Below are 72,089 nucleotides of genomic sequence, written 5' to 3' on the forward strand. Positions count from 1 at the left end.
ATCACCTTTGTGTTTTTTTTCCATCTAAAAATACATTAAATGATAAAATGACAACCACGTGATTAAAACTTAACATGGTTTTTTTAGGTTCTCACAGGAAAAGTAGAGGCAGAAGTAAAGGCAGCAGATAATAGTACCTTTCATTATTTGTTATCTATTTATTTTTACATTCCATTTTTACTCATGTTAATATTTTTACATATTTGTTTGAGTGCTTGTTTCATTATGTATAAATATGTTATCATAAAAGAATGTGATATTTTTGTATGTTCCATGATTGCTGGATTTGTGTAAGACACATCTCACTTGAAAACGTTAATTTGTTAACTGTGTTTGAATCAAGACACTGAGGGTATTTTTGTTTAGTACACAATGGAAATATGGTTGAAATGTGTGCATTTTTCTCATATTTTGCTGTTAAATATTATACTTTGAACATTTCATTCAATAATTGTGCTATCAATGAAACATTCAGATATTTTTGTGCAGATCTGATATTGTTCAGCATGGAATAATATTTACAGGGAAGTTGATTGTTCGTGTTCTGAATAAGGTGGTACATAACACTACAGGAAGCCACTTCTGTAAAATTCATCTAAACGTTTTAATCACCTTCAATATTTAAGGAAAATTAAACTTCTCAATGCTAAAGATTAATGTCAAACCGCTAAATATTCAATGAAATATAATCTTTAAAGTGTGAGGTTCAATGTTTTTCAAAATTTCTATATTTTTGTGAAAGGGTCAAGGTAAATATGTTGTCAAAATATTATGAAAATTAAAAGAGTCAAATTATTTTTTCAACCTGTTTGTACCACCTAAATAATAACATTTTAAGACTACAAGAACAACATATTTGAATGAGTTTGATTTCCTTATTTTTGAGAGAGACGCTAACGAATCATTTGTTGTAAGATATTATTTGATTTGGCCTGAACAACCAACATTTTATGTATTAAGAAAGTAAAAGATGTATTTATCCTTTTAATGCAGTCGCTTCAGTTATTATTTTGCTACACATCTGATCTCTCTCCTTATGTTTAATTCTCATATAATAATTGATAAACGTATGACAAAAATTTGCTTACCTGAATTATGATTGCTTGTCTTATTTCTGTTTTGTGTCAGTATTTTATGTAAATATTGCTATTTATTATAAGATGTAAATCCGACTGATAAATGATATTTTCACACACCTGAATGCTTTAAAGAAATTAAAATAAATTGTACTTAATACTGTTTTATTATTATTATTTATAAAGAGTTAAGTAATGTATTGCAAAAGCTCAATATTAGGATATTTCAAATCTGTTCAGTCAAATGTTACCTTTTGTCGACTAAAAATGTTTTAACCATGCATTTCAATCCTAAACTTTGTTCTTTCGTTCGTAAAGAATAGAGACATATGAAATAATTTTCAACCCCCCCCCCCCCCCCCTCACTAATAAAAACTAATACCATATAGTCAGATATAAAAAGATATGAAAGGGTATCATATATGAAACGAAAAAAAACCGACTGGCTTAATACAAAAATCCAATAATGAAAAAGTTTGCGTGGAAGACAGAAAAGAGGGACGAAATTAAAGATACCAGAAGGACATTCAGACTCATAGATTGAAAATAAACTGAAAAACCATGGCTAAAAAACAAAAAGACAAATAATGGTACACAAGACACAACAAAGAAAACATAAGACTAAGTAACACGAACTCCGTCAAAAACTGGGGCGGATCTTATGTGCTCCGGAAGGGTAAGCATATCTTGTCCGGATAAAAGAACGGGACTGTAGAAATTAGAAAATAATGGCAGTAACTTCAACACAGGTTCCTTAATTGGTTAGAACTTTCATATATATATATACAAAGAGGAATGCGAGTTAAACATTTTTAAATGTGGTCAATCCTTTTTCTAAACAATATTTTGAATTCAAAGGTAAATATTGTGAACTAACTTATTTATAGAACAAACGATTCCGAGCGGGTTAAATCATACATGGGCTTCACAACAAGTATTTGTCTCATTAAACAATTACCACAACTTTATACGGCAGTTACGTTTATATGCAAACAACATGTAAAAATACAATACTTTATTATAATACACAATAAATATACAACACAGTTTATTTACACAGGAATACGCAAATAAATAATAACAAATGAACAACCAACGTTAATGTGTTTGAATCGCCGATCGAGCTATATTTAACAGGGGAAACTACGATCTATAAATAGGACAAAGTATATATTTAGATCCTGATGCGGAGATCAGGAAAATATACTATAGTGTGTAAAATGTATGCTTTTTACCTTTTATAAAATATGTAACAAGTTAAATACCAATCTTCATATTCTTCAATCTGTACAACAGCTTCAATCTTCAAAACCATATAAACAATTGCTGGGCGGAAGTTGACGTCAACAATGGGAAAGTGAAAGTACGGGAATAAATATAACGTTACGTAGTGTAAATTGTACTTTCACAACAGTAAACAAGAATGTGTCCATATTACACGGATGCCCCACTTGCACTATCATTTTCTATGATTAGTGGACCGTGAAATTGGGGTAAAAAACTAATTTGACATTTAAATTTGAAAGATCATATCATAGGGAACATGTGTAGTAAGTTTCAAGGTGATTGGACTTCAACTTCATCAAGAACTACCTTGACAAAAAACTTTAACCTGAAACTCGCACAATCATTTTCTATTTTCAGTGGACCGTAAAATCTGGGTCATAAATCTAATTTGGCATTTCAATTATAAAGATCATATCATAGGGACCATGTGTACTAAGTTTCAAGTTGATTTAGACGGACGGACGAACAAACGAACAGACCAGAAAACATAATGCCCCTCTACTATTGTATGTGGGCCTTCAAAATAGGACAGGAATTACAAAAATGGGAAACCATTTAGGAGTAACACGTCCAAGTTATTCTTAAGAATTAACGAAGAAATTATATATAAATAAATGAAATGCGAGATTATGGATTTGTGTTTCAACTCTAAACCTTGGACAGTGATGAAACAACGCGACATAAAAAAAACCTAGGAAAATCAGTTTCTAGTAATTTGATCTATAATTTGATGCTCCACACAATTTACCGATCTAGGAGTGTATTCTAAATTCATCTAAAAGCCCAATTTCAACATACATGTATACTAGTCATCAAAAGAAACAATACAAGGCTTTTTTCGAATTTAAAATGAAGTTTTCCGATTATACGACCAATATTGAAGGTGGTTATACTTAATGACCACGGAAATATAAGTCCGTTTACAAAAAAAAAATGTTTGCTTTCATAACGTCATTTGGCTAAATTTGATTTTTTTCATAAAACGACAATTTTGAAAACAGTAGTTTTAATTAATGATGCCAACCTCTCATTTAAAGATAAAGAAAATGTTTGCCATCAATTCGTTTTTTTAACATCATACAGTGTCTTCGTTTATTTGTAAAGCAAAGTTCGGCCCCACATGAAATCGTTAAAATGTATACATTATCAATTGATTTACCATAGACAGTACGTATAAATTGGATTTCATTAAACGGTATCAATTTTAAAACTTATCCAAACGATTCCAAAATTACAGTGTTGTTGTTTCCCTATCTAAAGCATTGATTTGAGACGTCAAGATTTTTTTTTGTTCATTGCATTTCTGAGATTTCAAAAAACACTTTTTTTTACAAAAAAAACCCCCCACAATTCTTCAACCCATTATTTACAACATGAACATAACTTGTTTAGCAACAATTTTAAACATTGAAAATTGATTAAGTACTTTGAAAATTGTGTGTCGATTTTTTATCCAATCTTCCGCAAATATAATTAGCACCCTATGATCGTTTATACGGAATTTAGTTACTTTCTGAAAGGTTTCTATTTTCAGTATCATATGTGCACACATCACAAATAAGAGATTTTTAGAATAGCGTACGAGTAAATCATTTTGTTTTATATGTAATCTTTTTTTGATTAATTTGATTCCAAAGTCGTGTACTGTTTCTTTGGTTGACTAGTATATAAATAAGTATTTTTTCAGAAAAATTCATAAGATCATCCATGACGGTATAAAAAACCCCTTTTAAACAGACCACTAAAAGTATAATAATGTGCTGTACAAATATTAATATCGACAGAATGTAGGACCAGGAGTGTTCAGAAACGAATAGCAATATATACTGATTATCGTCTGAAATACCCTGGGCTTGGTCCTTGTGGATTCATTTAGATGTCTCCTCTTGTTAACCGCTTTCAAAATAGGTTTATGGGTTTTTAAATCGAAAATGTCTATTTCGTCAACCTCGAATATGACATTTGATGTCTAACAGAAAGTCGGTTATTAGACTAAGGGATAACTACAACATCAGAAGGCAAAAACTCATCTTCAAACATTAACTGCAAAGAATATAAAAACGTGCACTTGCTGTTATTGATTTATTTGATATTGTTATTTCAATTTTTCAAGCCTTTTGGCAATAAAATTTGAAAGAACATATATATACGAATTGTAATAGGGGCTTGTCTCAATAGTTTTTGACTAGCATATTTTTAATGACTATCACTTCAGTCATTTTGCATAAACAGTTTAACAACACTTAGAAGAAGAGGAGTTTTTATTCTCACAAACAATATTATAGAGAATTTATAAAGATAAGAAATTCAAGAATATGTAATACATGTGTGTATAAAATACAAAATACGTTTTATTCTCATTAAGACATATTATGTTTGCTAAAACATATAACAAAAATAATCAATAAAAATTATCACGACTTAGACAGCCCTCTCAAAAATGTAATGAGGTATAATTTATACATGTAAGGCCATTTTAAATCTGAATTCGATGAATATAAGTGAGAGGTTAAGCCAGCTATAAAACCAGATTCATCTGGACATTTTCTACGTAAGAAAATGTCTTTACCAAGTGAGGAATATGACAGTTGTTATCCATTCGTTTGATGTGTTTTGGCTTTTGATTTTGCCATTTGATTACGGACTTTCACTTTCGAACTTTCATCGGGGTTCATTTTTTTGTGATTTTACTTTTTTTTCACAATTTTTTGAATAGATAAACCAAGAGCTGCGTCAAAATACTAACATACTTTACTATATGTGTTCTTCATAAACGTTGAATTCTTCGAGCAGTATGCAAATAAACTCATCATAGATACCAGGACTAAATTTTGTATATACGACAGACGCGCGTTTCGTCTACAAAAGACTCATCAGTGACGCTCGAATCCAAAAAAGTTAAAATGGCCAAATAAAGCACGAAGTTGAAGAGCATTGAGATCCAAAATTCCTAAAAGTTTTGCCAAATCCAGCTAAAGTAATCTAAGCCTGAGGCTAGTAATTATTCTTTGAATAAAAGAGGAATTTTTCGTTTAATCGAATAAATTAACGAGATCTTAAGACGGAGCAAAATCTATTTTTCATCTAGAAGGTGAACTCGGATATATGCATAAATGGGCATTCAAAGAAAATATAAAATGTATCTGAATTCAAACAAATGGAAGTTTTCAAAGACCTTGACTGGCTAAACAGCCCTCGCACGGTCGGATAATCTAAGTTGGTCGGTTGCATCAATAGCTTTGGAAATTTATCCTTAGACTACTAAAGATAGATGTCCTAGAGTTAAATGCTTATGTCGAATTCAAGTTAAAATGGTATATTCCTTACGTTCTTTAACATACTTTTTTTATTGGGACTTTAATTTATGTAATATTTTTCGTAGGAAATACTTAGATTTGGAGATGGAACCCTGATGTTCAATTATGTTATCGATTTTCTTCTTTTATCCTATAGAAGTGGAACAATATTTTTTGGGGTACTTTTTCTAGAGTGTATACATACATACTATTAGTTGTTACATGACGTGGTATTATTGATCATACTCATAAATAAAAAAAGAAGAAAAAGACATATACACAAATAATAGTATACAAGACACAACATACTAAAACTAAGATTAAGCAACACGAACTCCGCCAAAAACTCGGGATATACTGATAATTACAGACAACGCTTCCAAAACAAACCACACCTTTCTCTGATGTCATAGTTAGGCAGGCCAGTAACAATTCTTACATCTCCGCGCTAATGTTTTCCTTGAAATTCAGTATTTGACATCTTAAATAAATAAACTCAATATAGAAATATTAATGATATATTCCAATTAAGAGCGCTATTATACAAAACAGTAGTACCACTAGCACATTTAATATATTTTTTGTAAAATTGTTTTCAGTGAGAAATTCTCTTCTCTGTGTTATACCGAATTCTGACGATTTACTGGAAGACATGTTCCCAAACAGGAAATTCGTTATTCGTCGAAGAACTGGGAGTCTGATCTCTTCGCTTACTTCTAAATTAAAAGAAATATTATGAATGATAATAATTATTCTAATAATGATAATTGTAAGTTATAGGTTAATCCTCGTCATACTCGTGCTCAAAAGGCACTAAGTATAGGTGTCACATGTGGAACTTGATCTGCTTACCCTTCCGGAACACCCGAGACCCTCTGTTTTTGGTGGGGTTTGTGGTGCTTTGTCTTTAATTTTCTATGTTGTATCTGATGTACTATTATTTATCTGCTTGTCTTTTTCATTTTGAGCCATGAGTTTGAATGTCTGGCATATTTCATCCCTCTTTTATGAAAGAAACAGTTAAATTGCTGCATCTGTCGCTTTTTGTAACATCTAGATGTAAACAATACCTTTAGGACCTATTTATTATCCTGATTTTTTTTTTGATTGAGGATTAGATAAATAACATAAATGATATGCTTAATTATAATTATGTAAGTAAACACATCATAGATACCAGGATTTGTTTTTTTTTGGAATACGCCAGATGCGCATTTCGTCTACACAAGACTCATAAGTGTTTAAAAAAGTTTAAATAAAGTACACAGTACGAAGTTGAAGAGCATTGAGGACCGAAATTCCAATAGTTTTGCCAAAAACAGCTAAGGTTATATATTCCTGAGGTAGAAAATCCTATTAAACCACAAAAATTAACTGCCCGTGTTTTCTATCTTTTTCAGTAACTGCAATTTTTAATTTTGTTCTAGAAAAAAAGGTGACGACTATAAAATATAAATGTTTCCCTTTTGGCAATAATATAATAGTTTGAGGAGTAAAGACATAATATTGTACAAACCTTTTTGTCTTGAAGCATACTTTGCAGATGTTGATTTGTTCTCGCCATCTGACATGTCTGAATTAACTATATCCATTGGAGTAGAAAATTCAGTCGTGACTGTTTGATCTGATCGCTTAATATCGTACTGGTTTGGTCTTATTCTTGTCCACCAAGTGCAGCCTTGTAGCTGTATGGATAGATAGATTTACTTATTTATTTCTGATAACAAAGCACTTGATATAACTTATGAACACAGTTTATAAGAGTAATATGCCGGGTTTCACATGTAGAGCATGATCTGCTAACCCTGCCAAAACATATGAGATCACTACAGGTTTTTGATTGGATTTAGTGTTGTTCAGTCGTTAGTCTTCTATTTTGTGTGTTTTGTACTGCTGTTCGTCTTATGCGTATGAATATCCTGTTGGTATCGTTCGCCTCTTGTTAACTCTAAATGAGGATTTGAAAATATATTAAAAGTATAATAAAAAACAACAATTGTAGTTTCTTCCGTATATGTTATGCTGTTCGTAAATTTGAAAACAAAGTTAAAATTTACATTTCGATATATTCAGCAATCACGTAGTCAATCAAATGTAAAATAAGCATCATTTTAATAAGACGTTCTTTGAAAAGACACACGTGGATAATTATGAATGTATGTTTGAGCTGTTTTGAACATACTCTCACGTCATATGCTTTTCATATGAATGCGCTACGAGACTTCATAGAACGATAATGTTAGAAAATAATCATTTTACGTGAAAATGAACGATTGTATAAACGAATATTATCATAACAACCCACATTTACTAAACAAAAAAATGAACATAGGAAATAATCATTTGTATATATTTTGCCAAAATTGAAAGATTGTGTTCTTCTGGTTATTTTTCCATACCTCTGTGTCAGTACGTCTGTTACTTTTTGTAACGAAACTAATGGTGATGATTAATATGATAGTGATACTATTGATAAGAACACCAAAGTACAAAAAATGCACTTTGGACAGCAGAGCTGGTCTTGTATCCTGTTCTCCACAAGCAGGCTCAGGATATACAAACATTAATATAAGACGAGCAAGTCCCATACAATTTGCAAGAATCAAACCATAGAAGCAACCCTATAATGTAACATGTAGGATTTATATATTTGATCCCTTCTAGACTTTTTCTTTGTTGTGTTATATTTGTTATTTCTCATTATGTGTATATTTGTTATTTCTCATTGTGTGTATATTTGTTATTTCTCATTATGTTTATATATGTTTTTTTCTCATTTTTAGCTTTGGCATTGTTTGTTTGTCTCTGATTTGTCAGATACAAAATTATTTGGTAACTTTCAGCTCCCTTTTTATTTTACTTGTGTCGGTGATCTTTCGCAACCTTATGAATAATAGTCGAGATAAAAGGTTGTAAAAATTTTACAACAGTTCATTAAAAAATATATTATTGATTATCAGATGGAGTAATATTTGACATGAGTTAAATAAGGATGTTGGAATGTGTGGATGTTGGGTTCCATTTTTATTTTCAATTAATTCCTGATTTGATTGTGTTACATGTATATTATGTTTTTTTGTTATCTTTTACATGATATAACTGAAAGAAAAGATAAATTCGAAACCAACAATTGTTTTTTCAAGCCAGGTGGCTCCTTGATGTCATATTTTAGAGGCTGTATTTTTACACTCTTAAATTGGTCACTTGTTTCACCAAAATATCATACACTCAGTCAGTAAATTCAAATGCACATACAAAATAGTTCAAATTGAAGAGCATTTTCTGTGTTGAAATGATATATAATTTATATGTTCATAATTATAGGTTCAACAAACGTTAAACATTTCGAATTCTAAGGTTCCATTCACTGTTTTTGACAAAACCTTGCGAAATGTTTGGTCACCCATGCTCTTCAATTTTGACTTTTTTGGTTTCTGTAACTTTGTTTATTTCGGCGTCACTGATGAATCTTTTGTAGAAGCGTCTGACCTACACAGTTATCTATGAAGAGTTTAATGTAAAATATGTAGGGAAGGTCACTCTGATGTCTTGATTTACAATGTTCATAACAATGTGTGATCAAACAAAATTTACACACCTCAAACATGGTTTGTCAATTGGGTACAACTATATAATGTGAATGACATATATGTTATAAGGAAACAAATGTATGTCTATTCCTAGAATGAACACTGTAATATTAAAATACCTGTTCGGTTGCGCCTTTCCAAAATATAGACAAAAGAAACATCATGCCGATTGGATATGCCAAAATACTATCTACTGCATTTATGTAAGCAAAAATCATTCCGCCTTCAGCAGCTTTTACAAGAGGTAAAAACAAGATACTTATGCCACACATGAGTGTTACAAACAGCCTGATAAATATACAATATTTTTTTAGGATAAAAAAAATGGAATGTGCATGGTCTACAAATTAAAAAAAACACACAAATCTTGGTCTTCTTTTATTATGTTGATTTAAAAACCTATTCAACTTGAGATAGAAGTTAAAGGTATAATGTAGCTTAAAATGTAACAAGTTGTTTATATTTCTCCGTGATCATATTATTGATATACTAGTAGCAAAAACATTCTTATCTTTACCTTAAAAAAAAAAAAAACCTCCTGTATCCATTCGCTCTCTTTAAAGAAATAATAACAAGTTTTCGAAAAAAAAATTCCGCAGTGTTGTTATTACGTTGATGTATTGTATAAATCTGTTTGAATAGCCCCTTTTCAAATCATTTTTATTTTAAATCCTACAAAGAGAAATAACACATTAAGTCGTTCAAGGAGTACCGCTGCCTTATAAATAAGACATATTGCAGAACTATGTTTATTTTTATCGTTGATACTTGACGCTGTCAACTATTTTGCAGTTAAGTAAATCAGTTATGCACTTACGATGTACGAACAACTATCATTATATTGCAATACTAATGATGTTCTAAACAAGGTATAAATTACTGTCGTACAAGTGAGAGGTTTAGCTTGCTTTAAAAGCAGATTGATTCCTTATGTTTAACGAACAATGCATACCTTCCTACAATAAGTAACTCTTTTTCTCCTGCTGCATGTCGTATTTTCTGCCATACATCAATAGTAAAGATAGTGCTTGCACTGTTAAATATTGAAGTAAGGGAACTCATAATAGCTGAAAGCATCACAGCAATCATAAAACCACGTAGTCCTGAAACATTCATATAACCACATTTTAATCTATTGTCATATTAACATATACAAATGTTCTTGCATGATACAAAATGGTAAACGGTAAGATGCAAATTAAGTGTATGTCAGCTTATAGGCTTATACACAACGTCATAATTTGTTTAAGCTGTTCTGATAATTCCCATGTTATTAACAGATATTATTTAATACCCCCACCCCTCAAACAAAAGCCCCAATAATAGGAATTTGTTTAAAACACAATTTCTAAAAATTCAATGCTAATTTATGATATATGTTTAGTTAAATAATTCATTTTCAAAAATAGTTGCTTGAAAATGCTATCATTACCAATAAGTGTCAGCTCATTTTTATAGTAGAACATTTATCAAATTGAAGATCACAAATGAAGATTGTGAAAGAGGGGCGAAATATTACAGAGGGACATTTAGCGAAGCAACATGAAACCCACTAAAAACTGGGGTTGATCTCATGTTTTCCGAAAGGTTAAGTAGATCCTGCAGCGACTAACCCCACTTACTTCATGACTGCCTGATATTGAACAATCGTTAAAACTGGTCATTTTTTTTTATATTTAAACCATTATTAAAAGCAATTAGTTTAAAGCCCAATTCTGCCGGGACACGGTTGCGTATATATAGATCCGATACAGCCAAGCTGACATCCTACAGGTGCAAGGGTTTCTAATGCCAGTAGGAACGAGACCAAAAGTAATCATATATCTAGTCATCAGTCACCTTTAAAGTCCAGTTTCATGCTTGTACTATTTTTATAATATTGATACGTTTTAGATTAAGAGTTACCTAACTTGATAACTGAGTAATAATTATATTTCTTGATGACTACATGAGATAAATGTGTTATGGTAACCACTAAGTCTTCTTAAAAGCCCCTCCATAAATAAACCATTCTGTTACTTAATGATACCGATATATCTTTTGTTCTTACCAAACCACTTGTTTTTCACTAAGAGCACATGCTAGCTTAATATGCTACATGATTTAGAAAAAAATGCATTTTTTTTAAATGGCAGCATACAATCAATTAAGATTTTGAGGTCTAGTCATGATGTAATCAAAAAGCAAAATAATTATCATGTATAATAAGAAACTAACCATTTGGTAAAATTTCCATAACAAGCTTAGCATAAGCGATATTTGAGCACCCAACTTCATTATCACACACATTTTTACACACTACCGTGTCTGCACAACCAACCTCATCTGATTAAAAAATATAAATAATAAATCAATCACAAAAAAATCTGAAATATCTCATTAATTAAAACAAATAGGGGTATATGTAAAAAAAAGAAAAGAAAACCAATAACAAAAATAACAAAAGCACACCAAGAAGACATCCATTGTTTTAATATCTGTAGAATCAAACTTTACCTGAAAGTGCCGTACATTATGTTTACTGAACGGACAAATGTTCTCATAAAGAACAGCATCATTTCATATTCCTTTATCGGTTAATTAGTTTAACAATAAATTTAACACGAAAGACACACATGTGCTAGTTATGCAAACTGTGGATTCAATATTATTCGTTCGATACCAATTTTCGTGGGTTTAGTGTGTAGAGGTGAACCACGAATTCAAATGTTCAATGAATAATATATTTTCAATAGGCTTTTTATACATATAGTGGCAAAACCACGAAATCAAATATCCAAGAAAATGCAAGTTACCAGCAATAAACGATAATTGATACCCGTCAAAAATAACTGAATCCACAGTACAATGTACCTGTAAATAGGATTCTTCTAATCATTCCAGGAAAAACCATGGTAAAGAGTGGAAGCACCTTCAAGAAACAAGTCATCAGCACACCACCTTTGGCATGAGATATATTTTTAGCAGCTATCGTTCTTTGAACCATCACCTAGAATTTAAGTTCGTTTTATTCACATATACTGCTGAGGAAGACAATTCTAGTTTATGATATTTATAAGACCATTTCTAGATTACAATTAAATCCATCAAAATTAATATATTAGAACTTAAATTTCAGAATTGGTCTACAAAGCAAGCTCTAAAGACTTGGCGAAAGGTTTGTAAATATATAGACCAGCAACAAGAACAGTCGCCTAAATATTTATTTCTTGCAGTGAGAAAATATTCGTTTTATGGTTTCAAAATGTCTGTTCGTAGACACCAGACAGAGGATTTCACAGAAATAGTTTGTATCTCAAACTATCTTAAAAAATAAAGAAAAATTTTGAAACAAAGAAGTAATTTTAAAAATCATTTAACATTGCATTACTATGAAGTTGTCTTATTTGCTCACATCTTTTTTGTTTATGAAATACGGACACATTTTCTTGTCACAAGACTGGAGAAAAACAACTTCTTCTATTTCGAACAGTAATGATTTAGTTCGATGAAGTGTTTTGTAGACTCTTGTGTTTTGTCGTTTTTCGTCTATTGGCGTGATGCTGTCGGCTCGTAAATTTCACTTGTCCCTTTGGTTCTTCTGTCCTTCTTTCAATTACTTTTAAATTCTAAATATTTCAATCTTCAATCTAAATTCGTATATTATTAAAACTGCTATAAAACTTTATTATGCATCAACTTTTCACTGATCAATTTTCTTTAAGATGCATTGATTTCTAAAATTGATATATAAACTCTTACCGGTTGTTTAACTCCACTTTCCGATATATTTTAACTATGAAATAAAAAAAACCCTCCCCAACATTTCTTCAAGTAAAATCCCGAATCTTTGATTTCTATTCTACTGAAAATCGAGTTTGATCGATCTCCAGCGATGATCATACATAATAGATTTATTTCAAAATTCCAATAATTCTATGGCCTTCCCGCTTTACGTAAAACCATATTGATACATATACTTATAAAATACTTGGAATTTATTCAGGCCGAACGTTAATGACTAAATTCCAGCTATACCTGATCAAAGCACCAATACCATATGCATCCAATGGTTGCTTGCATTACAAGTCCTGGCCATGGAAATATTGCCCCATCAGCATCAAGAAACAAATGAAAGGCGTCACTACGAGGCAAACCACATGTTGAATTATCATTCCGTTCACTCGGAATAGCCATCATATATTTTTCCGTCATTGCGTGGTATCCACCAACTTTGTAAAAACCTGTTAGAACGATTTATTTCTGATGATCAACCACTAAAATATTATTATGCAAGTCACATATTTCCGAGATGATCAGAATTTTAGAATAATACAACAATTTTGTAAACTGAAGGGTTTTAGAAACATACCATTAAAGGACTATACAGACAATAATATTGCATTGACTTGACATTTCAACGATATAAGGATGAGGCTTAGAAACGGGGAAATGCGAGGCTGTGCCGAGCATTTTCCCCGTTTCGGGCCGAATCCTTATTTCGTTGATATGTCAAGTCAATGCACTATTATTGTCTTTATACTGCAATCTAAAAACAAACATTGTGAATTGTTGTTTAGTGTGTTAATGTTATTCATTTGATTTGAATATTGGAAAAAATCCTCCTTTCAAAAGGCCTCATATCACACAGGCAGAGAAATATACAACACGATGAAAAACATCATTACACCTGTTGAAAACGCCAATAAATGGTGAACGAATTCGTTGTTTACAGACTTAACTATCAACATAAACATAAAACATAATGATTTAATTATAGGTTGCAAACAAAAAATATTAATAAGTGAAATATGTTTTCCCAAAAATTGTACAAGAAACAAGTTTGAGTCGTTAAACGCATCGTTGTAAAACATTGGAAACTAGAACAGATTGAAGAGGTCGTATGAATAATTAGATATAATTTCGTCAATTTCTATTTAAATATTCACGAGGAAAAGTGATATAAGGTCAGTGACTGTATATGACATAGAAATATACGGTCAACGCATTTTGATAGCTCAAATAGAACGAGTGCAGTATATAACATAATGTTCACGGTGAATTCTAATATTTATTACTTTTAACAACATGACAGCTGACAACAATAAGTGTCAATTAAGAAAGCAATGATGCCATTATCCATACTGTATAAAGTGTAGTCTGATTTTCTGTCATCAGTATCGAATATGGCTAAATTTACCTTTATGGCAGCTTCATTGATTGACAAAGACTTCTGACTATTTTACTGAGGGATCATTACCATTCCTGATGTTATGTTATCATGATACCAATTTTATCGGCGGATTAGGACGACAACAGACGATTTTGTTAAACTCATTTGAGACGTCGACAACATTTTCTTAACATGTCCTGTACCCAGTCAGGAAAATGGCAATTGTATCGTATAGTTTGTTTGTGTGTGTGTTGCATTGTCATTTGTATTTTTGTTCACTTCAGTGTTTCTGTTGTTTCGTTGTTGAAATGTAATATATTGTATTGTTTGTTTGCGTAATTCTCTGACCTGAATGATTTTTCATTTATTTGTACTTTATTCCTGTCATGGTGTCATTTAAGTGTTATATTCATCATTGCAATAAAAGTGCGAGTTAAAACCACCATTTGTCTTTACATGTCTTGTACCAAGTCAGGAACAACTGGCCATTGTTATATTATAGTTCGTTTCTGTGTGTGTTACATTTTAATGCTGTGTTTCTGTTGTGTCGTAGTTCTCCTCCGTAAATATTTGATGCATTTCCCTCAGTTTTAGTTTGTAACCCGGATTTGGTTTTTTTTCTCAATCGATTTATAAATTTCGAATAGTGGTATACTACTATTGCCTTTATTTGAATATTAATATATCAAAGATATACGCAAGCTATGGTCTCACTATTTACCCTCTTAAGAAATTTTGCAGGATGTTGGATCGATCAACAAATGTCGAAGTAGTAAAAAATTATCACTGTAAGATAAATCCCATTAAGTCTCCATTGAATTGAAAGTTCAAAATATGATTTATGTCTTCAATTTATTTTCAATTTTGATCAAAATTGTTATTTGTGATAAAAGATGACCAAACCGCCAAATTTGATTATACCATTAAGCTGACTTAAAAATTTACTTTCAGGAATACTGAAAAAAGTCCAGATAACTTTTGAGTCATTCAAACAATCCATAGATATTTTGTTTGTAATGGCTATAATTAGGAGGATTGATTAAAGATAACCAAGGGACAAATATTTGTATATAAATTACCGATTCCAGTGACTATAAAAGCTCCGATGTTCATTATTAATGATTGTAGTGTGTCTGTAAACATCACTGCTGTCAAACCACCTATAACATAGAAAAACTAGTTAAACTATTTTCTTTATCTCTAAGTTGAATGAAATGTTATATATTCTGTCTCTAAGTTACAAATTAAAGGTAGTTTCTAGATTGCTGTCTGTTCGTTAGTTGTTTCTAATCAATTATCGTTGTTTTTCTTTGAAATTTCGTATATCATATTTCAACGGCTTAGAAATGTCTCTTGTGTCAGAGACTGAGAAGTTAAAATGTATCTATTTGAAAAAAAAAGATTATTTGTATTAGCTCTTTTATGAGAACAAAGTTTATGAGATAAAAAATCAATTTATTACATGTCCGATTCGGTTTTTGTTTATTTCCAGATACTTACGAAATTATCGTATTTATCACTTTTTAGTTGGACCAAAGATTTGTATTTGCTCTTTTAAAATTATCAAAATTCAAAAGGAATCAAAATCTACTTAGATATGAATGTGATATGATTTTAGATTTATACTCGTGTAGACCCTGTGCTTGTTTGTGTATTGCAATCAGTTTCATTATCAAAAGACAATAAAAGTGTTGAAAGACCGACGCTTAAAATGACGCTCCTTTTACATATTAGGCATTGTTGATATTAGGTTTTAGGTGCACAACTATTGAAATTCTCACATTCACCGCATTAGCAATTACAATTTACGTAAATATACTATGAAGTTACCTAAAATCGTATAAAATCCAGTAATGACTAATAATGCAATGATAGATACGTAGGTGTTCCATCCTAGTGACATTTCTATGAAAACAGATCCAGCAAATATACTGACCTATAAAATAATTCATTTTTTGTTGTATATGTTATTTCAAAACAAAAAAATAGTTTTTCTTTATTTTATGTCATTTGTATTTTGTACATAACCCAGTGAATCAAAGTAACTTCAAACATAAGAATAAGAGTATAGAGATCAGTACTTTAGTAGTTGACGTCCGAACGGGAAAGTCTATTTGTTTACGTTCTATGTCATTTTGGGAGTTGCCTCGTTGGCAATTATACCTCATCTGACTATCTTATTCAAACAGAACGTGTAGTAAGAAAACCTAAACATATAAATAGACAGACGTTCGTTTCGTCTACATAAGACTCATAAGTGAAGGTCAGATCAAAATAGTTATAAATCCAAACAAGTACAAATGAAGAGCATAGAGGACCCAAAATTACAAAAAGTTGTGCCAAATACGGCTAAAATAATCTATTCCTGGGATATATTCATGGGATCTATTCCTGGTACCAAACTTAGTACTATTTGCCTATTAGATATGAATATACGATTATAGAATAATGTTGATTTTATAAATGATTCTAGTTTAGCAGGGAATAACTTGCTCTTCAAAAGCACATGTCATTTTGGTCTTGTGTGGAAAGTTGTCTCATTGGCAATCATACCACATCTTCTTCTTTATATGCATACTCTTAAGTAGATTTTCTGTTCCTTTATTGTTTACTAGTAATCTGATGATTTTGATTCTTCCAATGTTACTCTTATACCTATATTGATTTTTAAGTACCAAAACAGCATGCAATATGTACTGGTTGCACCTTTAACCACTTTTTTCTTTTCAAGCCATACTGAGAATATAAAAGAAAAATACAATAAAATATAACACAACAAGCAATGATTTTTGTTTTATTAACGTCACCTCTAAACTTACCGACAGCTTTGTAAGGATGTACATGACTAGAGATATACAACTAAGATACGTATTCAGTCTTTTCCCACCGTGGCGTTTTTGTATAAACTGCGGAACAGTATACACCTTAAGAGAGAGAGATATAATTTACACAAATGTACCCTGACATACAGTATACAGCTGAGATAAGTATTTAGTCCATTCCAATCATGTCATTGTTGTATGAACTGCAGTTCAGTTAACACCATACACATACGAAGATAAATTCATTATGTATGTATTATTGTTTCTTTTGTTTCATCTTTTGACATCGGATTCGGACTTCTCTTGAACTGAATTGTAATGTGAGTATTGTTTGCGTTTACTTTTCTAAATTGGCAAGTTTTGTATGATTTTTAATTTTAGTTTCTTGTGTATAATTCAGAGTTTAGTATGACGTTCATTATCACTGTAATAGTATACATATTTTTAGGTGCCAGCTGAAGGACACCTGAAGGACACCTACGGGTGTGGGAATTCTCGCTATATTGGAGACCCATTGGTGGCCTTCGGCTGTTGTCTGCTCTATGGTCGGGTTGTTGTCGCTTTGACACATTCACCATTTCCTTTCTCAACTCTATTATATATAATATAAAATTGTACAAGAATCACAGGAGATATAATTAATAATACCTCAATTAGACATCAACTTGAAAGATACAAAACTATGTTGTTCAAGACGAGTTTGGAATATGGACCACTTTTTTCTTAATTTTCGTTTGTTTATGTTTTCATATTTTTCGGTACAAATTTTGAAATATTTAAATTTACTTTCACTTATTCGTTGCTCTTTTTCGTACATTATTAGAAAAAAGAATAGGTTGTAAATTTGGATCCACAATAATTATTTTCCACGTGCTTTTATGTGACAGAATGAGTAAAATTCTGACAATAAACATAAGTTTGATAGTCGTTTTTATTAAGATCGTATTTCTATTTGACGTCTCTTGTCGCTGGTGGAGATTTATTTCCCCGAGGGTTTCAAAAGACCAGTAGTCAGCACTTTTTGTGCTGACATGAATTGTCATTGATATGGTTATATTTATAAATTTATAAACATATAATTTTTTTTTTTAAATACTAAGGCTTTTCTACCTCAGGCATAGATTACCTTTAATAGCTGTATTTTGCAAAACTTTTAAGAATTTGGTCCTCAATGCTCTTGAACTTCGTACTTTATTTGGCCTCATTAACTGTTTTGTATTCGAGCGTCACTGATGAGTCTTTTGTAGACGACACGCGCGTATGGCGTTTATTCTAAATTTGGTCCTGGTATCTGTGATGAGTTTATTTACAACATCTGTGTCGATGCCCCTGCTGGTAGAGATTTATTTCCCCGAGGGTATCACAAGCCCAAGCAGTCAGCACATTATGTGATGACATGAATTGTCATTGATATGGTTATATTTATGAATTTACTGTTTACAATTTTTTTCTTTTTTTTTTAAATACTAAGGCTTTTCTACCTCAGGCATAGATTACCTTAGCTGTGTTTTGCAAAACTTTTAAGAATTTTGGTCCCAATGCTCTTCAACTTCGTACTTCATTTGGCCTTATTTACTTTTTTGGATTCGAGCGTCACTGATGAGTCTTTTGTAGACGAAACGCGCGTCTGGCGTATATGCTAAATGTGGTCCTGGTATCTGTTGAGATTATATATAGATAATAATACTCATTTGAAAGTCACAATTATAAATCAAATGCTTTAAAAGAAAGATAATAAGACAACATTATCAACAGTATACGTCGATCAATTGTTAAGGAAATAAGGATGTTAACAATTATCATAGTTAATTGAACACTGGCCAAGCAATTTTAGTATCTTTTAAGCATGGACAAAGATTTTGACAGCATTTCATATTAGATAAAGTGTATGAAGGGCTAGCAGAGCTTGAACTTATATCTAGTAACACAGACATATGAAGATCGTTTAAGTCATTATCGCGACATAGTATCAATATAAACATAAAATAATACTTACACCAGCTGATATATAAACTGGAACAAATATCCACCCTAGCGCTACTATTTGGAAAGTAACCTGAAATAATCGTCTAGTTTTTATACTATTGTTTCTAAAATACCGCCGAAAGACATAAATCAGCATCAATTAGATTACCGTAAATGAATACGGTGTATTCACTGATATTAGTTGGATACCAATTTCGTGGAATTCGTTGGTACAGGGGAACCACAATTTTAAATATTCAATGAAACACACTTTTTAAAGGAAAGAATACTGGCTTTGCCAAAACCACGAATTTAAATACAAAAAATATACAATGTTTCCTCAATCCATTAAAATTAGTACCAACAAAAATAAATGAATCCACAGTATGTTTTTCTCGTATTTTCCAAGAATATAGTCAAATCTTTGAAGAGAATATTTTCCCTTTGTCCGTGCATATTTTATCACTAGATATCGTCGAGTAATCACTTTAGGCTAGGGGAGCGATGGATAACACTGGTATAGGAACCGTTTACGCTTTTTGAATACCTGAATACATTTTGGTATATATATGGAAGTGTTTAACGACCTTGACTGGCTTTTCAGCCCTCGCACGGTCGGTATTTAGTGATGTTTGTGTTTTTATAACCCACCTACGATATTAAAGGGGCATTATGTTTTATGGTATGTGCGTTCGTTCGTTCGTTCGTCCGTTCGTTCCACTTCAGTTTAACGTTTTATGTCAAGGTAATTCTTGATGACGTTGAAGTCCAATCAACTTGAAACTTAGTACATATGTTTCTATATGATATGATATTTCTATTTTTAATGCCAAATTAGAGTTTTTATCCCAATTTCACCGCCCGATGAAGATAGAAAATGATAGTGCGAGTGGGGCATCCATGTACTTGGGACACTTTCTTGTTTTCTTTGTGATGTTTGGGGGACTTGTTTGAGTGTCCTGGACAGAAATGTATACATGTTTTGCCTAAATGAATGCTTTTTGAATATTTGAACATCCTAAGGTTTCAAATATAAGTTTAAGCATTACTGATAAAGTTAAATCCAGAAAGTGCTTTGAACGTACGGAATTGTTGAAGAGTTATTTTACTTTTGATAACACTTGATGGACTGTATGTCCCCGATGATATTTTAAGCTCAGTTTCCTGTACTAGTATTTTGGTACTTTGTTTGAGATGTGTTTTATTATAACTGTTTTTCTAAAATTTTACTCAAAAGATAACTAAGGTTCCAACTCACACAGACATAGTTGTCGGTAAGACGAATTAAACTTGTCTTATTCAAATCCTTGCTATGAAATGTTTAAGGTTAAGAGTTCCAGATAACTTTTGATTTAAAATCTAATAGGTAGCAACAACAATTTAGAATGTCTGTACTACGTCAGGAGTACGACAGTTGTAGTCCATTTGTTTGATGTGTTTTATCATTTGATTTTGCCATTTGATTTGTGTCTTTCTGTTTCAAACTTTTCCTCGGATTTCAGTATTTTTGTTATTTACTTGTTATATACGGGTAAATTTTGATTCTAATGAATGCTTGAGGCGTTTCCTTCAATTTGATATGAAAGATTCATTTTTTTAAATACACCAAATAATAATAATATCATTTGATTGTAATTGCTCTTTTTTTTATCACCAATGTATCCTGCGTTATATCTACTATAAACATATGTTGGCTAAATGAGGATTTAATGTAATGGAAACACGTTTATCACCTATCTTTTATACTAGTATTCAGAAGTTTTCTTCATTAAAATGTTATATATAAAATTAAAAATGTACAACTTTTAAGTTTTGATTCCAAAGTTATATTCAATATAAACCAAAATACCATTAAAGTGGTCAGGATGTCTTCCTTCGATTTAGATTTTGAAGTAGCAGATAACAGTTGGTTATGATCTTTAATGAAATGTGCAAATTTTGAGAGTAGTATGCAATTCATGTGAAAGACTTTTGATGTAAATATAGAAAATGATGTGTTTTTATAGTTACGGCTGTAATTTTCAAAACATACCATGTTTATGCTTAATTCATTTTTTTCCAACTTTGCCCATTAAGGGGGAATAACTCAGATAGTCAGGGAGATAACTTAGATTCTATAATAGAAAGTGTTGGGAACTTTACCGATGTAAAATGTAGCAAGAAAAAAAGTTCAATGACCCGATTTTTCTTTTTCTTATCTGAAAGCATATGATAAGAGCTATCTCCTCACATTTTACCTTAAAATGTTATGGTATAATTTTCTTTTTATCACACACAACTGGATTTTCCATGCATAGTATATACCAAATCTGACAATTTTGCACAACCTGTGGCGTGAAAAAAATATTACCAGAGGCCCATACCTTTTATTATATTTTTGAAAAAAAAACATGACAAAAACTTCATTTTGACAAAATATTATTTTTTTTATGAATTTTAGTGAACCAGTTTATTGTTGCGTATGGTAACATTTATTTTTAATTCTATATCAAATTGTAAAAATCGGTTATGCGCTACTTACAAGCCATTCAAAAAGTACAAGTGCTATTCCTGATGCTGCTCCAGCGCCAGCCAAACCAATGAAATGTTCACTTCCTATGTTACTTCCAAACAAAGACGCCCCAACCTAGAAACAAACGTCATTTTGGAAATATTTTATGCTTGTATACTATTTGTGTATTTCATATTTTTATCTATTCACCATTCAGTTGTATATACAACTTTGGTATACAATTGTCTCATTGGCAATCAAACCACATTTCATCCAATGCCAAATAAACACGACAAGTGCCAATGAAATAATTCATTTATTGGAAGTCACATAAACCAAAATTAAGTGCAACTGTAATATTTTCGGTAGACAATTGAAGTCGTAATTATCAGACTATATGCTAAGCGTCTGAATCAAATAATGAAAACAGTTGAACCATTAAACATCGCTTATAAATTAAACTTACTTTTAATTCAATATTGAAATTTGACTTATTTGTGCCGAAATCTCTGGCCTTATGTAACTTTTAATTTTACAAAACCCAATAGATGGTAGATACCATTATAGGGATACTTGTGTAGTATAATACAAATATTCTTCACGAACAAAAGACTATAAATAATACTATAATTACTTACCGCAAACCACGGCATAGAACGTCCAGCTAAAAAGTAGCTCTTGATATTTCCTCTGTTCGGTCGAAACAATGTCTGTAAAGATATTGACACAAGTAATACAATGTCAAATTGCTACCTTAAAATATACCACTTATAATATTTAATCAAATCACTGCATAAAAGAAAGGAGTTTAACTTGCTTTTAAAATCCGATTTGGTCCACCATTTTCTACATATTTTCTAGGAATATGACAGTTGTTATCCATTCAAATGATGTGTTTGAGCTTTTGATTTTACCATTCAATTAGGGAATTTACATTTTCTATTTTCCTCGGAGTTCGGTATTTTTGTGATTTTTAAAGATAATTATTACCTTTTTACCAAGGGCTGTCGAAATTACCTCAGGTGTCACTTACAATTTGGAGCACTGATGGTATAAGTTATTATTGCTGATTGTACAGTGATCTTGTATGTAATTCATTTTGTTTGCGTTCTTTACTTCCAAATTTCTCTCAACAGCAATTTGAAGAGATGAATAACAGTTAGATACTGTGAATATTTGATGAGTGAAACAAACGATTCCAAGGGTTATTAAAACTATAAAGTAGAAAACGACATCTCCATGACAAATAACGAAAAACAACTAAAAGATAACAGTCTACTAAACAGAATATAAAGACAGATCAACACAAACAATTCAAACAAAAACCAGGGTTGATTTCAGGTGCTCAGGAACGGTAAGTAGATCATGTTTAATGTGTAGTACACGTCATGATACACAGGTATTTACGAACCAGCTGATGCATATTCTTCTCCTTTGTTAGTGTATTAGCTGTGTACGTTGAGTTTTAAAGTTTGTTGTCAAGACCAGATTTCTTTTTCAAGCAGTTTATGAATTATGACTTACACATAAAACAATTTTCTTTCGGCTTTTACCATAGATTTGACAATTCAAACACATATTTGTAACGGCGGTAGGGACGGATCTTTATTGTTATTAAAGACAGCAAGAAGGCTATTTCGCTTAATTTTTGTAAATATTTATTCTTGATATTATGACCGGACGAGATGCACTCTAATTAGTTGGACTATCATCTTTCTGACTTTAATTACTATATCTTTCAATTGTCATTCTTAGCTCAAATATTCTTACACAATTATCTTTTGGTTTAAAATGTATGTTTCTACTAATCCGATAATGGACTTCGTATCTACGTGTCAAAGACAGTTTTAGCAAATTATATGAACAATGGACAATAATTGCTTAATCCGTTGTTACGTGTATTTTTATGTTATTATGTTTTATATACTTCTTAAAAATAATTTATATTCAGTTTTTGGATAGGTTCTTAAACCGTGAACACCGGACTCAATATTGTAACATCGTTATCTTCTTGTTGGATCGTTTATTAAATTGTTAAACTTTATACCGACTTGAATCTTCATTTTAATACCCAGCAAATAGTCTGGCTATAATATGAACGATACAGAATGAGGACAAAACAGACTAATCTTATTTGTTTAAGGTAGCACAATACAAATATTTTATACCTCAAATTCCCAGTTTAAAATGCTGTAACTTTCTCTATAATGCTTGAAAATTTATAAAAGTGGTATTTATGGATAGCTAATAGATAACTCTTTCAAAGTAATGCAGTGTAAAAATATTATACAACAACAGTATAATCAATTATAATTTTAACTGTGTCTACAAAATGTTACAAGAAATTTCCCCTTTCCATTGAAATCAGCTTCTTCATGAATACCCCGAGAGGGTTGATTTTATAATATGTTGTTCCTAGAGTAATTTTCTACAAAAGGGTGTCTCAGATTGAATGCATAGATAACATTTTACACCTAATCAAACAAGCTATACTTGTATGTGGTAAGGATGTTTACACTTATTTCAGATTTATGAGAGAATGGAATACGATAGCGACAATTTGAGCCACCCTTTTGTAGCTGCTGCTGTGTTAATTAAGATATTAAAATTTCTTGTGTAGTAATGATAAATTAAAATAGGGAAAGTCCATAAAATAATCAACCAATGGAACGAATGAATAGTATATGTCATATTCCTGACTGGTACAGAAAATGTCCTCAGTGAATGGCGGGTTAAACCTACTTTTAAAGCTGGTTTAACCTCCAACTTCTATGGAAGATGTTTGTTTATAGTTCCGTTATATTGACAAAATTTGGCGAGTTAACAAAACGGACATTACGTCAATGTTATAATAATTTGGACCCATTAGCCGAAGCGTTAATTAATATAAAAAAAACAACTAATTTGCAAATACAATTCTTACCCATATTCCAACTGCTAACACTGCAATCAAGTACAGAACTATTATTAGTATATCCGCCCAGTTTAAAGTTTTCATTTTATATGTAACGTTCCACACAACTAGAATATCAGGTAAACATTGTCTTTAGTACATGTAGATAATGTTCAAGGTAATTAAAGCATGTAACATGCCTTACATTTTTCATTAAGTTCAAATTTCAAAAATGTGGGACGAATCTTAGAGATCAAAAGATTTCTATCTACAAACGCAATCTGTACATTTAAGACATTGCAATTACTGGTACAGGTATTTTTAAGAATCTTGGAAATCAGACGATTATCTAATTGTACATTATCTATAAACACAAGCTGTGTACTAAAGATATTCATTGGAAAACACTTGTAATTACTAATTAACATATTCATATATTACATAACTTTATAATTTATTATGTTTTTATTACATGTGTTTATCTTCCAATATGATAAAGTTTGGTTAAGAAAATTTCATTAAAAAAAGTTATTTTCTTTTTATTATAGTTGAGATTAATTAAAAGCAACGTTATTGTAAAAAAAACACAAATGTTTTGGTTCCGAATTGTCCGATTTTGTATCGAACTTTCTTTTGACCCGTACCGAAATTTCTGACTGCTGTAGTATCTTGTATCTTTAGGTCAGGGGTTAAATTGATGTTCATATAAATACGGATTCAATGAAGCCGAATTATTTACCTTCAAGTGAATAATTTGTCATCAATATTTCTTACTTTTATTTCAAAAAGTTGATGCATACTGGCTGCTTAAAGTGAATTACTTTTTTCACTATTTCACTTCCATTAATGATTGAACAAAAACATATTCATATAACTTCAATTTAACCCCTGACCTTAAGATGGATAACGCATGCATTTTGCGTGTTCGGTTATCTAACGGAAAAGAAGTTCAACATTGAAAGTGAAACCATACTTTAGATTTCTATATATCTCGCTAATGTTCCTATAATGTTCCTCTGTCATTAAAGTGAGAGGGTTAAGGCCTAAAGAACTAGGTTTAATCCACCATTTTCTACATTTGAAAATGCCTGTACCAAGTCAGGAATATGACAGTTCTTTTCCTTTCGTTTTTGATACGTTTTGTTATTGGATTTTGCCATGTGATTATGGACTTTCCGAATTGATTTTCCTCTAAGTTCAGTATTTTTGTGATTTTACTTTTTAATTATATTCGTAAATTATCAAAGTAAAATCTATTAAAGATATAACGATTTGTTTCCATGTGGCTGACAGAAAGTCAGAAGAAAATGTCTTTTACTCTTTCATTATAATAACATTTATACAGGTTACTGTTAATTTAAAGTGCAATTTTATATTGACCTTTAAATTCAATAATTTTTAATGGTTCTGTTTTCTAAAGTTGTAAGTCATTCTGAAAATTGAGGAAAATTAAACTATTTGTTTGTTTATATTTCAAACTGTATTTTTTGTATTTAGAGTGCCTTTAGGCACAGTTTCGAAAAGCTGACCAGTAAAATCTAAAATGAATGATTTTATTTATTTAGAAATCGATAAACTATTTACATTTTTTATACAGCTGTACACATAGTAGTATGTGTGTGTTTGTACAAAGCATGAACAATTTCACGTTCTGGCTTTGTATAAATAAAAGCAACATTAGTATACCGCTGTTCAATACTCGATAGAAAAAAACAAATCCGGGTTACAAACTAAAACTAAGGGAAACGCATGAAATATAGAGAACATCGAAATAATATTAAAATGTAGCACACAGAGAAAAGAACTAAGCATTAGACCAAATCCGACGAGAATAATAAATAAAACATCAAAACTAATTAACATGAAATGATTAATTTGAGATAGAAATATACCGTGATACGCGTACGTCGTATAATAATGTGAATTCACACTCAAATATAAGAGGAAACAATAAGTTATATAATAAAGTCAATTGAAAGGTTTTATTGAGCATTGATAGTTGATAGGATTAACATTAACATTTTCAACATTTAACTACATATAAAAAAGAAGACAACTATCCACAAGAGACTAAAATGACACAGACATTAACAACTATAGGTCACCGTACGGCCTTCAACAACGAACAAAGCCCATACCGCATAGTCAGCTATAAAAGGCCCCGATATGATAATGTAAAACAATTCAAACGAGAAAACTAACGGCCTTATTTACATTAGAAAATGAACGAAAAAAACAATATGTAACACATCAAAAAACGACAACCACTGAATTACAGGCTCCTGACTTGGGACAGGCACATACATAAATAATGTGGCGGGGTTAAACATGTTAGCGGGATCCAAACCCTTCCCCTAACTTGTGACGGTTGTATAACAGTACAACATAAGAACGAACTATAAAAATCAGTTGAAAAAGACTGAACTCATCAGATGGACAAAGATACAAGTGGACGTGGCCGGGTACTTATACATTCCGACAACAAAAGACACTAGGATTAGATATGAGCGTACTGGCAGTTATCTGAAAGCTAGTTCAAAGCCATTAACAACTAATAAAAAATCATGCATTTAAAACTAAACTACTAGTATCAATCCGTACAAATCCAACATCCAATGGATTTAGTGTAAAGATGTTATAAACAGTCAGCGAAACACATGACATTGTGCAATGCCATGTTACAGGTATCGACAGATTGTAGATCCATGGATGTGAACCTGTATGTAACAAACAAGTAATATTTAGTAAGCTTTCAATTTACTGATAACAAAATCAATATTTCTACCGATAAAAACAATATTCAATGATCTTATTACAGTCTTGAGTTGGTAACCTTTAGAATAAGGTTATTTAAAGGAGCGATAAGTTTACAAGGATCATTTCTACATTTCCGGGCACGGTTAACAACATTTCCGTAAAAATGAGGATGTGCTATCCCGTATGAAATAAGTTTTCTACAGGTACAACCTAATTCAAAACAAAATCTTTATATTTATGGAAAAATTTAGTAAAGGTTTTAAGTAATTTATGGTAACGATATCCCTGGTTTAATAATTTACCAGTAATACATATATTGCAATCGTTAAAATAAAAAACATCACAACAGACACGGACATAGCTAACAAAAGAGGGACGAAAGATACTAAAGGGACAGTCAAACTCGTAAATCTAAAACAAACTGACAACGCCATGGCTAAAAATGAAAAAGACAAACAGAAAAACAATAGTACACATGACACAACATAGAAAACTAAAGAATAAACAACACGAACCCCACCAAAAACTAGGGGTGATCTCAGGTGCACCGGAAGGGTAAGCAGATCCTGCTCCACATGCGGCACCCGTCGTGTTGCTTATGTGATTACAAATCCGGTAAATATTCTAATTCGGTAGGTCAAATTCATGAAAGGGGTAACGACGTACGGAACATATCCGATATCATTTGTGAAACGGTTATTCCATAACGGCCAACCAACTCGTGATGGCGTCCGTAAAATTTACGAAGGGATGATTTCAACTTCACCATTTGGAACTCTTGGTTTAATAGCTTCCTTGTGAGCAGTAACCCTCTATCAAGAAAATCATGATAGGAAATGCAAGCACGGGAATATCGTATCAATTGGGAGATATATACCCCGTATGCAGGTGCTGCTGGAATATAGCTACTTAGAAATGGAAAGTTCACAATTGGAAAGCTGAAATCATCTCTTTTGTCGTAAAGTGTTGTCTTCAACCGACCCTCATTGTCAATTTCTAGATGTAACAAGCTGTGAAATAATTGGGCGTCGTCACTTCCATTCCAATGTCGAGCGGGTGGTTGGAAACCTTTAAATCTATGTTGTACGAATTATTCGGCAAATTAAATGTTCAAAATTGACAATTAGCACTGCTGTCATTAGGGAATTGTCATTAAGTACCTACAGAACAACAATTATTTCTAGTTTATCCTGCACAATGACGATCAATAAGACGTTTGATGAACGTAAATAGTGCAGGGATACAGGCGATCCTCTATATCTGGTAAATGACGTCATAAAGGCGCGCATAATTGACGAGTTTTTTTCCGGTGACGGATGAACTCGAAAGTGATCTATCGAAAGACAATAGTGTACAAGTGTTTCAACAATGCAAGTACTAGACGAACTCGGTCTCAAAATAAAATTTAAAACTATAGAATGCCAATTTTACTGGAGATATTAAACCATAGTGTTTCAACAATGTTTAATTTATCAACGTAGGTTATCAGTCATATCAGTACTAAATTCAATTTCAATGATAAAGGCATTTTGAAATGATTTTAGCATTTCCAATCGGTTTACCTTTAGTGATGGCAATGGTTATGACGATACCTGTCGTAATGATGATGATGGAAATGCTAGAAACCACTACAACTGGTGTCACTGTTGCTCTAAGCACTGGTCGTTTTAGCTCTGATCCTCTAAGCACTGTTTTCCTTAGCACTGTATCACCAACATCAGCTAGTACAACTTTAACCGTCACTCTGACTTTCACTATTTAAATCCAAAATGATAAATAAATGGATGTTTTTGATTATGTTTCAGCGATGTTGTTTTTACCTTGTTATAAAATGGGGGATTTGGCGTGCCATAAATCATGGTTCCTCCCACCATTTTTTCCTTAAATGCCCTGTACCAAGTCAGCATGGTGGTACATGTAATTCGTTTCTGTGTGTTGGCGTTTGTATTTTGTTGCACTTCGGTGTACCTGTTGTTCTTTTGTTTAACTCTAATAGTTGATGTGTTTCCCTCGGTTTTGATTTGTACCCTGGATTTTTTTTTCAATCGTTTTATGACTTTTGAACACCGGTACAATACTCTTGTCTTTTATTTATGATTCCAATGTTTCGTGAGATAGTATTGTCTTTTCAACATATTACATATTTCAGATATAGAGTAGATAAGTTATATTTTAAAAGCCTATTCCGAAGGAAAAAAAGAGAGTTTACAAATCAGGCGTTTTATTCCATTACACATGTTCAAGTCCTTTTTCGAAGAGAAATGCCAAAATACGGTTTACGCACGTCTACGCAAAATAAAATTATAAGTTTTGTGAACAAAAAAAAACAACAACATTTTTTCAGTCACATTATAATGTAACAGTTCTAATTATAATTCATCCTCAACAAAAGTACATGTAGTTAGTAAACAAAGTAAAAATATGTCCGATCTGTCTATTTTTGGACATCAAAATACTATACGCTCAATCAAAAGTCAATTTCGTGTACCTCACACAATTGTTAAGCACCTTTAAAGAATTAATGAATCTTCACATCATAGTGATGATGAACTGTGGACCATTACAATATTTTATCCTGAAGTTAGGTGTCATATCATACAGATACCGCCCAACAGATATCGCGCCCAAGTTCCGATCACTGCCAGTCTTCGTTTTTGTATTGCTGTTGAGTATGAACCTGCCTGACCTCAGCATGTGTTTTGCAGTTGCATTCGAATGACGTTTGTGAATTATAGATAAATTTATGTTTGTTTTCAAGTTTTTCTTTAGAGCAATATGAATTATACCCATTTTCTGCCAACAGACAAATATTAACAGCCGGATTAATATAAAAAAGAAGATGCAGTATGATTGCCAATGAGACAACTCTCCACAAAAGACCAAAATGACACAAACATTTAAAACTTAACGGCCTTCAACAATGAGCAAAGCTCATACCGCATAGTCAGCTATAAAAGGCCCCGATAAAACTATTTTCTACGGCGCCAATCATGGAGTGAAACAATTGAATATGTACATGTGTAGCACACATAAACAATCTGGCAACACTGTCAATTTCATCATGTTCAGTGAATGTCGTGTTTGGTTGAAAATATTGAAGCGTAGGACAAAATACACACTTTGTATTCGAACGGACAATGTTTTGTTATTTATTATTACTGTTGAAATTAGTCTCTATGATATAATAAATAATTATTTACTTTTAGCGGTGTATTATTGTTGACCATACGAGAAAATTCTTTTCTACGAACCCGTCTGCAGTTGAATTTGGGATTTTAATATTACTACGCGGGCCTCAAAGGATTCTAAATCGAAAATAAATGTAAATTGAGCCTGATGTTCATATGATGAAATCCTAATCTTTCAGTCAGTTTAATTGAAGTCTGGAGCTGGCATGTCAGTTAACTGCTAGTAGTATTTTGTTATTTATGTATTATTGCAATTTTGTTTATTTTCTTTGGTAACATCTTCTGACATCAGACTCAGACTTCTCTTGAACTGAAATTTAATGTGCGTATTGTAATGCGTTTACTTTTCTACATTGGCTAGAGGTATAGGGGGAGAGTTGAGATCTCACAAACATGTTAAACCCCGCCGCATTTTTGCGCCTGTCCAAAGTCAGGAGCCTCTGGCCTTTGTAAGTCTTGTATTATTTTAATTTTAGTTTCTTGTGTACAATTTGGAAATTAGTATGGCGTTCATTATCACTGAACTAGTATATATTTGTTTAAGGGCCAGCTAAAGGACGCCTCCGGGTGCGGGAATTTCTCGCTACATTGAAGACCTGTTGGTTACCTTCTGCTGTTTTTTTTTTATGGTTGGGTTGTTGTCTCTTTGACACATTCCCCATTTCCATTCTCAATTATAACATTTGTGAGTTTTGCTTTTTTTCCAAACAAACATAATTTACAAAACTAATCGCAGAATAAAGAAAATAACTGTTTATGAGCTGCATTTGTACTCTGCTCGAAACAGGTGTAATAGCTCGCTTAGGCTCACAGTACACCTGTTTCTCTGCCTCGTACAAATACAGCTGATTTTTAAAGACACTTAATAGTTATTGTCTATAACAATGATCTTACATTGTACCTCTGGTGTAAATTACGATTTGATTGGATAAGCACCCTCACACGATGACACGATAATAAGTCGTCATTTCTAATTAACTCAACGTATGGTTCGCTCTCGACATCTACGAATATATATAAGTTGCACTTTATAAATACAACTGTTTTTCAAACGTTACCATATATAATATTCATAGATACTTAATTTTGTTTATGTACTGGTTTCCAGTTATGATCTCTATGTTTCATCTCATAGAGATATAACTTGGGATTGTTTCAATTTATGCATATCAGTCATATTGAAATCATGATATTGAAATTCTTAAGTCAGGGTAGGAATAGTACATAATTTTATTGTTAGTTAAAACTCTTAGATGTTCGGGGCATATAAACATTGCAAATATGCCGCACAGTCCTATATTTTGAGAAATGGAAAAAAGAGAAGTGCATATGAGCTTTCCATTCTAGGATATTTTTTTCATATAAATCTTCATAGGAAAAATGGTACATGTAGTTTTAGCCGTAAAAGGAGTTTCAATGAGAAATTGCATTGTAGATATTTACATAAATGCAATCTAAAGGGTCGGTAAACTCCGTATAGCCTCAACCACTATGACGTTTCCTAACCATTTAAAAATTCGCTAGGGTCAGTACCACACCATTTCACTTATAATAGTTACTTTTCAATCAGCAGCTGGCCTTGTTAAGGAACTAATTATAATCTACAATTTCGTCGTTCTATTACTATCTAGTTGTACTAGATCTATTTTTGATTTGCATATGTACATATCAATTAATATACATATTTAAAAACCGAGGAATTTTAAAGGGGGACATAATGAAAGCATTAACGATAAATTTTATTGTGACCTACAGAGTGAGACTTATAACCGAGTTTGTACTTACAAGAGCAACAAGACGAACATAGTACCGCATTGCAATATACAAATACTGTAAAATAACACTGAGTTATCTTACTTAGTACACAAAATAGGAAAAATCTTCATACTTTACTATATTTTTTTTTATATTTGACACACAAATGAAACATTCTTCTTTAAGCAAGTATAAAAAGAATTATGAAATCGTAAGTTCTTATATCAACCTGTTGTTTTACTTATATTTGGCTTACAAGACGACCTTCGGGTTTATCAAAACTGCATCCCCAATTTCACAAATATTATTACGTTCACACCTCACAACTTTATACTACAGACTCCTCACAATTAAACAAGAGCAGCAAATGAATATGCACCCGATTTTCATGCATCTCAATTTCCCCCTTTCCCCATTGCATGATAAGAGGGTTTCAAAAGGGCATATTTTCGAAGTGGGACCGCTGAAGTTGGAAAATCCGATGCAACTCATTGCGATTCAACAGTAACAGTGTATTCAACTGGTTCGTTTTATTCTATTAGAATGTATAAAATATAGTCAAAGAAGACAAAGAGCACAACCATCACAACCTTTACACAGAATTCAAGCAGAGGCACTAACAATCAATCAGTCATTTATAAGTTAGCCCCAGCGATGACCATGGTCTCATTTGCTATTTTTTCAATCGTTATTTAAACCCTTGCCAAAGTGGAGCATTCATTTGGCCGTGTGGTTTATACAGTACGCAGCCACATTCAGTCAGGATAAAAATGTAAAGTCAGATGCTTCGTTTTGAAAGAGCTCTTAGCTTACTGCCCATAAGGAAGCCTAGCTACAACTCTTTGAGTGGTCAATAGATGTCATATTGCAAAGAAAAGATTATTTCCTTGTTCAATGTTTCACAATGACCCATTGTTTATTGTTCAAAAGTGTACGGCGACTGAATTTTTTTACTTTCATGGTATTTGTTCTCATTTGAATAGGTGTCTCATTTACAATCATACCACTATGTTAACACTTAGTCACAGTCATAAGAAACCTCAAATTAAAAACAAATATGCATATGTTTTTTTATAACTAAATGGATAGTTTTCATTATACAACTTATGTACAAATACTTTTTTCTAAGGAAAATTCTTTAATTTTTCCCCATTTTGAAGAAGTTTACTTATTTTAATTGCTTCTGCCGACATATTTTTCGTATGTATAGTGACCTGAGCGAAACCCTCCTCGTAAAAATCCGGTTAGCGTAATACGCATGGATCTTTCATTAAAATAAACAAGTACCTGATTGTACATGTTAATAACGTGCTCAATGTCCATGCTTTTTGTTATTTGTTCACTATATTAAGGTGACAATCGGTAAACTTCGGCTTCAAAACATGGCATCTAATGAGCAGCCATTTTTGTTAAATCATAATAGACAGAGAAAAAAAAATTGACGATTATACGATATACTTGCGTAAAAAATGAGAAATCGTGCACAGAGGCCTAAGTTTATGATATATACATGCATTGGTTCAAGAATTTGATACACATTATTGTTCACCACTCACTCGTTTTATATGACATAATAATCCAACAAATACGATCCACATTGATCTGTGTCCACCCTTGTATTGAAAGTACGTTATGAGTGAGTAATGTTCCGAAGTTTCAAAAATCACTTTAAAAAAATGTGTTTGCTTACGTAGTTTTCAGGATTCTTCTAAAACAAATTGTTTTTCGCCAAATGTTTCATAAGATGCTTTCTACAGAAATAGAATATTAGTACATGCTTTACGTACAAAATTAAGTGTACGCATATTAAAGTAACTAATTAGACATAATTACACTATTCTTTAAATTTGAATCAAAACATTTTAGATCGAATGAAAAAGGTCTGTATTTCTATGTAAATAAGATTTATAGTCTCATATTTTATTCTAAACGATTTTATATCTATATATTATATTTTTCAAGAACCGAAATGGAAATTTTAAGACTGGTGATTTAAGCCTCAGTCACACTGTCACGTTTCGACAGCTAGGTTTTAGTACGTGTAGAAATGCTACGTTTCATGGCATTTTTTTTGTCATTTTTAACGGTCCGTACGTTTAACTAGGTTTACGCCACGTTTTGATACGTTCTTCTACGTATTGTTTCGTTTTGTTACGATTTGCTAGGTTTTTTTATAACTACAAGGAGTACGTTCTACTAGGTTTTAATACGCTTCAGTACGTATAAACTACGTTTTACTACGGTTTACTACGTTTCACTACGTATTACTAGGGTTTAGTACGTTTCTAAATCGGTTCAAGTACGCTTTTGCACGATTTCCTACGATTTAGCAAATTTATTGCACGCAGTATCACGTGTCACTACGCTGTGATCACTTATCATGAAACGGCATCATTATTCAATAAAATTTAGAAAGGACAGAGATGCAAAGAGGGAGCAGAGTAACTAAAACAAATCTGGAGACATTAATAGAGGTACACTTTATAATTATTAATACATCTGTCATTGTAATTAAATTATTTTGTATTCCCATTTTATGGTCTAAAAATTTAGATTTTTTGTACTCAAAAGAAAGATTTTATTGTTTTTTCTTTCAGATAAGATTTTTGTTGAGTGGATACATGAATCATGAAAAAACATTTAAAGCTTTGGTTAGAACATTGTCAATGCTTTCCCTTTCATAATAATTGCTCTTTTGAAATATTCTACGTTGCACATTGTCCGTTTTAAATCCAATTTTCCTCTTACCGGTATTTGATTTATCTTTTAGTGTGTTTCAAACCAGACCGTTCTGATGAGGACCAGAGGCAGAGGAAGGGGTCGTCGTGGGCGTGGCAGAGGCCGCATAGTTAGTGTGGCGCCTGAGACTGAAACAACTAATACACAAGAAACAAATGAACAAACACAAACTAGTGATACTGAACAGCCAGCTAATACCAATAAAGAGAAGCGCAAAAGAAGCAAGCCATTAGAAATACCACAAGAAAAGCAGGATGAGGTGGCAGATTGGTATAGAGAAAACGAACCTCTATACAACAAAGGTACATGTATTTATTTGCTATAATTTAAAATATTAATACGGAGAATAAATGTCAAAAGATGTCAACCCCACCAGTAGACATAGATAAACTTACAGCATGGTCTTTATATTTAAAAATCAATGTGACCGATTTTTTTCTTCTCTTTCAGCTCATTATCAGTACAAAGATACTGCTCTCAAAAATACACGATGGCAAGCAAAAGCTAATGAGCTAGGGGTAGAGGATTGGAAGACTCTCAGGACATGGGTTGAGTCAATGAGATCTCAGCTCGGAAGACTGACACGAGAAGGCAATAAATCTGGTTCAGGCAGAAAAAATGATACTCAAAGAGACAAATGGATCAAAGAAAAATTTGGCTTCTTGGGTCCACATATTGCCAGAATAGAAACCAGAGGAGGAATAAACGTGTGCAATACAGTTTTCTATTACTTAATATTTCAGTTCACTTTTTTTTTACCTTTTATTGTTATTTCCTTTGTTGAATTCCCGTACCTTTTTTCTTTTTCTAAATGATACTTAATGTTCTGATTATACGAAATTCATTTTACAGCTGTTTCATTGCAAACGTTTGACTTTATCTCGATATATCTTGTACGAATACATAAATAATGTTCCGATTATGTCTGAATATTTCAGCTGAAAGAGAAACTCAAGGCAAAATACGGAACAGATGCTTGAGTCGATTCTCCCAGTGAACATGAGGACGAAGAGGAAAGTCAAGAAGACGATGAAAGAAGGTCAGTAACCATTTACTTCTTTGTATAATTAGTTAAATTGAAACTATATCTTCACATCAGGACTTATTATAATGTTTTGGTCCGTCCGTCCGTCCGTCCATCACACTTACATTTGTAAATACTTTTCAGTTAAAAGTAATTGTATCGGATTGATTGTGCTTCCGGCATTTCTTGTTTTCTTGTTATGAGATAGGGTGTCAAGCCAGTCATGGTCGTTTAAAACCCACCGTAGTAGTAGAGATAGGGTGTCTTTTTGTATTGTTTAGAACAAAAAATACAACTTTCATCGTTTTTTCTCCTTTAGATCGCAATGTAATCTTGAGGAGACGTCCAGCACAATAGATATTCCCTCTCCTATAGTTACAACAAAAACGAAAAAGAAATACCAGAAGATGCAATCTCCAGTTGAAAAAGACATCCAGGAAGCAATAAAACAGTCTTCTGAATTACGGAAACAAGTGCAGACTAAGCTGGCTAGTCACGCGGACATGACACCCGAAAGGCAGAACTGGGGACATTGGATGGTCAGCATTCTTCCAGGTATTGACGACATATTGTTTTTGAAAGAAACGGTGTCTTCACATCTCAATTCATCCAACAGCTGTGCATAAAAACCAAACTCAGATCTTCAATCTATCCAATCCCTTACCCATACCGTGCGCACTCTGCGATCTATTCGTTTATGTCTGTGTCTGTTTAACAACATTTTCAATTTCAAAATATGATTGTGTATCAATAATCCATAATTTGTCATTTCCATCCGTTGTCTGTCCATCTTCCTGTAAGACTGACAAACTATTTTAGCAAATGGCGAGAAATATAGATACACGTGGTTTGATTATACGTAGAAGAAGGTAATCATGCGTAGTAATACGCATCGATACGTAATAATGCCTAGAATAACGTGATGAAACCTATTAATGCGTACCATGAAGCGTAATATACCGTACAAAAACCTAATGCAACGTGGCAGATACGTACTTAAACGTAATAACACCTAGTGATTATAATCAAATACGTTTTAGAACGTATCAGGTACGTTTCTAATACGCATTTCTACGTTCCTTCTACGTTTTACTGCGCTTTTCTACGTTAGTACTACGTTTTCATTTTTAGTCACGTTTGTATTGTGCAGACCAATACAAACGGTACCGATCACGTATCAATCTACGCATAACTACGTATATAGCCGTTTAAAGTACGGATCGATACGATTCACTACGGATATTGCCGTATCGCTACGTTTTGAAAACGTAGCAAAACGGGATAGCCGAAACGTGACAGTGTGACTGAGGCTTAAACATCTTGGTTAAAAGACTACCTAAGCCATATACGTAATAACACTTTTTCAGACCATGGTTATTAAAAATAATTGCTCTTTTCAGAACAAAAGAATAAATAAAATATAGTTTATTAGCGTACATGTACGTGCATCTAATATAAATAATCATTCAGTGCAATGCACGTGTCAATGATTGGTAATATGCTATGACGGATACATACATATGTAAAGATAATTATATCTATCAATAAGTATTATATCTCTGATTACCATTCTGTGCATCTATTTATAACGCATCCTATTGTTTATGAACAGACAATTCGTAATTGTGTGTGTGTACAAAATGGCACAGAATGCAATCACAATTTGTGAGATTTGTACTCAAGCGCCAGGAAGCTGGGTATGTGTTGAATGTGAACAAACATTTTGTCATAACTGTAAATCGATGCATCTTAGGATGAAACAATCCCGTGCTCACACGTTTAATGAACAAGGACCAAGACATAGCATACAAAACGTGTGTAGTTCACATAGTTTGGAATATATTTACTTTTGTGAGAATTGCAATACATTAGCGTGCAATACATGTATTGTTAAGAAGCACAAGGGTCACGAAATGGCTACAATTTCCGATGCCTCTCTAGAAAAGAAACGTGAAATTTCTGATATAATCGCCTTTTATTTAGAGAATATTAAAAATCAACAAAGGGTTGGAGATACTGTTAAAGAAAAATTGGCAAGTCTTAAATCGGAAAGTGATAGAATTGCAGACGGCATCATTAATCGATGTAGCATGCTTCATTCCAAAATAGACAAGGTAAGAGATTCAATGATAAACGACATTGGAAAAGTGTTCAATAAGGAACAAATAAAAGGGAATATGTATATTGATAAAATAAGAAGCATGGATGATTCGATGAAAGACGTATGTCAAAAGTTTGATCAGATTGTGAAAGAGAAAGACAATATAGGTTTGCTTATGTTTTCACAAACTTTTCAGGACGATCACGAAGCCATCGGTCATAACATACCAGAGAAGCCAAATATTTCAAGAATCAAATATTATGAAGAAACCACTGATGAAAATTGGATTAATTTGACTATTCAAAACTTATTCGGAACTTTAGAAATTACAAGTGAAACGTCTATCGAATCTAAGCCTGGTGGTGACTGTAAGCAACAATAACGAATATTGCCCTTATTTGTATATACATGTACTAGTATAGATTTTAAGTATGGTTTGATGATTAAAGGTTTTATATTTTGATTATTCTTTGTCGTAATTGGCCACCTATCGTTACGTTCCTGACTTTTCTGCTTGGCCTGGTGATGTTTAGCTCGTGGTGTAAAGCAGACAGACAGTTGAAGTAAATATGGCTAAGTAGTGTCTTTTTGGTGTTGGGATGTATAAGTACCCGTCCTCGCACTCTAGGTTTTGTTATATGCACTTTTTTTGTACCCATCTGATGAGTTAATAGATATAAGATTATGTGGTATGAGTGGTAATGAGCATGATGAAACAACTCTCCATCCAAGCCTTTTCTAGCTAGTTGAACTGTTACACTCAATGTCCTAGGTTTGGTAGGGTTAGCGCATTCAACGAGTTTAACCGCATCATATTCTGAATGTGCCTGTCCCGAATCAGCCTACAATTCTCTGGTTGGCGTTTGTTGTTGTGTAACATATTCGGTTTTCGTTTATTATTTTGTACATAAATTAAGCCGTTAGTTTTCCCTTTTAAATTGTTCTTCATTTGTGATTTTGGTCATTTTATAGACTATCTATAATACTAAATCTACGAAGTCCAATTTTTCAGCCGTCATCACGTAAAAACGACGAATCAAAGAATTCAACTTTATATATCAGTAATATAGTACAAAGGTGTAGATTGAAAATTCTAATGCATTTTGGATGTAACAATTTTTTTCATTGGCTAACAGTTGCCGTCAAATCCACAGTTGACCAGGCGTAACTAAGGAGAGACCAGCCATTTTGAATTGATGAATCAACAAATGTTCGATTACTACTATATAATCAAAAATAAAACAACACCTACCTCGAATTTGACGTTTTAATGTAATTTTATCCAAATTTGAAGCGTACAGGTAACGAAATAACCTCCAGTTTGTAAGTTTTCGTTTGTATGACGTCACGTTTAGCCATGACGTCTTTGTGCCAAAATTATTCATAAAGTTTCGCGGATTTTTTTTATTTGACAAATTTAGACATTTTTTCAAGTTTTATCGTATTTTATCTTTTTGTAATGCATTAGAATCGGAATAACAGTACTGTAGTTGAAGAGTTGCCAGGGTCAATTTTGATTTGACGGTCGCAAATCTCCGTATTACTGTCTCCGCTACACGTCGCCAGTAAAACTGCATTTGCGACCGTCAAATCTACAATTGACGGTGGCAACTCTTCAACTACAGTACTGTTATTCCTTATTTGCACCACTCCAGGCCCTTTTGTTTTCCACGTAATTAATATTACCAATAATTAAGAAGTTCCGGGTCGAGTCCGATACCCGATACCAATAGTATATTCACCTGTTACCTATTACCTAATCTGTACGTTCCGCATCTGAGTAACAATTTGACAATTTAGTAGTATCAACCCTGTGAGTATGACCCGTGTATACAGCATATTAATCCTGAATAAGCATATTAATCCTGAATACACCGTTTGTTGGTGCGCCTGTCAGATGCGGAACGTAGAGATAAGGTAATAGGTAACAGGTGAATATACTATTGGTATCGGTATCGGACTCGACCCGGAACTTCTTTATTATTGGCAATATTAATTACGTGGAAAACAAAAGGGTCTGGAGTGGTGTAATTTTTAATCTACACCTTTGTACTATATTAGTTATATATAAAGTTGAATTCTTTGATTCGTCATTTTTACGTGATGACGGCTGACAAATTGGACCTCGTAATTTTAGTATAATTTATAGATATGTTTTCTTGTTGAGAGATTCTCATTGGCAATCACACCACTTCTTTTTTTTGTATAATCAATGAATGTTTGTGTTCAAAATAATAAGAATAAAACATATTTTTTAGTTTTATTGATGTTCAAATGAACCGCTATCGCACAATATGTGCATAATATTTTTTTTGGACTTTATTTGGATTTTTCAATCTGTGGGTATATCGGTCTGGTTTACACATCAATAACCTCGAGAAAAACTTGTTTACTCATAATTTATGGTCAAGGTGAAATAAATCGGTTATGTCAAAGATGTTGATAGAAAATTGCACAGAAATTCGAAAAAAACACTATTTTTCTTCTCAATTTCTTTATATTGCATCATGCAGAAGTAAATTTTGACTATTAAAAAAAATCAAAAAAAATCATTAAAACAGAAAAAGTAATGTACTTTAGAGATTTCGAAATTCTTTCCCTGGTACATGTAGACCTGGAAGAAAAGCTGCTGTTACAATGTACTGGCTATTTTTATTATTTCTTTTGCAAAATATACAATTATGTCGGTCTTTGGTAAAATTTTGGTGGTCGAATATTCCAGACGAAATTTAACGGTTTTATATAAGATTGAATCATATAATAAAACATATGTAAATCAGCGTTTTACCTGTAAAACAAATTTTTAGGAACAAAATTAGTCAGATGACTCTTCCCAGTGGATACAAATTTGTTATTCATTTCATTTTATTCTTTTGTTTTGTTTTTGATTTTTGTGTGTGTGTCATGATTAAATGAATAACGTGATAACAAGTATTAATGATATTCTCATAATTAAAATTAAAAAAAAAACATTAAGAGAAGTGATTTCACCAAAAAAACACAAAGATTTCACCGGGCTGAAGTACGTCCACTATTCATAGTTCATTATTCATTATTCAATAATGAATAATGAATTATGAATAATGTCTGAAGTACGTCCATTATTCATAGTTCATTATTCATTATTCAATAATGAATAATGAACTATGAATAATGGACGTATAATGAATAATGAACTATGAATAATGGACGTATAATGAATAATGAACTATGAATAATGGACGTATAATGAATAATGAACTATGAATAATGGACGTACTTCTGCCCGGTAAAGATTTCCATGTGTATACATGTAACTTCACAGTACCCACATTGTACCTATTCAACAAAAAAATAGCTGCGGAAATCTAAAAAAAATAAGCATTACAGTATGTACACATGTATCAACAGATAAAGCATAAGTCGGAAAAGTAAAATCTTAGGACACGTCGCCATGCGATGTTCACAAAAAAACATCTTTTAAAACTGAGCAAATGAAATATTTTCAAAGCATCCATTTCGCAAAATATTAATAGTAAGCGAGGACTTATGGATGTCCTTAGGTGAGGTTAAGGTGAACATTAATAAATCAAGAATTTGAAATTGATACTATAAGCTGGTAGAGCATTCTTTAAAAATAAGCTAAAAATACTGATAGGTCATGGGCCTCCCTTCGAGATATTTAAGATTTAAAATATGGCGGGAAAAGGCTGACTCGAACTTTTATCTTATGTTTGCAATTGGTACTATTTGGGACCCAAAACAAAAGAAAGAAAATTGAGAATCTTCTAAAATTTTGGTAAATGACCATTCATGAGCTTTTTAGTCCTATATCAAAAAATAAATGGGTGTTATGGGGCAAAATATTTTACCTTGTTTTGTATGGAAAAACACCACAGAGTCCGAAAATTTAAACAAATTCCAAAATCTCACCTAAGTATATCCTCATGTCAAATTGTTCTAAATATTTAAAGAAATAAGACTAACAAGCATCTGTTATATGATTTTTAATAATGTGAATATAAGCATGGATGATCATGGACGCAAATGGGTACTCCTTGTCAAAGAATCATTGATCGTTTATATGTTAGTTCAACATCTTTTTTCAATGATTCAATATAGATTTGAAACTAAATTGGTGCAAGGATAAAGTGAATAAGGATAGGTCTACAAATTAAACACAAAATGGAAAATTTTGTCTTAACCATAAAAAAATAAAAACTGTCAAAATAGGTGCAATTATGGTACCATCACGTTAGACATGTTTTGCAAGCAGACTAGTCCTATAATGGTTGCACTGGTATCAAAGATGCAAAAGAATAATTCTTTTTAAAGTATTTCACTTGAAATCAGAATCGTGTTTATTCAAGTGAATATTTTAAAATGAAATATCTAATACAAATAATCCTTTGATTATTGCAAAGAGTAATAACATACCGAAATATAATGCTGATCTTGTGTCTATGAATCTGACGTTTAGGGGCAAGCTGAAGGACGCCTCCGGGTGAGGGGATTTCTCGCTACATTAAAGACCTGTTGGTGACCTTCTGTTGTTGTTTTTTCTATGGTGAAGTTGTTGTCTCTTTGACACATTCCCCATTTCAATTCTCAATTTGTTTTTTTTTTGTTTTGATTTTGTCGTAATGATGCACACCATAAAATAATAGATAGCAAACATGTCCTAGGCTTATGTGATAATTGCAAGAACAAAGTGTAAAATGCATTATTGTGAGTTCGACGCACTAGATCTGTTTTTTCAGCAGATTGGTTTAGTAGATATAAGAAGATGCGGTATCAGTGACAATGAATTAAAAGAGGGGCGAAAGATACCAGAGAGACTTTCAAACTCATAGATCGCAAATAAACTGTCCACACAATAGCAAAAAAAGAAAAATAACAAACAGACAAATAATAATACACAATACACTTCATAGAAAACTAAAGACTCAGCAACACGAACCACATAAAAAACTAGAGGTGATCTCAGGTGATCCGGAAAGATAAACTGATCCTTGTCCACAAGTTGCACCTATCGTGTTGCTCATGTGATTATAAACCCAATAAATAGTCTAATTCGGTAGGTCATATTCATGAAAAGGGAACGGTATTGCAGTTACGACAACTCTCCTTCCAAGTCACAATTTGTAAAGTAAACCATTATACTGGTCAAAGTACGGTTTTCAACACAGAGACTTGGCTCACAACAAATAGAAAGCTATAAAGGGTCCTAAATTGATGTACAGATTCAAAATTAAATAAATATATATCAAAATACACATTTTTATTTTATTTCAAAAACATATATTTGGCACACGTTGGGAACACGCTGGGTACACATCACACACACTGATACAAAGGCACATGTTGAGAACACGCTGGGAACACATCACACACACTGATACAAAAGAAAAACATCAATCTGAAAAAGAACGAAAATACTAGAAATTTGCATATCAAAATTACAATGGTACAGTTATCTCCCGTGAGAGTCTCGATGGGGGTTCCTTTATTTCTGTATTCTCTATTTTGACCCGTTATCTAGATATCCCCCTCCCCCCACTCAACTTTGCGCGCTTTGTCCATTTTTATCTATAGTATGTAGACCCTTATCATACACGCATTCATTATGTGAATCAAGTACATATTAGAAAAAAAAATATAAAAAAATAGAGAAAAATGGCCTAAAAAACATAGGAATACAGACACTAATACCAACATCAAGATCCCCATACATATAATATTATTTAAAAATCTAAACTGCATTATTGTGAGATCGACACACTTGATCTGTCTTTCAGCAGATTGGTTTAGTAGATATAAGAAGAGGCGGTATCGGTGACAATGAAAGAAAAGAGGGGCGAAAGATACTAGAGAGACATTTAAACTCATAGATCGAAACCAAACCATGGTTGAACATTAAAAATAAAACACTGTTTATAATATGGCAAATTTATGCTGTAATTTTGATTCAGTTTTAACTATCTGCTCATTTGAAAATCTTTTACCATAAACGTGGATTCCGATGAGGATCATTCAATTCTTTATTCTTTACTTTTATACTATATTTCTTACTTATTTTTCCCTTATTCTGCTCTTTTTGCCCAATATTATCTGTTCTGTAAAACTCAATCAGATCCTTAAAGGTATCCATTCAATTACACATCATTTTATTTTTCCAAAAAAAAAAGAAGCATAGAAAATCAACTTTTAATCTTCTACTACACAAGAAATAACACTTGATGTTTGCTTTGTCCCTAGTACCAAATAGTTTGTGTCTATCATAGACAAGAAACAATAACCAGTTTGAATGTAAGGTAGGCACACTAAAGTGAGTTGATAGCAGATGTCCGCATGCGCACTGCTCAAATAGTTTTATTTTCTGAAAGCGTCCTAAAACATACAAAGACCGTGGCACTTTCCATGACTAGTTGCAAAACTCGTGAAGTACTGAAATTCCTGTGGCTTTAATTTTTCGATTAAAAAAAAATGATATAGTGTCTGGATAATTAATTTACCAGAATGTGAAATTGTGACATTCCAGTCACTATGACCTCGCCATACAAGGGGGACACCGACCATTAGAAGGCGCAACATTATTCGAGACTAAAATTTGTAAAAATAATCCCAAAGTTACCTTTAGGTAGTTGTCATCAGAGTTGATGCTGTTGTTACTGTTGCTGTTGCAGTTACTGGTGTTGCTGTTACGGTTGCTGGTGTGACCATTACAGTTACTGGTGTCATAGTAACTGTGGAACCGAATAAACCAGGTAATACTGCAAAAAAACATGAAAAACATAAAATAAAGCCAACCATAATTTATCCCTAAAAAATAGCACAATAATGTTAATCTTTAAACCTGTATGGTGCCTAACTATCTGATTGTTCCTGTATAGGAGGGTCTTATTAGCGTATCCAAGGGTATGGGCGGGAAGTTTATTTCAGTATATTTTTTTTCGCTATATCAATAAAAATGATGGCTATCTTTTTATTACTTGATAAATGTATACTTGACCTATTCTGTTTTGTAAAATCAGTATGTCATACCCAATACTTTACGTTTTGCACTTTTTATTTATACTTTACATTTTATAGCAAACCATTATTTTAAAAAAAAAAATTTGTCACTTGTTTTTCTTTTCTGTATTTGATTTGCTAATTTTTCGCTAGTGAAAAGCCCCATCCACATCATCGATTACGGGACTCTGCGACCAAGTAGTACTTTATCTATTGTATCAAAAGTCCCAGTACTGAGACAATTGTGAGTCCGAGACCCATTCGAACAGGTGTGTTCAATTGATTATCGCTTCTTCATGCTTCTTCATCAGGTCCATTTATTGTTCTTTTGTTGGGGTTTTATTTTTGTTTGAATGCTTACTCATTGGCGAGTACCCCCTCCTCTTGAGGTCGTACGTAACACTACAGCGATAAAGCTCTGCAAACATCATGTCAACGTTTTATTCACGTTGTATGGTTGATTAAATATTATGTTTCTCAATGATCAAAATTAGTATTTGTCAAACTGCTATATATCCAATGATTTTTTTTCGGAAAAAACGTTGTTCATTTTTTTGAAATTTTGATATTTTGTCAAAGGGTCTTATGTTATTATTTTGTAAAAAAAATATGAAAATTAAACCAGCCTTTAAGTCACGGTGTTTGGTACCACCTTGATTCCTATTTGTTCAATTGTTAGACAGGCAAATGAGTATAGATATGCTTCGATGATTTTGATTTCTTGCAATATCCCATACAGACAGAGTTGGATGATAACTCTGTCTGTATGGGATATTACCATTTTATTGGAGTGAATATATCAATATTCATGAAAGAATTTTCTTATGTTTCTGATAGAAAAATAAGAATTGACATAATTGGCATTGAGTCATCCCCCCACAAGAGACAAACTGACATAGAAGTTCACAATTATAGGTAACCATATGGCCTTCAACAATCAGCAAAACCAATACCACATAGTAAGCTACTAATGACCTCAGAATGATAAATGTGGAACAATTCAAACGAGAAAACTTACGGCCTGGTGTATGTACAAAAATAATGAACGAAACGCAAATATGATTTACTGCATTAAACGAGACTCAGAGAAGCACTGATTACAGGCGAATTATCTGATTTGGGACAGTTACAAACATGTACAGACTGGGGATAGGATAAATAAGTAATATGGCACCATACCCTCCCCTTACCTAAGACGCAATTTTCAAGGAAATCATGTGATATAATAGAAAACGGAACTATTTATAGTTAATACCTATCTATACAAATGGTTTAGAATGAAAGCATATTTTTCTGGTGAATACGTTCTGTGAATAAGACGAACACATAGCTTTGTCTATAAAAGCAACAGTAGTATATTGCTGTTCAAAATTCATAAATCGATTGAGAAAAAAAATATCCGGGTTACAAACTAAAAGTGAGAGAAACGTATCAAATATAAGTGACCTACGACACAACAGAGACACAACACCTAAACCTAACACACAGAGAAACGAACTATAATGTAACAATGGCCATTTTCCTGACTTGGTACAGAAAAATGCTGGGTTGAACCTGGTTTTGTGGTTTGCAAAACCTCCTACTTTAATGGCAGTGTTAATTATAAAATTTGTCTATAAACTCTGCTGCTATGGTCACTTATGTGGTTTATTACAGCTTTGTTATCATATACTTCCCGTTATAATGTATTTGATTGGATACCAAAAATACAGTTTATCGAATTAGTCTCATATTAATAACCATGATTTCTACCAAGTATCTTTACATATTTAAGTTTAATATGTATTTACATGGAACGGAAATAGTATTTGCTACCAGCCAAAAAGTTTTGTGTAGAAAAAAAAAGTTAATGTAGATATCAAACAAGGTGTCATGTTAACCTAAGAAATATAATATTTGTAAAATGTTTAACAAGTATACACGAGCCTTAAGGGAAAAGTAAAATCACAAAAATACTGACCTCAGAGAAAAATCATATGGGAAAGTCCCTAATCACATGGCAAAATCAAATGATAAAACACATCGAAAACGAAAGGACAAGAATTGGCACATTCCTGACATATAGGCATTTTCAAATGTTGAAAATGATGGATTAAACCCGGTTTTATATCGTTAAACTACTATAGGTATAATCTTGACTGTTGAGAAAAAGATTATTTTTTCTGGAGAATACGTTCTCTGCGAAACACGAACCAAGATCTTTAACTGTCCACAAACTCTGCCTGTTTGGTCACTTGTTTATTACACCTTGGTTATCAGATAGTTCACATAAGAATGTATTTGATTACATTCTAAAATTACAAAGCATAGATCTTGAAACAGACTTGTAATTAAGATTCCTATTATAAAAGTAACGCTTTATATAAGTACACTAGCCTGTTTTTATTCCTTTATCCTCAATGCTCTTCAACTTTTTACTTGTTTGGCGTAATACATATTTTGATATGAGCGTCACTGATGAGTCTCATGTAGACAAAATGCGCGTCTGGCGTACTAAATTATAATCCTGGTACCTTTGATAAATATTAACAGGGTAAAAAATGATCGAATATTTGACGCTGCACTAGTTATCCCATACGTAGTCTTAAAAGTCTCCGTGACAAGTTTGCAATTCCGCTGAGAGTTAAGTCAAAATGAAGTTGATAACATGGTTGGTATTGGTTGTCTGATATTTGTCAGACATTTTTTTTATTCGAGCATCACTGTTGAAAAAGTTCTGCTCTTTTTTTCAACAATTTCCTGTTATCGCTGAAAGAATTTTCTGTCAGAGACTGGCATTATTGTTTGCTGTTTAGTGTGTGCGAAGGCTCCGTGTTTCAGGCCGTACTTTCGCCTATAATTGTTAACGTTATATACATTGCGACTTGAATAAAGAGTTTTTCTCATTGGCACCCATACCATATCTTCTTGGATGCAATCTAAGCCTGAGAATAGGAGGGGTAAAAAGATTGTGTGGTATTGTTAGCTAAAGCGTAATTTACTACCATATTATATAGAGTCTTACTCAATCTTATTCTGACGTGTTTTAAGGGGCACTAGTTACGAGGTATATGATAAACCTAGTATATTTTTTCGGGGGGCTCAATCAGGAATTAAAAACAAATAGTAATAATTCTTTTTTAGCATCCAATAAGGCTCAATTTTGTCAAAATTAGCAAAAAAACATTGATAATGTATTATTCACTTGTAAGTGAATAATTCGACCTCATTAAATCTGTATTCATGTGAACTTTAAATTAACCTTAGCTTAAGATGGATAACACGTGAATTGTATGTTTAAAGTTATTTAAAAGAAGAGAATGCCAACATTGAAAGTGAAACAAAGGAAAATCATTTGATTGACTGTTTCGATTCACAAGTAAACATTCTAATACAGATAAAAACGATGATAAACATTTATTTTCTTATCTGTTATATGAAATTAAACAGACCCCGAATAATTTAACAGCACGTGTTTGCTTAATCTATTTATCTCTATATTTATGTTAAAATCGCTGATATGGTCATCGGATGAAATTTGATGTCAACTCAATAAATAATTTCGATAAAAATTCGATGGCGTCTAGACTCAAGTACACACAAAACAAAGGTGCATATTTTCATGTATGTACCTTGTTTATCGTTTCATTTAGACTAAGTTTGAATAAATGTTTTATATTGTTATAAATCAAATATGAGAATTTGATTAGAATCGATGAACACGAATTTGACAGCTAGTGCCCCTTTAAGTATATCAGTAAGTTAAAGATTTTCTTTTGAAAAACTGCAACTGATGTGTCACTTTCTCTGGACACTACAGCCAGATATTGAAACATCCATCATTTAAAAATAAATGCAAAATAAACTTAAAAAAACAATATTTATAAATATGTTGAAATCGTATTTCTTTTTAAATAATTCTAAATATATATTTTAAAAGGACAAAGCATTTATAACTTAAAAAAACTATAATATTAAAATATTCTAGATATACTCACGCCTCATAAGAAACGGCAGAAAAATGAGTAAACCTAGCAATGAACCTATACCGTCACCACCAAACAAATTGCCATCATTGTTACCGGCAACAGATCCACCTCCGGATTGCAGAATTCTTATTTGACTTGTTGGTTCATTTTCAGGCATTCGAACATAATAAGGTACGGGTATCACTCGTGTTCCAGGCCCTCCAGGTCCTCCAGGAACTACAGGTCCTACAAGTCCCCCAAATCCTCCAAATCCTCCAAGTGTCCCAAATCCTGCAACTCCTCCAATCCGGGGAACTCCTGGGAGAACTTGTGTGGAAACAGGAACAGAGCAAAAAATAATTATTCCTAAAACTGTGAGCAGGATGGTTCTCTCTAACAACGCCATCCTAAAATTAAAAATTAGAAGCACCAGTCATAGGAAACATGAAACTTTTCAATCTGTTAGAAAAACATTCACAGTCAACTTTAAACATAAGAAAAGAAGAAGCAGTCATGTGTTTTTTTTTAAATAAAATGTAACACATTACCGTATGCCTGATGCTATTAGAATAAAGGTGTTCTCTTAAAAAAATACATTTCTCAACCGATTATAAAAATATTGTTCTCCACACAAGTGAAATAATTGTTTTCGGTAAATGATTGATGGAAAGTTGATTATAAAGCCAAATTTTCTTGGTTCTTTTGAACTGTCATTGTGACGCCATGTAAAAAGACCATACCTAATGACGTCACATAAACAAAAAACAGCTCTCTACAAATCTTTGAATTTGAAGGATAAAAATCATATGATAAACAGATTCCATCACTTTATCTAGTGTATATCGATATTGCTCCATTCTCAACAGTTAAATTTGAATCAATATTCCAAAATCTTGGCAGGCCTATTGTTATGTCTGCACTTTATCGAATATCAACAATATGATTTTCAATGGGATGAACACTTTGTTTATGTATATTTGTTTCGACTAGGCACACTTGGACACTTTTATTTACTAAATGTCCTTTATCCAATAAGTAAATACTGTAAAACTTGTTCCAGTGGAAACCATACAGCAAAATATTTCTTCCGTTTCGCTCCACTACCTTAAAATATAATACGTCATGTACACAAATTTAAAGTGGTACCAGACACCTTGAATTAATTGGATTTGCCTCGTTTAATTCATGAAATTTCGATAAAATATTAACTTTAACCTTTTGACTATTGTTTTTTTTTTAAACTTTAACCACACGTTTATCGACATTTTATCATTGGATATAAAGTAGGCTGACCAAGACTGATTTTAATTAATGAAAAGCTTAATATTTCTTTTACGATAATACGTGAATTAAACGTTCAACTAATTCTTATAGTGGTATATCCCTGCAGTGTTAGACTACAAACTGCTCGGAGTCTGAATTGATAAGTTTTGTGCTCGACCAGTAAAATCGAGCACACATTTTACTCGACTAGTCTCGACATTGTCTTGACTGTACTGTAAGTGTACTCGACTAGGTCTCAACTTCACTAAATTAGTCTGATTCAGTACTTAATGATCTTAGTGTAGTCTGAAATGGTCTTGACCAAGGCTTGACCTGTCTCGACTTGTCTCGACTAGTCTCGAATCAGTCTCAACCTGTCTCGACTAGTCTTGACCTTCAAATTTAGTTTTGACTGGTGTAAGTCAGCCCATCTAACTAAATTAAATATTGATCTTTCAAAATTCAAGCTTATTTGGTAGTTTGATTTATTGCTGTGAAATGAAAGAATTTGATTTTACCATAGGTTAAAATAAAAATTATTTTATAAATTCAGATAGGCATCTTTAACTTTTTTATATCCTTTTCAAATCAACTTGAAATTTTCACCAATCTATGCAGCTATCTTAGATATATATATATTAATCTTATTAAATCCAAGGTCATTTTGTTTTTTGGTGTATTGCTGTAAAGTTTAAGAATTAAATTAATCTTGAAAAAAAGCTAGGATTTGCAATTCGGACAAAATAGAGATAGTACACTTTAATTTTTTTAATAGCTTTTTCAAATCAACTTGGATTTAATCAAACTATGCAGCTATACAAGATATATATTAAGCTTAATGAATCCAAGGTCAATTTGTTTTTTGTTGTATTGCTGTCAAGTTTAAATAATTAAATTAATCTAGGTAAAAAAAGCTAGAATTTGCTGAACTGACAAACAAAGATAGTACACTTAAATTTTTTAATAACTTTTTCAAATCAACATGGATTTTCCTCAAACTATACAGCTACCTTGATGATGTTTTATTCTTTCTGAATACCAGGATTTTATGATATTTAATGTATTGCTGTCAAATTTAAGAATAAAATTAACCTAGGTCAAAAGAACTAGAATTTACAGTTCGGACTATATTTAGATAGTACACTTTAGTTTTTTAATATTTTTTTCAAATCAACTTGGATTTTCCTTAAACTATACAACTACCTTGGTGATGTATTAATCTTCCTGAGTCCCAGGTTGTTATGAAGTTTGATGTATTACTGTCAAATCTAAGAATTAATCAATCTAGGTAAAAGAAGCTAGGATTTGCAGTTTGGACAAAATAGAGATAGTACACTTTATTTGTTTTCATAACTTTTTTCAAATCAACTTGGATTTTTGTCAAACTCTACATCTATCTTTGTTATATACTGATCTTCTTACTAAATCCTAGGTTGTTATTTAGTTTGGTGTATTGCTTGCTGTCCAATTAAAAAAAAATCTAGGTCAAAAAGCTACCATATTAGAATTATATCTTTCCTGATAATTTGGGAAAAAAGTGTATATAAAATAGTTATATAATTCCTTTAATGTTTTATTCATTTTTGATATATATTATATAAATATATCTAAAAGGGATAAAACATTAAAGAAATTATTAAAATAGTTCTTTTGATTTGTGGTGATTTATATAAGAAAACCTCCTGCCCCTAGGTCGAGTACATTTAATTACAGTCGAAACAATGTCGAGACTAGTCGAGTAAAATTTGTTCTCGATTTTACTGGTGGAGCACAAAAACTGGTAAATTCAGACTCTGAGCAGTTTGTAGTGTTATGAACCATCTATATTACAAGATCTATACATGCTGCGTAATACTTTTATTCGGTGAAGTAATACGTGGTTTGGAACGGAACAAATATTATCTCTGAACCATAGATTGAACTAAAAATCCCTGTTAATTAAAGATAATTTAAGTCAAAGACATCACTTTATTCATTCAACATCAGTCATTTCAATTTTCTAACCAAATATTGTGGCCATTTTAAATAGCGTCTTTAAGGACATTAGAAAGTACGGACTGATACCGTTTGAAAGAGCATAACTAATGTAAAGTCAGTTTTATTATAAAAAGAAACATCAATAACCGCTTCAGAACAAAAATAACAGTAACATCATGCTCTGTGGAAGAGTAAACAATCTCTGTTGCACTCGTTACAAACAAAGAAACAATGACAAACAACGGTCCACAATATACTTTATAATAGATGTCTCGATCGAGGAAAAGAAAATTCACTTATATCTACAACAATTGCGACAAAAATGATACAGATATTCCGTAATCGTCAGGGAAATAATGATTGCTTTCGTAAATCTTCTTATCTACATATAAATACCAATCATATCAATTCTACTAACTACCATAAAAGATAATATATTTCAAAAGTATATACTCATTTGGATTTTTGAAAATATGTAAGGTGAAATCGAGAATGGAAATGGGGAATGTGTCAAAGAGACAACAACCCGCCATAGAAGAGACAAGAGGAGAAGGTCACCAACAGGGCTTCAATGTAGTGAGCAATTCCCGCACCGGGAGGCGTCCTTCAGCTGGCCCTTCAACAAATATGTGTACTAGTTCAGTGATAATGAACGATATACTAAGCTCCAAATTGTTCACAAAAAATTTAAATTAAAAAATAATACAAGACGATCAAAGCCAGAGGTTCCTGACTTGGGACAGGCGCAAAAATGCGGCGGGTTTAGACATGTTTATGAGATCACAACCCTTTCCTTATACCTGCAGCCAATGAAGAATAGTAAACACATAACAATACGCAAGGTGTATGAATCAATGTATTATCAAAGGATGCAAACAGTAATAGGCGTTTGTTTTCTGGTTTAAATCTAGAGAATCAGACCCATATTTTACTTTTACGCTTATTTTTAGTCCGCTCTCAATAGATATTTATCGTTGATCATCTCAACGAGATTTATTTTCTCGCTTGAGTCAGTACGGCAAAAGTGAGAAAAGCAATCGAGTTCAGGTGACCCATGATAATCTGTTTATCACTATTTTACATATGACGACGTTGTCATAGACAATGTCACGTGCCCCTTTCAAGCTATATTTTTTCATATCACTCGACTCCGCTGATAAGGATCAAGAAGGATCAGTCAGCAATACCGATACAAGAAGATATCATAATAGTGCCAATGATACAACTCTCTATCTTAGTCACAATTTGTAATAGTAAACAATCAAAGGTAAAAGTACGACATTCAGCACAGAACCTTCTCCTACACCGTACAGCTAGCTATAAGGGGTCCCAAATATAACATGTGTAAATACATCCAAACAGGAAAACCAATGGTCTAATCTGCATAAAACAAAACAAGAAACGAGAAACACTTATGCACCACATCAACAAATGACATCCACTGATCATCATGTTCCTAAGTTCGGATGTAACTATTTTCATTTACTAATTTTCATTTATATAAAAGTATGATTTTTTAACCTCAAACGAAAAAAGAAGTCCGCTCTATATTCAGATGAGATATAATTTTTTTTTAACTTTTATTTACTCATTTTCATTTTTATAAAAATTATGATCTCTAACACAAAATAGAAATGATTAAAATGTAACTGTTCCGGACCATATGAGTATCTGGACAGTACGCGTATGGTGATGAACATATTGAGCATATTGGTATATACTCATATGGTCCGACCATACGCGTATGATCAGACCGTACGCATATGGTCGGGGTAATCAATAATACTTTTAAACTCTTCATTAGGTGTGACCCTTCTGGTTGTTACGTCACTAAAATGTCATTTTATTATATATTAAAAAAAGCAGTTTCACACAGTTAATACTACTTGCTATTTGTAAGTACAATTATAAGAAGATGTCAAAATCAAATGAACATATTGTAAAAGGAATTTTATTGTTTAAAGTAGGTGACATCACTGGCAAGGATTATGATATTTTTCAAGACTTTTTGATAAGTAAAATATTAAAAGTGTATGTTTCTTTATTTTTTTCTATTCTTTATTTATATACTTCTATTTTATCTTAATTATAAGACCGGTAAAATAGTATAAAGAGGTATGAAAGCGCCACTGCTTTTATTTAATTTGATCTGTGATATTCATTTTACGATATTGGAGATCGGAAGACAAAATATAAAAAAAGAAGATGTGGTATTATTGCCAATGAGACAACTATCCACGAAAGACCAAAATGACACAAACATTAACAACTATCTATAGGTAACCGTTTGGCCTTCAACAATGAACAAAGCCATACCAGTTTGTTGTATTATTTCTATTGTATATTTGAAAAAAATACCTATATGGTCCAAATACTCATATGGTCCGGCCCGTTAATAACAAACGAGTATAATACTCATATGGTCCAAATACGCATATGGTCCGGAACATAGATAAAAAAATAGATATATAAATAAAAAAAACAGGCAAAAATTAACATATAAGTTAGCATTACAACAAAAGCGAAAAAGTATATACTATTGTTATGTCTTATTATAATTTATGTTATCAACTTCGTTACTATTTTTACCATTAGAACCAGTGTTACGTTGATCTGCTTTTGACAAACTATTTTTTTTAATAAAAAAAAACTGTACTTATAGTGTTCTATAGTATTTACCTTGCTAACTCTACACGGCGGAGATCCTTTCTGTGAACAATTCTAGAATGATCTTTTTATATAAGACTCCAAAATGCATTGACATGAAACCGACAGGTTTTTGCTACAAGCCAAAATGTTTTCTTGAGGAAGAAAAGTAAATTTGGATATCTAACTTAATGTCATGTTAACCTAAGTAACATACTTTTTGTAAAACTGTATTGCAGGTATGCACGATTTAGCCTCAGGGAAAGGTTTAATGATGATTTTTACACGTCAAACATTTACTTTCTGACATTTTTGAAGAAAATGTTTATCGAAGTCGTTTGGTGCTAGTATCTTTTCAGAACTGGCAAAAATAAGGGAATAGTTAAAATATCGAGATAAAATTACGGACATCTCTACCGTACGTTTACAGCAGACTTTATTGAGTCTGTAGATAAAGTTAACATCTTTGGTCAGTTTACTTACTAGCTGAACCGTAAAGTCATTATTAGGTTAGGTAAACAACCCTTCTTTAAGAGTATACTACTCCGACAGATAATCTATTTATCTATCTCTTGGACTAGACTATGCCAAATGGAGAGTAGTAGACATAACTGCATAATGTCTTCATAGTTCTGCTAACCAGCAAGCTGACCAAAGATTCTACCTTTAGCTACACATTCAATGAATTCTTCTGTAATGTGTTTGAGCTTTTGATTTTGCGATTTGATTTAGAACTTTGTTTTTTTTTAAATTTCATTGGAGTTCAGTATTTTTATATTTTTTCTTTTCACTCCTGTTAATAAAGGACGATAGGTCATGTCAGGCAATTAAAAACCGCACATTACCTGCACTACAGAATAAAATCTTTGAATTAAACCATAAACTCACTTCATAAACTAACCATTTGTCATCTCAGTATTCTAAACCAGGCACCTTACCATTTATAAAAAGTTGAAATATAAAAAGCGATCTTTATACCACAACAATATACCGTTTTAAGAAGCAAAGGTATTAAAACAAATTCGACACTCATCAATTGCAGAAGTCTCTTTAAACAAAATTAACTTAAAAAATATCATGTTCTCTGGCAGGGTAAGCGGTTTATTTAACTTTCAACTTATCGCCAGGCAAGACAAAAAGACAAACTGCAGTCCGCAAATATAACACAGTTAATGTTAGTCTCTTGTGGAAATCCGTGCTGGAAAGTCGTTACGACAAGTGCAACGCAGTCGTTGTAAAAGGGGGACAAAAGATACCAAAGGAACAGTCAAACTCATAAATTTAAAATAAACTGACAACGTCATGGCTAAAAACGAAAAAGACAAACAGACAAACAATAGTACACATGACACAGCATAGAAAACCAAAGAATAAACAACACGAACGCCACCAAAAACTAGGGGTAATCTCAGGTGCTCCGAAAGGGTAAGCAGATCCTGCTCCACATGTGGCTTCCGTCGACCAACTCGTGATGGCGTCCGTAAAATTTACGAAGGGATGATTTCAACTTCACCATTTAAAACTCTTGGTTTAATAGCATCCTTGTGAGTAGCAACCCTCTATCTAGAAAATCACGATAGGAAATGCAAGCACGGGAATATCGTATCAATTGGGAGATATATACCCCGTATGCAGGTGCTGCTGGAATGTTGCTACTTAGAAATGGAAAGTTCACAATTGGGAAGCTGAAATTATCTCTTTTGTCGTAAAGTTTTGTTTTCAACCGACCCTCATTGTCAATTTCTATATGTAAGTCAAGATATGAAGCCGACTGAACTCTATCTGTAGTATCCTTCATCTCTAGTTCAATGGGATAGAATGTAATCTATGACATAGATATTCCATAACGTTCAACACAACTTTCAAAAGATCGACGTCTTTCGTTTAGAGATAGATCTTATTAACATAGTATGCAAATCTGCCGTGTGCAGTCTGCTTTTCAGAGTAAGTCGTAGCGAGCAGGAGCACTGCACGTTACATAAGACTACCGATGTATTACTGAAAATATACCGTCAAGTGTACAAATATGTAAGGAATACCAAAATTGAAACATTACTTTGATATCAGTTTTAAAATTTATGTTTGCATCCGAGTTTATTCTAAGTACAGTTGGTTCCTTCCCAAAACTACGTACTTACAGTGTGTATATGTGTGTTGGTAATTTGTGTTTACGAAACCCATTTACTCATCGTTGGTCTCTGGTGAATAGTTTACTTTCTCTTTGCAATTTGACAGTTTTGTAAGATGAGAATGAGGAATAATTAAATCTATTGTTTCTTGTTTTGTTTTTTTTGATTGTTGTGGTTGTATTTATGTAATTCCACTATTCTGTGGAAAGACCTATCGTATTTGATCTGACATTTTTTTTTTGCCGCCAAATTTATTTTGTGCCCATTTTTGTTGTTTCGCAAGATGTCGCTTATATTTTTTGCATATGATATCCAACACTTCTTCCGCTTATGAGACTGAAACTGTTTAGTCGAGGAATTTGTTTTGTACGAGTTGTCTCTCCAAACTTTGTTTTCTTTATTATGAAGTTTCCGCCGTAATCTTCTGTTTTTGACATAAGTATTATTCAAATGTGAAGCATGAATGGTAGATGATAGCGACGTAGGATATAATGATTTGATGTCTTTGATTCATTTAGATTAAATTGAGGCCAATGTCAAAGGTCAAGGTCATATTCTAATGTGGACTTTTCCTTGTTCCGGGATCTCCTTTGTACACATATAAAAGAAGGAGTGCAAAGTGTTTGCCATATTGGGATCAAGATATGATACATTTTGTCTGAAACAATCCAATGACAATTTATAGGAGGAATGTCCCTGAAATGATTCAATTTGAGTTCAAGTGATTATTACTCCAACATGGTACATGATAAGCCATCGGGGTTTAACAAACTATTGATTGACATATGACCTTGAAAATATAAGTTTTATCGTTTGAATTGTTTTACATGGTCTTATCGGGGCCTTTTATAGCTGACTATGCGGTATGGGCTTTGCTCATTGTTGAAGGCCGTACGATGACCTAAAGTTGTATTTGTTTGTGTCATTTTGGTCTTTTGTGGATAGTTTTCTCATTGGCAATCATACCACATCTTCTGTTTTATATCTTCAACTTCGTACTTTATTTGGCATTTTTAATCTTTTTAGATTCGAGCTTCACTGATGAGTCTTTTGTAAACAAGTCACGCGTCTGACATATATGCTAAATTTTATTCTGGTATCTATGTTGAGTTCTTTTATTCAATAAATCAGTATGAAGAAACCTATAATTGGACGCCAATGAAAACTTTGAGTATTTCAGAATTAACTTCTCATCAATAATTATATAAAATTGATGCGGATAGACCTTCTATTGTTCTCTGAACAATTGGTTTTAATTGTTATTTGTATTTATTCTTTTTCTCTTGTGTGTGTAACAATTGCATTGTTGTGAGATCGGCGCACTTGATCTGTATTTCAAGCAAATTGGTTTAATATATATTCAAGATGTGACATGAGTACGAATAGCAAAACTCTCAATCCTTGTCACAAGGCGTACTAAATTATAAACCCGGTACCTTTGATAACTACGTACACCACTGGGTTGATGCCAATGCTGGTGGACGTTTCGTCCCCGAGGTTATCACCAGCCCAGTATTCAACAATTCGGTGTTTACATGAATATCAATAATGTGGTAATTTTTCCTGTTTACAAAACATTGAATTTTTCGAAAAACTAGGAATTTTCTTATCCCAGGCATATATTACCTTAGCTGTAGTTGGCACTATTCCTTTTTTTTTGGGGGGGGGGAGGGGGGGGGGGGGGTCTTCAATGCTCTTCAATTTCGTACTTGTTTGTTTTATAAACATTTTTATATGAGCGTCACTGATGAGTCTTAAGTAGACGAAACGCGCGTCTGGCGTACTTAATTATAATCCTGGTATCTTTGATAACTTTGTAACAGTAGATCAAAGTACTGTCTTTAACACACGGCATTTGCTCACACCAAAATGATGTATAGATTCAAAAAGTAAATAAATTTATTAAAACACACATTTTTATTTATTTCAAGATAATATATTTGGCACACGGTGGGAACACATCACACAAACTGATACAAAAGGAACACATCAATCTGAAAAAGAACAAGAACATGTATAAGACATTTTGCATTTGAAAATTAAATCGGACATTTATCACCCGATTGCCAATCAGACTTCTCTCAACAATAGACCAATAACACAGACATTTACAACTATAAGTCACCGTGCGGCATTCAACAATGAACAAAGCACATACCGCATGGTCAGCTATAAAAGCCCCCAAAATGACGAATATAAAACAATTCAATCTGGAAAACTAACGGACTAAATTAAGTACAAAAGTGAACGAAAAACATGAACACATCAAAATCACTGAATTACAGACTCCTGACTCTGGACAGGCACATACATATAGAATATGGTTGAGTGAAATAACGAACGGGATCCCAACCATCCACCTGACCAACGACAGTGGAGTAACATTACAACATAAGAACGAACTATAAAATAAGAACCAGTTCAGTCAAAGCTTGTCAGTGGTTATTTCAGATTTCCAAACGATTAAGTCCGTAGTCATTTATTGTTTGTTTGAAATATTAATTAAATTGTCATAAGTTGATTTTAACAACTTCAAAAACCGAGTTCATAAATATATTCATCCTTTTTCGTTGCATTTTCATTTAGAACATAAAAAAAGACGGTGACCTGCAGTCTATAATTTATGTATCAATTGTTTTTTGTGAAGAATTGATTTATTTGATGCCAATAATACCACATCTTCTTATTTAGCACTATCACGTTCTTCATATAAATAACAGCATAAAAAAAAATGGGAAGTTCCTGATCAGATGGAAAAATCCAAAATCTCAAACACATCAAACGAATGGATAACAACTGTCATATTTCTGACCATGGTACAGACATTTTCTTATCAAAAAACCTCATGGATTACACCTGGTTTTAAAGCTAGCTAAACCTCTCACTTTTAAGACAGTCGCATTAAAATAAATTACATTGACAACGATGTGTGAAGAAATCGAACAGAAATAATAGGTAAAAATGTCAAAAATATGGGGTACAGCAGTCAACATTGTGTTAAAATCTTTATCACTATATATAACAACAAACAAGTATGTAACAAAGAAGCACAAAAGGTAGATGTCGGAGGATTGATCAGGAATGAGCATAACCAGCACCACATAGTCTTTTTGTAAACATAATGTACTTGTTCGGATATAAATAGTGTGGTTTTCAATATAGAGAGTCATTGGCCAAGACTAAAGGAAAAAGAGTTTTATGGCAAAATAAAAAAAAAAGAATAGAGAGTAATGGCCAAAAGAAATAAAGAATAGATAAAAATGGATGTTCAGTGTTCGATGTTACCCAAAGCTTCGTGTTGGATGCCGTATTATAATGACCTATTATGTTTTACTTTTATGAATTGTTTGTGAAGGAGAGTTGTCTCATTAACACTCATACCACATCTTCCTATATCTATAAGATATAAAGGGATAAAGAAATTAATACCTCACCCAAGACCTTCATGTATAGAATAATAGCACCCCTAAAATCTAGATACAATATAGCAACTTCAGGATGGAAATTTGATTTAACTTTTTCAATTTAATCATTTTACTATCTTCTTAAGAGAGGATTTTGATGGAGATCCTTCATTATATGTTCTATATTTTTATGCTATATTTATTTATTTTTCGATTCATTTGGACCTTACTCTCGATTCTTTGAATTTTGATATCCTATTTCACTCTATTCCTTTTATGTGCCTACGCACTTTTTGCCCAATATTTTCTATTCTGTATAACCCACCACATACTGTGGATTCATTATTATTCGTTGGGTACCAATTTACGTGGATTTCGTGTATACAGGTGAACAGTGAAATTAAATATTCAACAAATGACAAGTTTTCTATGTATGTATGCAGACCTCGGTAAAACCACGAAATCAAATATCCACGAACACGTGATTTTTCCTTCTTCCACAAAAATTGGTACCCACGAAAATAAAGGAATCCACAGTACTAATAAGTATGTTCATGGATGTAAATTAACACCAGAGATATTTAAATATATATCATAAAGAAAAAGATAACGTCGGAGGAGGTGCAACATTTTTTGTTATCATCTCATGTGATGTTTCGTATGTATATTATCAATTCTAAATGCTAGTATTTATCTTTTAATTTCAAATATAAAATGTTGACCTCATTACCGCGTTCGGATACAATATTAGTTGTAAGTGGGATTTTAGAGTTGACAAAGCATATTGGTTATTACCCTGCACTAAACGTTTGATTCCAAATAAATAATTTATTTAGGTTTAGGAATGTTTCGACCAGGACATCATAACTCTGTTTTTCATGTTGAATAAAGGAAAGACGTTTTTGTTTCGCAGTAACAGTACACATGTTTTTTTTAATAAATTTATAAAAGCTTAATGAAATTATGATAATAAATTAATTTTCTATAATTAAAATTCCAAAATATTCCATTAAATGTGTTAATATCGTACCATAAAATAAATTATTTTATCAACACTACCTTCACTGAGAACTTTAGTCTTGAAAAAAGTGGTTGCTACTACAAATTATGAAATAAAAAACATATGAAGATGAGGGTTTTTTTTACAAAAAATCTGATTATATAGTTTGTAGCTTATCCAAATACAAGACCGGCGAACCCCCAAGCTCTGTTCTTGTTTAAGATTCACGAGAAGCAACTGTGAGTATAATAGTCGGAATCGATTTGACCTTTAAACGGCCTAAAAAATAGTTTTTTAACTATTAACTTGAATATGGCTCGATGAACAGAGATACATTGGAAACTGTCTATATTTTTCAAAAAGGAAAGGGCAAACTTAGAAGTAATTTTATAGACATGCAACTGTTATTACACGAACTTCCTTTTCTTCAAAATACAAAAAAAAAAATCAAAAATGTACTTTTAATCTTAAAAATAACACTTTATTAATCAATTGTTGTTTGTTTATCCCTGGTACCAAACAGTTTTTCCAAGACAGCTAAAAAAGTTGGAAGTATTTCGGACAGTGGTTGACTGTTGGTTTTTGAGCAGACCGCCTGCGCACTGCTCGAATAGTTTAACTGTACAAAAGGATCATTCAACATACGCCGACCGTGGCATTTTTTGGACTAGGAACAGAACTCTTGAAGTACTGAGTGTCCTGTTGCTTTTAGTTTTCAATTAAAAAGTATTATGAAATCTTGTCTGGTTTATATAATCTTGAGAATTGATTAAACGCGAATTTAAAATTGGTATATTCCGCTAACTATGGCCTTCCCATTCTCGGAAGGACACTGACCGTTAGAGGGTGCTGCATTAGTTGAGACTAAAAATTAAGATAGAAAACAAATTTACCATATTTATCCTGCAGCTGTTGCTGCTACTGGTGTTACTGCTGGTGTTACTGCTGGTGTTACCATTACAGTCATTGGTGTCATTGTAACTGTGCTACCGAATAAACCGGGTAATACTGCAAACAGACGTGAATCATATTTACAAAAACGTACAAAAATGTAAAAATGATTTTACTTAAATTATTTACATTTTATAACAAGGAATTATTACGAATGAATTTCTATACATATTCAATTTACAGCACACTTTTTTAAAAGATAATTCAAAATTCTTCAAAACTCCGTTTGCGTTTATCTTTTGACAAAAAAACAGAACATTAAGTTTATCTTAACAAAAGATTTAAATGTCCAAGAAACCAAAATTTCCAGTAAAAGCCTAAAATTTCGACTTCATTTATCCCGAAAAGTAGCACATCAATTTTTGTTTTCAGATACTTCACCTTACTATGTAGCTGATTGCATTACAAAAATACAGGTAATCGGACTTGGCTCATTTTTTTTTACAAAACTGTATATATTTATAAGTACGTCTGAGTCAGTGACAACTCTACAACAGGAAAAAGTAAAACACGGCCAGCGAAAACTCTATTATTAGTAGAGCCCAGGTGATCGTGTGGTCTAGCGGGACGGCTGCAGTGCAGGCGATTTAGTGTCACGATATCACAGTAGCATTGGGTTCGAATCCCAGCGAGGGAACAACCAAAAATTTGCGAAAGCAAATTTACAGATCTAACATTGTTGGGTTGATGTTTAGACGAGTTGTATATATATTTATATAGATTCTACCACAGCACTGAATTTTAAATGATATTTATCCACTCGAGACAGTTCCATTTTCAAATTTTAAACAGGTGTCTCATTAAGCGTCTATATATTCAACAATCGAGAGTGGATAGATATTGTTTTGTACGAGATTTGGTGGTGGAATCTCTTTCTATAATAATATTTAGACAATATTCATACAATCATTAGCCGCCTTTTCGAAGGAATTTCAAAAATATATGTCCTTTCTATATGATGTCATCAGGCGTGGTTGCCTTTTTTATGACGTTACTATAGACTTTACGTTTTGAATTTTGCCGGAGTTTAGTATTTTTGTCATTAAATTTTTTTCACGAAACGGAAGTGATTCTTTTGCCACCAGCCAAAATGGTTTTCATCAGGAAGAACAGTTAGTGTTTATATCAAACTAAATGGTATGTATATCCTTTACCTTAGTAATAATGTTTTGGTAAAATGCTTTGCATGTATACACGATTCAGCCTCAGGGCAAGGTATACTGTTGACTTCTGTGCATAACACGAACGTAGAGCGTTATGTGTCTACAAACTCTGCTTATTTGTTTACTCATTTATTACAGATTGGTTATTAGATTGTTCAACTAAGAATATATCTGATTCCATTCTATAGTATGTATAATGACAAGGCATCGATCTGGAAACAGCCTGGTTATCAAGATTTCTATGTAGTAACGTTATATTGAAGTAAAAGGGTCTGTTTTTATTCCTTCATTAACTTGGCAAAAATATGATCAGTTATCCCATATGAAGCCTTATTGCTAAAAGAATTTTCTGCCAGAGACTGGATTTTTAGCTAACTGTTCAATGTGAGCCAAGGCTTTGTGTTAAAGGCCGGACTTTCGTCTATATTTTTTCAATTTTATACATTGCGATTTGGTAGGAGATTTGTATCATTGGCACTCATCTCACATCTTTTTAATTATATTCACACATTTTATTTTTCATACACTTTTAATAAATATATACAAAAGTTCGATAATATATTTTCTTGTGATAACCACTTTCTCTGTTTTATATCATATGAGTTTGAGAAATTAATTAATTTCGACTTGTACTTCTTTCCTTTCATTTTACTGCCTAATACTTTCTTGATCACTGACTCGAAACAATAAGGCCATAACTTCACGAACCAGTGCTGAAAACACCTGTGTTTGTCCTTTCCCGTCAATTTAGCAGTGGAATGTACTGCATTCCTTCAAGCGAATAACTACCACAACGTTTTGTGAAAAAAAAAATTATAGCCGACTGAACGGTATGGTTTTTTTTTTATTTATTCTTTTATTGTTGAAGGCCGTACGATTGCTTATAACTAATTGCTTACATTCACTTTATTTTAATTTTAGGTGATTGTTATCACATTAAAAATCATACCACATTCATTTATTTTTTATAGTATTGACTATTTCCCTTGATTTTATGTGCAACAACCCTCAGCACCCCTTCCAAAAATAAAAACACAAACAAAAATGAAATAAAACGGTATCTTAAAATAACCTTCTTGTCTACTTTTGTTTGAATTAGTTCTCCACGATAAGCATGTAATTATGGAGTTTTTAGATAATTTATCTCCTAAGCCAATTTTTACCGGTCACCCGCTGATTGACGCTGTTGTGGCTCATGTCGGGGCCTTTTTATAGCTGATTATGCGGTATGAGCTTTGTTTATCGTTGACAGCCGTACCGTGACCTATAGTTGTTAGTTTCCTTGTGCTTTTGGGGTATGTTGTGGAGAGTTTTAGTATTGGCAATCATACCACATCTTCTTTTTTTAATATTAGTCAAAACAACAAGTTACAGCAACTGTATTAGGGTGATTTAATGTATTGGTCATTGCACCGTTTTATTTTGAATTCAACGTTGTTTATTATAAATCATATGTTAATGTTGTACGTGAGGATAGATCAATATTGGGTCTTTATGTAACCAAAAAAAATAATTACTTACAAACTTTTAAATAACAGAACATCGTCAAGTTTTTTCAATTGCACGTGGGGTTATAGTGTTGAAATTATTCTAAACTTAAAACAGTATTGCTATTTCAGCTACCTTAAAAAAAAACACACCAAAAACACAAACGGGTCTTTATATCGTTTTAAAAAGGCAAAAAACTGACGCACGGTTGCAATATATACCGTATAGCGGGTTATTTTCGCGGGTGTAAAATTTCACGATTTTCATTGAATAAGGTATACAAAAAATTTTAGCGGTTATTATTTTGGCGGATTCAACATTTTTAACATTACCTTTGCATGTACACTTTTAAATTGGCGGAATTTATTTTGGCGATTTTGTTCTATCCGTGAAAATAAGCGAAAATTTACACCCCGCGAAAATAACCCGCTATACGGTACCTGAGCAGGGTAGGGCTGTGTTGATTATGTGGTATTTATAACTTAAGCACGTAATTTACTAACATATTATGCAGACCCTTTTAACTCTTGTTCTTACACTGTGTTTCAGTTTATCGGATATTTAAAGGTTGTAAGAAAGCTGAAAATGTATCGCCACTTACTCGACACTTCATCTATCTTTTTGTCAATATGTTTTGATGAAAATATGACAAAAGCATTTTATAACTTAACACATGAACCACATCTATGAATTTGTTGTAGATATACTCACGCATCATTAAAAACGGCAGGAAAATAAGTAAACCAATCAATGAGCCTATACCTCCGCCACCAAACAAATCGCCACCAGTGTTACCGCCAACAGGTCCACGACCGGATTGTATAACTCTAATTCCACCTGTTGGTCCATTTTCAGGCATTCGAACATAATATGGTACGGGTATAACTTGTGTTCGAGTCCCTCCAAGTCTTCCTGGTCCTCCAATTCCTCCAATCCCGGGAATTCCTCCTGGGAGAAATTGTGCAGTAACAGGAACAGAGCTAAAGATAACTATTCCTAAAACTGTGAGCAGGATGGTTCTGTCTAAAAACGCCATCCTAAATTTAGAAAAAACAAGTTTTATGAAACTTGGAACATTTCATTCGGTAACAAAAAAAAATTTGTAATATTTTGTTTTATAATAAAAGAGAATCTCGAACAACTTTAAACATTAAAAAAAAACAGTAATGTGTTTCTGAATGAAATGTAATGCATTACCGTATGACTGATATATTACTGATGATATTCGAATTTTGGTATTGTCTGTTTTCCCCCACTATTTTTATATTTCCCAACCGATTCTAAAAGTATTGTTCTCCTCACTAGTGAAAAAACTGTTCTCCGCAAATGTTTAGTCGATATTAAATAATGATGCCAAGCTTTTTGTTTTATTTTTAAGTTTCTATTGCGACGCTTTGAAATGACGTCACATATAAAGAACACACCTTTCTTCAATCTTTAAAAAAGTGAGGACAAAAAAAAGATAAACAGCATTTGAATTGTAATCTATATTTAAAAGCTCTGCAGTTTTATTAACAAGTCTGCACGTCATGGAATGGCAACAATTTTATTTTTTGATGAGATGAATTTTTGTCAATGTCTATTTGTTCCACCAAGGTTCCCGTAGAGATTACATATAAATGCATCATAGATACCACAAATTTTACATTTGCTCCAAACGCCCGTTTCGTCTACAAAAGACTCATCAGTGACGCTCGAAAAAGAAAATTGTAAAAAGGCAAAATACAATACAAAGATGAAGAGCATTGAGGACGAAAAATCCCTAAAACTTTTGCCAAATACAGCCAAAGAAGAAGGTACTCCGGAGGTAGAAAAGTCTTAGTATTTCAAAAATTCAAAGATTTGTAAACATTTAATTAAAATTTATGAACATATCAATGATATCCAAAGTCAACACAGATGTGCTGACTTCTAGGCTGGGGATACTCTTGGGGAATTAAAACTCAAACAGCAGTGGCATCAGGTCAGTGTTAATATACACCATGCTTTTTATTAAACAAACATACTGTAATACTTGATGTAGTGAACTCACTAAAACAAGATAATTTCTACACTCCCATAAAAAACATAATACGTCCTGGGAATACGTTTGTGGAATAAAAACTCCATCAGCAGCGGTATCAAGCCATTGTAAATAGAAAATCATACCATTTACTTGATAAACATAATGTAATACTTGTTCTAGTGAACACAAGTAAAAATGTGAACTTCTGCTCACTGATGATATCCCCGTCAAAATATATCGGTAAAAAGGATGTTGTTGAGCGATGAATCTGAAAACGCATCACACAGTAGAGCTGACGTATATAAACTCTGTAACTAAATTTCAGAAATTCTTGTATTGTAGTTCCTGAGAAAAATGTTAAGAACATTTTTAACTTTGCTAACTTGTTTAAATGGTACGGGTGTCTGATAAACAGGAAGTTTTTGAGTAATGAATCTCAAAACGCCTCACACGGTATAACTGAATTATATAAACACTGAAACCAAATTTCAGAAATCCTAGTATCGTAGTTCCTAAGAAAAATGTGACGAAAATTTACAAATTGGCTATAATGTGTAAATCAAACAAGTGTTCGGAAAATAAGAAGTTGTCAGGTGATTGATCTGAAAAAGCATCACTCGGTATAACTAACTTATATAAACCCAGAAACCAAATTTCAAAAAACCTTTTCTAGTAGTTCCTGTGTGAATTTTGACCAAAATATTCAATGGGCGGAGGTCTGACAGACTGACGGGAGGATGAATAGATGTACTGACGAAATGACTGACGCCCTGATAAACAGACAGAGGTTAAACAGTATACTACCACATTTTTAAAGCTGAATATAATAAAATAAAATAATTCCTTCGCTACCTTACACACATAATACGTCATGTGCTCAATTTAAGAAGTCTGTACGCGCTGAGCAATATTTCTCTTAATATTCAGTGAAGGTATACATAGTACAGATAAGAACGGAACTAGTTCATCCTATTTTTATAGGGGTAAGACCTTGGTTAAAAAAAACCTCTTTAAATCAGTGATTCTTTTGTAAAGGCAAGTTTCATCAATGTATTTTGAGCATTTACTTGAAACAGATTGAATATTATCTAAGTAACCTAGAGCTTAGAATTATTATGAAAATGCTTAAGGTAGTGGTGATTTTAACAGTTGTTTCCTTAAGCCTAGGTCTAACTTCTTCAGTTAATGATATCATAACCAGTGGTTAAACATCACAAAATAGAGAATCAAATGTCTCCGATTTAAGCCAATGTAGCCACTTAATTAATTTAACGTCAATCATGTCAATTGTTTAACCAAAGATTAAGACCGCTTGAAATGAAAACAGCTTTTGTATGGATAAATATAAGTACGGTTTACTACCGTTTGAAAGAGCAATCACAATGGAAAGTAAAACTTGATTCCGAACGCACAAAAAAGAAACATCACTTACACCTTCGGAACAAGACAACAGTGCCATCATGTTTTCTGGAAAGGTAAATAATGCCTGTTTCACTCGTTACGATTAAAGACGAAATGACAAACAACGGTCCACAAAAATACTTTATCTTCGAGGAGGATTACTGTCTCTATCGAAGAATAGAATATACGAGTGTGGCTAGAATAATAAAAAACAGATAGCCGTTGTTTACACAGATATTCCATAAAATCAATTTAAATTTATTGATAGATTTTCATCCCCTACCGCCCCTCTGAAATCGTCCCGCTCCGATTTTATCCTTATTTTACTTAAAACATATAATATGTTCATAATAGAACTACGAAGGGTTATGAATAACAACAAAACAGTATATCGTAGGGTATTTTATAAATTCAAAAGTAATGATATTATATAAAAAAAAGTTTATACTGTATGATATTCTAATTATTTCACAGGGATACTGTATTAGAGCTTGGGCAGTGAAGTTAAATTGAAACAAGCAATCTGAAGAATAAATAGCGATTATTTGTTGTTAAAAAAATAATTTCTAACTTGAAACAAAAAAAGATATTGCTTTAAGTTCAGATAAAATGTAATGTAATGTTTTTATTTTAATTTACCAATCTTGATAAAAAAAAATAATCAGGTTTAAAACTCAATACGTCAGACGTGCGTTTCGCCTACATCAGACTAATCAGTGACGCTCAGATAAAAAAAATGTAAAGCCAAACAAGTGCAATTTTCATTTATATAAACAAAATAACTTCAAATATGAAACAAAAAAGATGTCCACTCTAAGTTTATATTAGATATATTAATGTTTTACTTAACTCTACACATTTTAATTCAAACATAGCATGAAAACGGATTGTTTCTAACATCACACAATACAATATGTCAGCTCTAAATTCAGATTCATTTTCATTTATATAATCAGTATGACCTTTAACATGAAACAAGAAAGATTAAAATCTTAAAATGAAATAACAAGGTGAAAGTCGACATATAAGATAACATTAATAAATCTTAACATTACAAGCTAGAAAAAGGGAAAAAGAATTTTCAATGAATATGTCTTATATTTGTTATTATTATTTAAGTTACTTTTTTTTTTACCAATAGCATCATTTTCAATCAGTGTTTCTTTTTATTTTCTTTTGACAAACTATTTATTGAATAAAAGACTTTGCTAAAGTTGTTATATAGTATTTACCTTGCTAACTCTACCCGGTGGAGATCCGTTCTGTGAAAAAAATCGAAAAAGATCTTTTTATATTAGAGTCCAAAAGCATTTACATGAAACGGAAAAGCTTTTTTGCTACCAGCCAAAATGTGTTTTTCAGGAAGAAAAGCTAATGTTGATATCAAACTTAGTGTCATGTGTCTTCCAAACCTTAGATTTATATTTTGTAAAATGTTTGCTGGTATACATGATTTAGCCTTAGGGAAAGGTAAACTATTGACTTTTTAACTAGCCGAACATTTGCTATCAGACAAGTAAATGTTTATCGAAGTCGTTTAGTGCTTATATCTTTTCAGAACCGTAAAATTTTAAGAGAATACTTAAAATATCGAGACGGAACTAATGACACCATCTGCCATTTGTGTGATGTGTTTGAGCTTTTGATTTTGCCATTTTATTTAGGACTTTCCTTTGTGACTTTTCCGCGGAGTTCAGTATTTTTTTGTGATTTTATTTATACTCCTATCAATTAATTATAAAGACGATAGGTATCTGGGATTACACACCACACTACAGAATTTTATATCTGATCTAATAAAAATAATGAAAGCATTTATAGTATATTGCTTTTCAATAGTCAAGACGTTTACGAATAAGATTGAAACAAATTATACTTAATACACACTCAGAAACAAGACGAACCCATTTTAAACAAAACAACAGTAATATCATGTCCTCTGGCAGGGTAAGCAGTTTCTATTCACAACTGCCTTTCAAATTATAGATTATAAGCCTGTAACCTTTTGATAGCTACTATTTGTGTGTTTCTCTGTCCTGTATGTACACCCATTTATTTGTATTGTAGTCCTGTCATGTAATGTTGCCAATTTGATATAATATTTAACTTTGCCATAAAAGCGGGAGGTTTTGCTAACCACAAAGCCAGGCTCAACCCACCATTGTTATCTTAAAATGTCCTTTACAGTCAGGAATATGTAGCTTCTAACCCGGATTTGTTTTCTTCTCAATCGATTTATGAATTTCGTACAGCGGTATACTACTGTTGCTTTTATATTTCAACTTATCGCGAATCAAGATAAAGTGACGAACAACAGTGAACAAAATATTATACAGGTAAGTTGATTAGATATCTAACGTGAAAATACGGATGGCAAGTTGACTACCACAAGTTTATATTATAATCCTTTTAACTTTAGTACTATTAACACAGCCTTTGTTATATAGGACATAAATATTCTACAACGTTCAACAAAATAACCAGTGCGTCCATTAATATATCGTTGTCTTTTATTTGAAGTTTGATACAGTTGTATATACAATTAACGTTATAATCAAAATTTGAAAATTACGAGTGCATTCCTCTATAACTAAAATCTTGTGAACGTTGTGTGGCTTTTATTATCGTTTGCTTAACGCTACAACAGTAGAAACACATTCATCGTTTAATCAGTGTTTGCTGACCCTGTATTTTCAATAATGCATGCACATGTATCTGGTGAATAAGACTCATTACGAAAGTAGAAAAAATACTTCATTTAATCAGGTTGAAGTAAGAAACAAATGTAGCGTTTGTACTAACAAAAGATGAGCTACAAACTGTAGACGCATTTAAAGCGAGTGCATAGATTGTCAAACTTATTGTAAAATGATCAAATCATATGCGCGCATCGCGGTTTGCATCTTTCATGATAGACAGAAATGCACTATAAGTGAAAATGTATCATCTACGGGTCGGAATGAGAAGTCGAAGGTTCATTCAAACATTTCTTATTTTATTTTGTAGAATATCCCTTGAGCAGTCTAGGTCTCTTAACAAGTTGCAAGCGAGCAAGACCATTTTTGAATTTTCTTCGGTGTTCAGTATTTTTGTTATTTTACTAAAAAATAGTTACCTGTTCGTGCATTTTTCATTGATATTCGATGCAAGATAATCATTTCAAATATCTGGAACGATCTCTCTTCAAAAATTATTTCTTATGTCTACTTATTGTACCTCGAACATATTTACCCTGGATAGGTCTTTCAATTATTGTTCAATTAACTAAAATTTAACCGGGCATAACTAATTAGATACGCCTTCTTAAAATAAGGGGGTCCGATATTGGATCGTGAAAAAACACCCAGCAAAATATATTGATTTACAATTTTAGAAATTGTTTGACTCGATTTTCTTTCTGTTGCTTTAATATCTCCGGTCAAAATCATTCGGTATTTTAGTAGAAATGCTAATTTTCCCTAACCGGGAGATGTTGGCTGAAATAGAAATGTATTTTTGTCAGCCAAATTTTTCTTTTAAACTGATGACGTGTGAAGGAAATACTTGAAGGAATCGAGTTCATTTGCAAAATATCTAACACAAGGTT

At 32.3% G+C, this 72,089-nt stretch overlaps 3 protein-coding genes across 4 annotated transcripts in view; 2 read left to right on the top strand and 1 right to left on the bottom strand.

The window, feature by feature from the left end:
• LOC134692715 (chordin-like) overlaps positions 1 to 1,191 on the top strand; it is a 48,317-nt gene extending 47,126 nt beyond the window's left edge. The window contains exon 22 of the mRNA XM_063553207.1: positions 88 to 1,191. Coding sequence (XP_063409277.1) covers positions 88 to 131 — 44 coding nt within the window. The 3' untranslated portion in view covers positions 132 to 1,191. The remainder of the gene's footprint in view (positions 1 to 87) is intronic.
• Positions 1,192 to 4,861: 3,670 nt separating this feature from the next.
• On the bottom strand, positions 4,862 to 24,716 carry LOC134693631 (sodium/myo-inositol cotransporter 2-like). Of its 2 annotated transcripts, XM_063554470.1 has the most exons (15): positions 24,603 to 24,716; positions 22,318 to 22,389; positions 21,710 to 21,814; positions 19,220 to 19,279; positions 17,221 to 17,325; positions 16,232 to 16,337; positions 15,481 to 15,561; positions 13,267 to 13,472; positions 12,103 to 12,238; positions 11,467 to 11,574; positions 10,202 to 10,352; positions 9,369 to 9,537; positions 8,059 to 8,280; positions 7,176 to 7,344; positions 4,862 to 6,375 (listed from the first exon to the last, which is right to left on the bottom strand). In XM_063554470.1, exons 1-15 carry the CDS (start codon positions 24,675 to 24,677, stop codon positions 6,170 to 6,172), a joined length of 1,971 nt encoding a protein of 656 aa, XP_063410540.1. In that variant the 5' UTR covers positions 24,678 to 24,716; the 3' UTR covers positions 4,862 to 6,169. The 2 variants fall into 2 exon arrangements, with proteins under 2 accessions (XP_063410540.1, XP_063410541.1); XM_063554471.1 differs by lacking the exons at positions 4,862 to 6,375; positions 7,176 to 7,344 and adding an exon at positions 7,436 to 7,607.
• A 12,930-nt stretch (positions 24,717 to 37,646) lies between these two features.
• LOC134693632 (transcription intermediary factor 1-beta-like) lies at positions 37,647 to 38,597 on the top strand. The gene is made up of 2 exons (XM_063554472.1): positions 37,647 to 38,149; positions 38,333 to 38,597. The coding sequence occupies exons 1-2, from the start codon at positions 37,676 to 37,678 to the stop codon at positions 38,516 to 38,518; spliced, it is 660 nt and encodes a 219-aa protein (XP_063410542.1). The 5' UTR covers positions 37,647 to 37,675; the 3' UTR covers positions 38,519 to 38,597.
• Positions 38,598 to 72,089: the final 33,492 nt, after the last annotated feature.

Source organism: Mytilus trossulus, chromosome 12 (assembly GCF_036588685.1).
Source record: "Mytilus trossulus isolate FHL-02 chromosome 12, PNRI_Mtr1.1.1.hap1, whole genome shotgun sequence".
NCBI classification, from domain to species: domain Eukaryota; kingdom Metazoa; phylum Mollusca; class Bivalvia; order Mytilida; family Mytilidae; genus Mytilus; species Mytilus trossulus.

What these genes read in the sequence shown, in the direction of transcription:
- LOC134693632 (XM_063554472.1), top strand. Translation starts at nt 37,676, where the DNA reads ATGGCACAGAATGCAATCACAATTTGTGAGATTTGTACTCAAGCGCCA. An exon ending in TTCATTCCAAAATAGACAAG is followed by an intron (nt 38,150 to 38,332) that starts GTAAGAGATTCA and finishes CAAACTTTTCAG; the next exon opens with GACGATCACGAAGCCATCGG.
- LOC134693631 (XM_063554470.1), bottom strand. Translation starts at nt 24,677, where the DNA reads ATGAAAACTTTAAACTGGGCGGATATACTAATAATAGTTCTGTACTTG. An exon ending in GAGTTACTTATTGTAGGAAG is followed by an intron (nt 9,538 to 10,201) that starts GTATGCATTGTT and finishes TATATTTATCAG; the next exon opens with GCTGTTTGTAACACTCATGT. An exon ending in GGAAAGGCGCAACCGAACAG is followed by an intron (nt 8,281 to 9,368) that starts GTATTTTAATAT and finishes GTTACATTATAG; the next exon opens with GGTTGCTTCTATGGTTTGAT.